At 33.2% G+C, this 72,089-nt stretch overlaps 3 protein-coding genes and 1 pseudogene across 21 annotated transcripts in view; 2 read left to right on the plus strand and 2 right to left on the minus strand.

Moving 5' to 3' along the window:
• LOC114187339 (calcium permeable stress-gated cation channel 1-like) overlaps positions 1 to 4,205 on the minus strand; it is a 7,248-nt gene extending 3,043 nt beyond the window's left edge. Inside the window, exons 1-8 of one of the 3 annotated variants that reach the window (XM_028075567.1) lie at positions 3,927 to 4,205; positions 2,978 to 3,316; positions 2,737 to 2,892; positions 2,216 to 2,351; positions 1,741 to 1,842; positions 1,010 to 1,126; positions 840 to 920; positions 1 to 289 (exon numbers count right to left, since the gene is read on the minus strand). The exon at positions 1 to 289 is cut by the window's left edge and continues 52 nt beyond it. In XM_028075567.1, coding sequence (XP_027931368.1) covers positions 1 to 289; positions 840 to 920; positions 1,010 to 1,126; positions 1,741 to 1,842; positions 2,216 to 2,351; positions 2,737 to 2,892; positions 2,978 to 3,291 — 1,195 coding nt within the window. In that variant the 5' untranslated portion in view covers positions 3,292 to 3,316; positions 3,927 to 4,205. Of the gene's footprint in view, positions 290 to 839; positions 921 to 1,009; positions 1,127 to 1,740; positions 1,843 to 2,215; positions 2,352 to 2,736; positions 2,893 to 2,977; positions 3,321 to 3,926 lie in introns of those variants that run through there. The other 2 variants (XM_028075565.1, XM_028075566.1) reach the window with 2 other exon arrangements.
• An 18,915-nt stretch (positions 4,206 to 23,120) lies between these two features.
• Positions 23,121 to 28,414, plus strand: LOC114187804 (annotated as a pseudogene).
• A 6,294-nt stretch (positions 28,415 to 34,708) lies between these two features.
• On the minus strand, positions 34,709 to 38,002 carry LOC114189024 (transcription factor EMB1444). Its single transcript, XM_028077723.1, has 10 exons — positions 37,734 to 38,002; positions 37,564 to 37,653; positions 37,384 to 37,450; positions 37,247 to 37,288; positions 37,021 to 37,080; positions 35,909 to 36,630; positions 35,713 to 35,814; positions 35,523 to 35,607; positions 35,324 to 35,452; positions 34,709 to 35,055 (listed from the first exon to the last, which is right to left on the minus strand). Exons 1-6 carry the CDS (start codon positions 37,847 to 37,849, stop codon positions 36,055 to 36,057), a joined length of 951 nt encoding a protein of 316 aa, XP_027933524.1. The 5' UTR covers positions 37,850 to 38,002; the 3' UTR covers positions 34,709 to 35,055; positions 35,324 to 35,452; positions 35,523 to 35,607; positions 35,713 to 35,814; positions 35,909 to 36,054.
• A 29,224-nt stretch (positions 38,003 to 67,226) lies between these two features.
• Positions 67,227 to 72,089, plus strand: part of LOC114188702 (heterogeneous nuclear ribonucleoprotein Q-like) — a 4,966-nt gene continuing 103 nt past the window's right edge. Inside the window, exons 1-10 of one of the 17 annotated variants that reach the window (XM_028077313.1) lie at positions 67,227 to 67,365; positions 67,588 to 67,683; positions 67,996 to 68,084; positions 68,164 to 68,622; positions 68,704 to 68,820; positions 69,001 to 69,141; positions 69,372 to 69,545; positions 70,971 to 71,175; positions 71,253 to 71,431; positions 71,945 to 72,089. The exon at positions 71,945 to 72,089 is cut by the window's right edge and continues 103 nt beyond it. In XM_028077313.1, the coding sequence (XP_027933114.1) occupies positions 68,173 to 68,622; positions 68,704 to 68,820; positions 69,001 to 69,141; positions 69,372 to 69,545; positions 70,971 to 71,175; positions 71,253 to 71,431; positions 71,945 to 72,010 (1,332 nt within the window). In that variant the 5' untranslated portion in view covers positions 67,227 to 67,365; positions 67,588 to 67,683; positions 67,996 to 68,084; positions 68,164 to 68,172 and the 3' untranslated portion in view covers positions 72,011 to 72,089. The other 16 variants (XM_028077317.1, XM_028077315.1, XM_028077316.1 and 13 more) reach the window with 16 other exon arrangements.

Here is a 72,089-nt window from a genome sequence, read left to right on the forward strand (position 1 = left end):
TTGCAAGGGTTTGAACAAATGCAATGGGGATCATAAAGAAGAAAGTGAGGAAAAAGAATGCCACAGCTATGATTAATCTCCTGACAGTGAGGGAAACGTAGGGAATTGGCAAGTTTCGCCAATACACATCTCGCGGTTCTGGAGCCCACTCAGTCAGCCAAAGTGTAGGATCTCTGGTTTGCTGAGTTTGTGCACAAACAGCAGCACCCCATCTTGTTTTAAATGAAACAAACGCAGCAGGCATGATAGAATTGGGATCATTTGTGACCTTTTCCCTCTCCTCAACAATCTGCAAAATCACCTCTGATCATCAAGAAAACTTAAAGAAAGAGACTAAGCAATGAAAATACAATAAGGCTATCTACAAATGACCTATTATGTTGATATTGGCCCTAAGCAAAAGTGAATTGAAAAGTTCCTTCAGCATTTGTTGTAGTCCAAAGTTGATTAGGACAAACTCTAGCCAGCATTTGGAAAATTCTCTATTTTGATATAAATGATGAATAAGGAAAGGCTGCCACAAGATAGCAGAATACTCTGATGCACGTGATAAAGTAAACTAGCAGAATGTTTGGGAAATTCTAGCCTAAAATGGGCTCAGCAAAATTTAAGTAGATTTGGCTAGGTAGTAAAATTGGACGGGAGGGAGGGATAGGATACGGGTTCAAATTCCCCCCTTATATTAACAACTAGCATTTGCGGATCCATAAAAAAGGGTAGATTTCATATAAAAGTAAATTTCTTTGAAGTTTGTTTATGTATTATTGGAATGGAAGATTTCATCATGCATGTGCAATGAGATAAACTTTGTGGTAGAAAAGAAGATATACGATACTTACTTCTTTAGACAACTTATCAATTTCATTGGTGTGGTGATCAATAGCATCCACTTTCTTTCCCCAAAGGCCAAGGAAACCAGTCTGGCAGCACGAAACAAGAGGGAAAGCTCAAGTGAAACCTGGATGGTTCTGATAAAATTTTGACTGAATATCAATTTCTATTTAAATACCTTTATTTGGGGTCTTTTTGAAGTTCTCTCAAGTTTATTTTGGTAGTATACAAGCCAATTTTTCAACTTCTTCTTCTTGTTAACCAACTTAGCAAGTTTGTTGGCATCATAAACAACCTGCATAAATGTTATAATAAATTGGTTGATACTATTTGTACCCATTGAAAGAAAACTAAATAGAAACTTAAGAGCAACAGTATATTGGGTATCAGAAGATAGGACAATGGAAGGGAAAATTGTGGATTATTTGGTTTTTGAAAGGATTATCAGTTTTGGTTTCTATTTTTGCCAATAATTCAAAAGTACAACCTTTTTTTACACATGGTTTCAGTTGTCAAAGATTTGTGCAATTTGAGCCAGAAATGGTAGAAACACTAAAATGTTGCTTTCACAGTTTCCTATATAATTGAAAATTGGAAACAGAGTAGAAAGTGTGGATTTTTGTAATTATTAATGAAAACAAGGAATGACTTTCTCGAATCAAACATGCCAGTTTCATTTAACATGTAGTTAATAATGTATATGTAATTTCAATTCAAATTATAAACTTGAATTCAATGAACACGGTGAAGTGCAGTAACAAGGTGAATTCTGGCCACAAGATATCCAAACCTTGTAATAAAGGGAGAAAACTTAGAAACTAGAAAGCACACAATGCATAATACGAAAATCAGGGAGATAATGATGCAAGTATCATTTGAGCAGTGTAGGTGTAAACAGTAGGAACCAACCTGGTGAGTTAGATAGTGATCTGGATGATTGACCAAAAAGAAGTGCTCAACAAGCTCACTCACAGATTCATCAGGGTCTGATGGAATATTTCTAACAAGCACCTGAGTACAGATTATTTCTATAAGTAAAAATATTATGAGTAGCTAGTGCATGACAATTCAATCACTGCTGCAATTTTCTTGAATTCATCACTAGTAATAAAGATGCACAAGAACAGCATTGCTCTGTTGTACTAAAAGAAGACGCAAAAAACTGTTAAATATACAACTGAAATCTACCATTGAAAATGACCAAGTATAATACCACCTCCAACCTCTAAAAGCTCAAATCAGATTCCATTACTTTCTTGCAGAGATGCTCAAAGCCAGACAAAATTATAGTAAAACAAACAAAAGAGTGAACCACAATCTGCAACCACATAGTTCTATAAACAATAGTTACATTTAAAATTGAAGGGTGAAAAATTCAGTTTACCGTAAACTGATCAGGACGACGCTTTTCTGCTGCAAGGAAACCAAGTCTCATTGATGCTACCTTCCCATATTCCTTTAGCAAAACATAGCAAGTCCAAAAGGTAAAGGCATAAGCCATTACTATGTGTCCCCAAAACCTGAAGAAGTTCACAGAACTTTAGTATACGTTAATATGCATCACATTAGTGACTTACTTTGCAATGTTAATGTTAACAAGGGAGACGATGCCAATTAAGTAGAACGAGTAATGTTAATATTCAAATAGATTTTGGGGAATTAAGTGATGTTGTCCGAGAACTAGAAAGAAAGACTGGTGGGAATAATTGATAATTTAGGTGTATCATAAGCAATAAAGAAGATGACAAGTAATTAAGATAAGCTTACGGTTTCACCTAATTAGATGGTAAATCTAAAACACCATACTACACTTGGCATAGAGACAGTTCAAATTTGAAGACTTTGGTAGAAAACATGAAAATGGAATAGCAGAATTGCAACAGCACTGAATGGAGAAATTGAAACCTTTCAGATCGACTATGAACATTTGAAACAGAGAGTTTATCAATGTCACTGGAAGTTATGTTTCTTATGTGGGCTCCTTCTAGGCCGGTACTAGTCCAATTGACAGGAACCAGAATAGTCCAAGCTAAGAATGCTATAGGGACAAAGATTTTAAGCCTGTCAACACAAACAGAAAACATCAGATGAGAACAACCGTACCATGCTTTCCTGAAGTCGCATTGACTCAATGCTGCATACATACCCTATCAAGTAAATCCGCAAGTAAACAACAGAGTCCAATCCAGCATGGTCAATAAGCTCAGGTTCTGGCATTCTGATTGCTTCTGGCATCCAATTCAAAAACCCAAGATATGCTCTCCAGTCTAAATTGATGAACTTGCTCACAAACGCTCTTCCCTGAACTGGATCTGTTCTTAGACCCTTCAAATACCATTTTGGAAAGTACACCCTATCGTTCCAAGGTTGAAGCCTCAAAATAGCAAATGCCACAAAGAAAAGCAATGCACTGGAAATGTTTATGGCAGCAGCAACCCCTATATCCGACAATGTTGTCATCTCTTCCTGCTGAAAGGATAAATGCCTTCCTACGGTGTGAGCAAAGAGTTAGGTTAGGTTAGGTTCATGCAAAACAAATTTGAACCAAAACTTTATCTGCCAGAAGGTCATATCTTTTCATTAGGACTTTCCATATTATTCCAGAATTTCATTGAATAAGTACATCTACATAAATTACAAGAAAATTGACCTGCTTTTGTTTCCAAAACAATTTTAAAAACTGGTTAATGATTAATTTCTTATTATTTCCAAAACATGTGTCCTACTCTCTTCCATCCTATCGGTAACGAAACAGCATCAGATTATCAGATTATGATGCCACAGAGCTCATAACAAAAACAACAATCAATAACACTTCTAGCTTTTTGGTTCCATAACATAAACTGCCCCATTCATCATTCAAACAGTGTTCACACCAAATAATACAGATCAAAGAAAAAATCAAGTAGAAACAGGAAAAGAAACGAATTAATCATCACCAAAGTCAAAGTTTCTCTCTTTGATCACCTCCTACCTATGTTTTGGTCAAAATTCAATCTTCCCTGAGCCTTACCCAGAAACACTAACAATAACAACTACTAACTAGAATGAATATCATGATAAGAAAGAAACGTGGAATTGATTGGAATGCTCACAATAAGTCGCAGAGTTGAAGATGATGCAACGTGGGGTGAAAGGGTGTCTGTGTGTGTAAGAGCTGGAATATCTTGCAAAGCAAACAAGGAACAAGATTCCGTAACCTTTTCTGGTATTAGAACACACGCCACTGTCACCTGCTTGAGTTCAGAAACAGGAACCCAGCTTCAAGACTTTACAATCACGCACAAAACAAAACATGAACCAGAAAGCAGAGAGCAGAGACAGTGGAATAGTTTGTGTCCAGACCTTTCTTCTGCATTTTAGGCAATGGCATTCAGTTGGTTTTATAAAGGTGTGTCGGCACGTGATAACACAAACATACGCACTCACATCACCTTCCATTCCATTCATTCCATTCCATTCCATACATGCCAACTATTATTGTATTTTATCTCTAGATATTTTTAATTAATTGTTTATTAAAAAAATTCTTTCATCAAATATTTATAATATTTTTTATTTTCATTTAACTACTCTCTCATTTAATTTTTCGATCAATGGAATAACTTTAATGTTATTTTAACTTTTTTGTCCGTTCAACTTGCGTTTGAAAAGAGAGAAGCGAATTATTGAATAAAGAGTAAATAAAGTCAAACCACGGATGAAAAAATATTTAAGTATTTAACAAAAATAATTTTTAGTAAAAAATTTAACTAAAATTATTTAAATTTATAAGACAGTTAAAATTTAATCAATTTTGTATTAATATGTAAAATTTACTTTCAATTTTTCCTATCTAATCCTTTCTTATTGAATTTTGAATTTGTTTTCTAACATTTTTAGTTCTAAAATACCTTTTTAAAAGTTTGAAATCACTATTTCTGTCTCTTGCTTTGATATTATAGAGGAGTATGAATAATTTGTACTTTTTTTCAGAAAAATAAAAGAAAAGGTATGTATCTCATATACTAATATTGTTTTTTTTTTAACCTCCCAATTATTGAGAAAAAAAAGTGTTATGGATATGCACACGTGAAGGAAAGGGACGAGTGCAGCCATGGTAGAATTATATGAAGATAGTAAGATAGATGATATTACAAAAATCTGATTCAAACTAAGGTAAGAATTAAATGAAAAATAATGCAAGAAGATGATGAGGTGGCGTAACGAAAACGAGTTACCTAAGCGTGTATATCCGTGTGGATAATGTGTTGGTTGCGTAGGAATGGGCCACGTATACAAAATCAAAGCAAATATTCAATATTATATTATTTGCTTTTGAATTTCATTTTCTAAAACTTTAAACAAATAAAATAAGAAAATAACATCATCTAGAAAAATATTCGTAATATATATATATATATATATATATATATATATATATATATATATATATATATATATATATATAATGTAAAGCAAATAGTAACATTCAAATACCAAACTTATTTTGACGAAGAGTATTTAGATTAGCTGGTCATAAATATGATAATAAATAATATTTTCTTTTTTCCAAGAAAATGTATGAATATTATATATATATATATATATATATATATATATATATATATATTTACAAAAATATATAAAATAAGTATATAAAGAAAATACACTTACATAAATTTTTTTTTTTAGTTTTATTCTCGACCTTTAACATGAAAATCTAGAAAATAGTAGTTTAGAATAGTAAGTGTTTAAAATAATAAAACTCGATTATTTTATTATTAAAATTATTAAGTATAAATAGAAATTTAATAAACGAGTTTTATTAATTATAAATACTCTATTTCTCTAAAAAATGTTCTAAAGTTCTCTCTGCTTTCTCTCTAAAATTATGACCTCTATATTCATCTGTTCAACGATCAGAAACCACTAGGGGATCCCTGCGTCACGCCTTCTATTTTTGTACGATCAATTTCTCAAACAAAGTAAGTCGATTTTCTGCTCTTTATTGTGATTCTGTTTAAATCTCTTTACATGCAAATGATTTTAGACCGCATGTGTTTTCAGAGTTCTCCTTATGTTTTCCACTAATAAGTGGTTTCATTGATACACTCTGATCATGTTCTTGTTATTCTTAGGGGGAGTTGGGGACTCTGTAGGGTTGTGAGGAGTATTGGAACTCTTTGTGAATTGTCTGTGTTAAAACAGATATGTCTAATATAATCCAACCAAGAGGGGGGTGAATTGGTTATTCAATCTTTTACTGATTTTAAATGAATCTTGAAAGTTTCCTTAATCTTTATGACCCCAAATAACTAGTTTACCAATTATGAATTTAATGGACTGCCCAAGCAATTAGGAATGACATAAAAGATGAAAGAAGCAAAGACCACAATAATTTTTATATTGGTTCGATTCAAAATGATCTACGTCCAGTCTTCTCCTAAGCAACCCACTTAGGAGGATTCCACTAAATCAATAGAGTTACAAGAATTACAAGAGCATCTATATAATTCAAGATCCTAAAGACTAAGGAGCTTGACCTACAAATCAAGAACTCCCCCTAGATGCAATGCCTCCACACAATTTCACCTAGACCTTCACTTCACACATTGAATCAACTGTAAACAGAAATACAATAAAAAAGAAGCAAGGAATGAATACACCTAATGGATGTGCAGATTTAACACTTGATCCTAGATCTAAGCTTGACCCTCCAAGATTGAGTCCATTATCAATGAATATCCAAATGAATGATCTCCAAGAAAGCAAGAACTCTATGAATCTTAATCCCAGAAAGAAATCTCTCAATAAGTCTCTTCGTGATTCAGTTATTCGCCACTTTCTAAAACTGATTTCAAAATTGTTTTTATATCAGAGTTCTGCTGCTGCAATTAGTGGATTAGGAATTTACCTAATAGATTATCGTGGGTGTATTTTCACTGCATCAGTGCAGTTCCCTCATATAATCCATTAGTTAAGAATCTAATTCATTAATGAGTTATGCATTTGACACATTCAAGATTTTGACAGCTGATCTAATTCAGTTCAAGCTTGGTTTACATGTAATCTTAGATATACAACACCTATGCAAAAGATAAGCTCAGGACTAAGCCTAAAACAGTTATACAAGGTGTTTGTATGACTTTAGACATCATCAAAAACATCTTCATTGAATTGAGCAGGCCCCCCTCTCAACAATTTGTGTATTATCTCAAGTAAGGGAAACTAATTTCTTTGTCATAGTACTCGGATCTGTTAGAAATATATATTGTATGTTTAATTTGTAATTGATTGATGTATCTAATATGTGGGATTGCTTGTGATGTTGAAAACTATAAAGACGTGTGTTTTCCTATTAATTGAGAATAATTGTTGGTTTAAATGTGTTTTTCATTCAATTGGTATGAATAATTTGATAAAATTGATGTTTGTTAATTGAATGATCTATGGAGTGATTTTGGAGTGGTATGGACTAGCTGAAGATGCATAAAACGAGTTAGATCAGTTTCTGTATAATTCTGCAGAGTTGCTTACTCGCTAGGCGAGTGAGTTGATCTACAAAATTTTGCAGAACTATGCAAATTTGCAAATTCGTTGGGCGAGTCCTTACTCGTTGGGCGAATTTCCAAGTTGGACTTCCAGACTTGGGAAGTCGTTAGGCGAGTAATTCTCGTTGGGCGAATTTTCAAGTCAGGAACTTCCAGACCTGGCCTAGTGGCTGGGTGAGTGCAACTCGTTGGGCTAGTAGGGTTCAGTGGCTGGGCGAGTTCTAGTGGCTGGGCGAGTAGGTTAGAATTTGAATTACTCCAAATGTGGTTAATTGAATATGATTTGAATTGTTGTGGATGTTATTTAAATTATTAGTTGAGGAATGAATATATGAACATACTAATTCGAGGAGAACTTGTGGTGGTAATTATAGTGTAAGCATTGATGTGGGAGTTCAGTTGGAAAGTTATCCTGATGCTCTAATGACTGTCAGTTTCTTAAGTAGAGAAGATGTGGCATGTGGTGAGAGGAGCAGGAGGTCCCAACCTAGGGGTTTTACCTTGACCAAAGATGTTAACAAACTTACCTTGTGTGTGGTAATGTCTATAGCTCTGCAGAGCAATGAATGCCACCCCAAGTGCACAACTTACCAAGACTCGATATCAATGCTTGTATCCGGAAAATTTGAGTCATAACTTTATATATTTGATTGCGAAAAACTAAATGATAGTATATGTTAAAAGTTTTTTTTAGTATGAATTAAATGGATTCTTTAAAAACTTCACTAGCTTACCCTTTCTTTTGTGTTTCTTTTTTCTTGTGCTCTTCTCTTGCTATGATCACTTTAATGGTGTTATCAGTTGAAGATTTGGTGGCTGGACCAAGGTAGGGTAATGATGATCCCTCTATTTAGATCTCTATTTCTCCATAGTATTAGTAATTCCTTTTGAGAAACCTCTTAGTTGTTCTAGATATCTTTGTATAAATATTATATTCAGTTCATCTTACTTTTTGGGATAACTGTAATACAGTTTTGTACATTAATATCTTATTTTATGCTCATATCAAACATGCTATATTTTGTTTAATAGTTTTTTATTGTTAAATGGGATATTACAGTTAACTTTTTACTTCTTTTTTCATATTTAAAAACTAAAAAATTGAGCCAAATTTTGATTGAAAATATTAGTTATATTAACTGTTACAAACAAGATTATATGCTTAAATTTTCTTCATGTTCATTATAATATTTTTAACTTATTCTTTCATTCTAATCTGATTGTAAAACCCTTGGTATTTTAGAAATGAAAGTGGTGGGTTTAAAAATGCCGAGACTTAATTATTTTAATATTAAAAAGGTTTTATATAAATAGTTTTGTTATAAATGAGTTTTATTATTTTAAAACATACTATGTCTCTAGAAACCACTCTTCTAGTGTTCTCTAACTTCTTTCTAGAAGTTTTCATCTCCTGATCATCTATTTGAAGATCGGAGACCGCTAGGGTGATCATCTTGGTGGGCACGTCCTTTCTATTCGATCAATTCCTTTAATCGTATACTCATCTTCTTGTGGGTCTTTTTTGTTCTAGTTTGCATGTGTCCCTCCTTTGGTTGCATGTGAGGTTTTATTCATTAATATGAGTTTGTGTTGGTCAGTGATTATAAAGGTAGTTCCAGATCATTCTTGTGTTGTTCCTAGGTATAGATAAAGCTAAAGATGTTTTGGTGTTCCTTAAGTCTGTTGAGTTGTTTGGACTAGTTGAGCCACTTTGTCAAGTAAGGAAAGCTAGTATTGTTTTGCTTTGTAGTGTTTTTTTCTTTCTAAATTAATGAATGCATGTTGATGAATTTGATCTGTGGTGAGTATGATTGTTTTTGCTTGTATGGTTTGAATTTTGCCTCTCATAGTTGAATCCACAAGTTGTGGAAATATCTACTAGTTACCTATGGAACTCACTGTTTGAATTATGCTTCTCGTAGCTGAATTTATAGGTTGTGGAAATATCTATGGTTACTTGTGAAATTCGTTGTTTGAAGTGTGTTTTTTGTAGTTAAATACACATGTTGTGGAAATATCCACTAGTTACCTGTGAAACTCGCTGGTGTTAATTCTGCATCCTGTAGCCAAATCTACAGGTTGTGGGAAAATTCACAAGTTAGTTGTGGAACTTTTGTTTGGTTTCTTCATTTTTAATAGGAACTCTCGCCTCCTCTTTGTTATGTGTGACATTTATGTTTTCTTTGTGTTTCATGAAATTTTACTAGTTGTTCTTGAACATTGATGTTTCAAAGTGCTTATTACAGGAAATTATGAAATATGAAAACGTGATTAAGGATGTATATAATTGTGATAATATTGTTGTGAAATTGTGATGATAAAGGGTTTGTTGATATATACGAGCATTGTTGTGTTTAACATAATTTCATGGGTCTCTTAGGAAGATTTTATGGTAATGTTATTTTAGTGTATGCATTGGACTATGGATTCAAGTAAGGTGATATCCTGAAACTCTAATGATCATTCACACTCAAATAGAGTATAACTAATCATGTGGTGAGAGTAGGAGGAGGTCCTAGTCTATGGTAGGATAATGGACCTAGATGATGATGGATTAACCTTGTGTGTGGTATGGTGAAACTCATTGGCAATGACTCTGCAGAACAGAAAAGACCACCACAAGTGCAAGTCTCTAGTAATTCCAATTCCAAATGCATGTATTTAGATAATTGAGTTTAGTGTCAATTTCTTGTATGCAATTATGTGAATTATTGTAGTTAATCCATGTATGGCTTATAATTGAGATGTTTTAAATGGTCTTAGGATAACTCTTTTATATACTAGCTTATCCTTGCACTCTATGGTCTTGTGTTGTTTTCTTCTTTTGTGATGATCACCACTTTGGTGGGAACAGATGAAGATGCAGGTTTAGAGACATTTCTAAAAGATGAGAAGTCTGTAGTTAGAGTTATGAGTTTGCAACATATGTATGAGTGGTTGATACGTTCGATATAGAGAGTTTTTCTATAGGTTTGGTATTGTTGTATAAACGATATATTTCTATAATTTGCACTCTTAGAGAACTATATTAATATACTTTTTATTCTGTTATTTTTTTCTAAATATTATTATGAATCTCTCATTTTATTAGTTTTATACTACCAAAATGGGATACCCACTCCTTACATTCTTAAAAATAGAAAATATTCGGTGAATGATGTTTTAATGTATATATTTTTGGAATCAAATACAACACTAATTGACACATCATTTTTTTTTTCTTTTCAAAAGGTTTTTTATCTTCTCTTTCTCAATCATTTATTTATTCTATACACCTACGTATGAATTACATTGATTTGTTTATTCTTAGGCTTAAATAGTAGTTTAGTCCTAGTTTTCGTTCGGTTTTTTCAATGTGGTCCTACTTTTGTTTTTTTTTTCAATTTGGTCCTAATATTGGTATTTTTTTTTTCAATTTGGTCCTTTTCGCTAACACTGTTAAAATAGTTAACAGATGTAAACAGTAACTACCACGTGTCATTTTGTCATTTTTTAATTTTTTTTTAATTAAAAAAAATCCACGTGTCAAGCTAATATCATGCCACGTGTCAGAATAGATTTTTATATTTAATTTGGTCCTAATATTTGTTTTTTTTTTCAATTTGGTCCTAATTGTTTTTTAATTTAGAATTTTTGTTTCTCTCTAAAGACAAAATATAATTTGTATATAAATGTTATATGGATATTTTTATTAAAATACATATATTTATTAAATATTTTTAATTTAAAATTAGAGTTGGTTTAAAATTAAATATTTTTAACCTCTTAAAATTTTAAATTAATGGTGTTATTACTTTTTTTCGTTTTAATTTTAAACTAACTCTAATTCTAAATTAAAAATATTTAATAAAAATATGCATTTTAATATATACATATTAAACTTTGTCTCAATTTGGAGAGGAGCAAAATTGTTAAATTTTAAAAAAAAAATTAGGACCAAATTGAAAACAATTAACGAATATTGAGACCAAATTGAATATAAAAAACTGACGCTGACACGTGACATGATATTAGCTTAACACGTGGATTTTTTTTAAATTAAAAAAAATTAAATTTAAAAAAAATTAAAAAATTACAAAAATGACACGTGGCATGATATGAGTTTGACACATGTACATTTTTTTAAAAATAAAAAATTTAAAAAAATTTAAAAAAATTTAAAAAAATTAAAAACAAAATTAAAAACAAAATTAAAAAATAAATAAAAAACCACAAAATGACACGTGGCGGTTACTGTTCACATCCGTTAACTATTTTAATGGTATTAGTAAAAAGGACCAAATTGAAAAAAAAAAAACCAAGAGTAGAACTACATTGAAAAAATCGAATGAAAACTAGGACCAAACTACTATTTAAGCCTTTATTCTTACTATTTGATCGTTTGATTTGAATTTATAAATATATCATAAGTACCTTTTAAATTTGAAAGAAAATTTCAAAGAATTTGTGCGATCAGATAGATTTAGTTTGCTTTATTTTAGAAGGATCATAATTTCTCTAGGATTTTAAAAAAAAGAAGATAATATTATCAGGGAGGGATTGTTTCTTCACGAAGATTTTTTTTTCTTTTAATTTTATATATTCAACTTTTGGAGTATTTATCAAATTTTTAATTTACTGTCATCTTCCAAAATATGTTCATTGTGTAAATACTTTTTTTTTGGTTGCCAATTCATTAATGGCTAATAATATAGACTTCTACAGGTAAACAAATGCTATACATATTTTCGTGGAGTTTTGAGTTTGAGATTAAATATTGCATACAATATTTTCAGTAACAATTATTTTATTTAATGTTTTTGATAAATTTATTGAATGTGTGTAATTTTTTTAATAATAAAAAATAGATTGTTATAATTATTATTTAAGTATTATAAATTAATGAATGTGAGTGTATGGTTTTCTCATCCAAGAAAACTATATATAAGATATTAACAAGATATTTACAAAATTATAATAACAGAAAAACATAGATGTGATAAGATAAAAATATTTTTAAGAAATATTAAAGTATGCAAAAGCATATTAATTTCCAAATTTTATTAACGGCCTAAATTTGCTATCTAACATTTTGTTTATTGTAAGGCCCATTTTAATTCTACTCCAATATTTAAAGGCCTACTCTATTCTGTTGGGTCTAAGACTGGCCCATAGGATGTCCAAAATCCCTAAACTAGCCTAACACTCTTATTTCTGCCAACTTTTCAGAAAACTCTCCCCCTCCTCCTTCTTAGAACTGCAGCAGCAAGCTCTGCTAGGGTTTGGCCCCCATTCTTGGTCAAGCTAGCTCAACCCATTCCTGCTTCACGTAAGTTGTTTCTCAACTCGTACTCTTTCTTCTCCAGCTTGATTTTTTGTGGTTTCAGTTAGGGTTCACCATAGTAACCTGTCTTTGTTCTAGTGTTAGTGTTTCTAGCTCACAAAACTGTTCTTAGAGCTGTGTGCCTTCCGCTTGTGCATACACCCCCCTCACAATAGCTTCTGTTAAGGTTAGGGAAGCTAGGGTTTTCGTGTTATCTTCATATCTGTCTGTTTTGGCTTTGTTTCGTGTTTAAGATGCTTGGGTGCTGTTGTGATTGCTTGGAATATTGATAAATGTCGATTGAGTCTCGAATGCTTGGCTGTTGTACGCTTGAACAATGGTGAGCATTGGTTTTCTCGCCCAAGCGAGCTAGTCTCGCCTAGGCGAGACTAGTAGAAGCTCGCCCAGGTTTTCTACTTGAATTGTCACTCAGGCGACGAGCCTTCGTTTTGAGCGAGGAGCAATATCGCTTAGGTGAAGAGGTCTCGCCTAAGCAAGAAATCGCAGAAGCCACTATTCCACTGTTCGAGCTCTCGCCTAGGCGAGAAGGGCTCGCCTGAGCGAGAGAACTTCTCTCGCTTGAGTGAGGACTTCTAGCTTGAGTAAGACTGGGGCAGGTTTCATGCTCTAGTTCTAATTGGTTCTCTGATGTGGTTGCTTGCTTGCCTGATAGAGTGTTTTACTGTAAAAGCATGAAGTATGATGCCATGTATATTGTATGCGATTAAATGAGAATGAGATTTTACTATGTTGAGTATGAAATGGAAAACATGAATTGTTGGTTGGTTGGTTGGATATTGGCATGAGACTGTTCTGCTTTGATAAATTGTGGCTGATTGGTGAGACATGATTTTGGTCTGGTTTAGGACATAATTCCAGGAATCTTTAGGTGAGATCTCATGGTTGTGCCTCATGGTTAGAATGTAATTCCATGGCCCTTTTGGTGAGATCTTATAATGGTGCCTCATGGTTAGGCAGTAATTTCATGACCCTCTTGGTGAGAGCTCATGGTGGTGCCTCATGGTTAGGACGTAATTCCACGAACCTATTAATAAGGTTTCGTGGTGGTGTCTTAGTATATAATTAAGTAAGGATTCAAGTAAGGATTGCATCCTGAAACTCTAAAGAGTCCGTTAGTCTCATGTAGAGCGTATTGACTCGAGTGGTGAGAGTAGTAGGAGGCCCTAGTCTTTGGCAGGATAATGGCCTTAGATGTTTGAAGGCTAACCTTGTGCGTGGTAGGGTGAAACCCATTGGCAATGGCGCTGCAGAGCAGTAGAGGCCACCACAAGTGCAAGCATCTAGTGATTCCGACTGATTATATGTATCCGAATAATTGAGTCTTAGAGTCTTGCATTGTTTACTATCACATGTTTGGTTGATTTATGTATCTTTGGCTTTTAGATTGTATGCTCAATTATACGATAAAACCTTTTCACTCTAGCTTGCCCTTTTTGTTTGTCCGTGTGTTTTGTGTGTGGTTTTTCTCCTTTTGCGATAATCATCAATTTATTGATGTGAGCAGATGTGGGAACTCCTTGTGGTCATCAGGGTGATAGAAACTCTGCTACATAGCTAACTCTTGGGTTGGATTCCCTTACTCCGAGTACACTTTTAAGGCATTGTGGCCTATGTACTGCTTTGCTCTTTGAGCATGTATTTTGAACAACTGTTAACTGTTTTAATCTTGTTCTTCCGTTTATGGAATCGTGGTGTGCCTTGGTTTCTTTCTTAGTAACTTTTGGATAATTGTAAGGAGTAACACTTATACTCATACTCCATGACAATGCTCTTTATATTATATCCTATGTGATGTTCATTTAATTAATCGTATTTATTAAATGGGACGTTACGTTTATTATTTTTTAATTTTAATTTGATTTTCCCTTTTGTTATGTTGTTCTAATCGGCAACAAGATTTTAAAAGTTACTGTTACTCTTCTGCTCAATTCATGTCACTTTTCTACTTTTGTCAAAGAAGTGATACCTCGCTAAGAATACAAACTTAGTAACAATTGTTACCATAAACTCATTAGCAGGTTTATGTCTCACGATATATATATATATATATATATATATATATATATATATATATATATATATATATATATATATATATATATATATATATATATTACATCTCTTGTAATTGTTACCATAAACTCATTAGCTCATTAGTAGGTTTATGTCTCATACAACTGGTTAATTATCACATTCGTTAGTTTATAACAACTAAATAATTCTAATTGTTAGTTTTGAAATGGTGAGTTTAACCAAGAAACGAGGTTTAATTGGCTTTATAAAACTTTTACAAAAGCTTAAATCTCTTTTCAATTGAATCTAACAGATTGGAAAGTTTGGATGTAAATGCAGCAGACCAGTACACTTTCAGTCGATTAAAATATAAAATAGCAGACTAAATTGTTCTTGATGCTATGAAACAGTCGATTAAAAAGGCAATTCAGTCGGCTAAAATATTGGAGAATTATGCAGAATGCAGAATTTACGAATTCAACTTAAACAACAATCTTTTATATACAAGACATGTTCCAATCAGTATTTATAACAAGTATAAAGCCTCCGATTACACAAGAACGCATTAAATCACACCAAAGATCAAATTGCTTGGTTTTCTTGAGTTTTTAAAGAGTTTCAAGGAGAGTGAGATGAGGGAAAGAAGAATGCACCACTGTTTTTATACTGGTTCACTCAAACACAGAGCTACATCCAATTTTCCAGGACAACTTGAGCCCGGTTTCCACTATATTCAAAAGTTTTACAAATCAAACACCAAGATTACACTTTTGAACACAAAGCACACAAGATTTTTGACTCACACAAAAATCTAGAACTACAACCTACAAGAATCACACTTGCAGACCTGAAATCACATTAGGCAAACCATCCAGAGGCAAAAGAACGTCCAAACCTGATGGTGGCTGTCCCTAGCACACCATACATGTGTTCTTCAAGCTACTCACAAGCCAAAATGCCTCCAAGATCAACAAAGATCAACCAAGATCTTCAAACACGAGTTACAACTGTGTATTGCAGAGAGAGAACGCTTCCCAGAGATGAATGACACGATTTCATTCAGAAAAACTCAGATTCACACCTCTGCTCGCGAAAACACAGCTTATATAGTTTTTGTTTAAGTGAAAACAATCGATTGAATTTTCCGTATAGTCAGCTGGTTTCACCTGACTTAAGTGAAATCAGTTGATTGAAAAATAATTCAACTAACTGAATGCATTCATACCAGAAACTATATACAACAAGCCTTTTAACCTGTTAAAACCTATTTTAACAGATTAAAAGAGACACACTAAGGCACACAAGACATCTAACCTATGTCATATAGCCTATCAACAATGTATAACACTAACACATTACATTTAACACACTAAAACTTAATCTTCAAGAGGATCTTCCTCAATCTTCATCAAACACTTAAGATCTTCATGCACATGGCTTTATCAATTCTTTACTTCAAGCTTGCTTGTGCCAACAATCTCCCCTTGAATTGATGAAGCCAACACCCTCGAGTTGAATTGATGAGCTAAGATCCATAGAGAAACCTGAAAAAGCTTTTGCATACAAGATTCCAATATTCCAAATATACATTCAAGCAAAAACACACAAGCATACATACATATCACATATGCATATGCTTCCCCCTATCATTAATAATATGATTTAACCTCAGATTTTTGATTAAGTTTGCAGTATTTTATGATTACAACAGATTTATTTTAGGTTTTCGAATTTTAACACAATTTTACTCATTTTTCACTCATTTTTCTCCCCTTTTGGATTCATCAAATGAAAGTAAATGCATAGATCAATTTCGAAAGATGAAAATTTTCATTAAAGCAGTAACATAGGGGTGTCCCAAGACACCTGGTACGAATGCAAACAAACCAGAACAGAAACAGAAATTACAGAACATCATGAAGCTAAAAACTTATATAATCAGCCGACTAAAATGAGAAAATAGCCAATTAAAATACTGGAACAGACAGCAGAGACACAAAATGCAACATGAAAATGTAATGCATGACCTATGAGCCATCCCCTTCACTCATTCCTAGGGTTGTCTTTGTTGTAGACATTGAAAAGGAGGTCATGAACATTATGGAGTTGGTCATCCAAGTCTTGAAACCTTGTTGTGCAGTACATGTGATGTGCATTTTGTGCCATGTTGAGGTCTTGAAGTTGATTGAGAACCATTCTATCAAATTGGGAGTATGTAGATCCAGTATTCTCAGGAGGGTTGTACAGCTCAATTGCCATTGGCTGAGGTTCATTTTCCTCTTGGTTTCCTCCACTAGTTCCCGCTTCATGGTCATTTGCTCCAACTTCAATGTTTGCACCTTGATCTCCTTCAACTATCCAAGTGTTGCCTACCTTGGTGAATCCCATCTTGTGCATATTCAGTGTTGAAACATGATTGAGAAGGCTAGTAGACTCCTCAAGCTCTCCTTCCACATCCACACCAAAATGCTCAATGAACTTGGAGATGAGCACCACATATGGAAGCTTGAAATCTGTGAGCCTTTTTGCCTTCATCATATGGTCATGGATTGTGTTTGTCCAATCCACCATCACACCATTTTGAATGCAGTACATCACCACTAGATCACCTTCATTCAAGGTAGCATGGTTGCTTCCCCTAGGCATGATGATTTTAGTCACCACCATGGCTAGCAACCTTTCCTCCACACGAAGCCTTCCCACATGGTAATTTCTAGCTTGCTCACATTGATTTCTTACACATTGGTTGAAGTATTGCACCTTGTTGAACCCATCCATTGCACTAGTTTCACCTTTACGGACTTGCATACCTCTTTGCCTTAGGCCAGCCACATCCTTCCATGTTTGCCTAGTGATTTCCATTTCCACACCTTTGACAGTTGATTTGAGAACACCATTGCTGAACTTGAGGTTGGCATAGAACACCTTCACCAAATCCAGATACACCTTACCCGAAAGCCCAAGGAAAGTCTTCATTTTTTGAGCTTTGAGATATTGCTCAAGGTTGCCAAAGTTTTCTGCCCTTAGCCATGACATACGAATCACCTTAGGAAGGATGATTTGCTTCCTATTGATCTCAATCAAGAAGGTTTGAATTCTGTCTTCATGGCCTTCAAACCATATCTCAAGCCTTCCTTGATTCATAGCATTTGGAGAGGATGGAATAGGTGGGGTGGAACTTTCATCATCTGAGGGGGCAACTCGTGATCTTCTAGACATGGTGAAAAGTAGGTTTGGCTCTTACTAGCAAATGAGAATGCCAATGCATGATGCTTATGCAAGTATTTATAGAATCAACAGGTTGATTTTCAAAATCAGTCAATTAAATCGTGCAGATTTTCTGGTTTCAATGCAGTACATGAAATCACAACAATTAAATGTAAGGGAATCTGAATCAAAGATGCAGTGATGTGTTTCCCATGCGTTTTATGATCAATCCACTCACAAATAGTTCACATCTAATGCATGCACATTGGAAATCATGTAATTAAAGCACTTTATGGTCAATGCAATCTGAAAAGTTGATTTTAGCTGATGTAATAGATGTTATATGCTGCTGCTACAGTCCAAAAACAGTTATGTGATGTATACTTTGACTGGGTCAATGAATTAAAATCAATTCAAACAACTCCACATCAGCATAAGTAATTTTAACACATAAAAATACAGAGTTAGTCGACTAAAACTGTACTAGTGAACTGATTTTTGGTGCAGTGGCAGTTTTAAGTGAAATCTATGTGTTGAATTTACCAATTTAGCTGACTAAAAATTTCAGATTTCACGAAATACACACCAGACCAATTTGAATCAAATATATGTGCTGTTTTGTGAGATTTAGCATATTGAAACAGTTCCAGAACATAAATTATGCAGATTTTGACATTTTAAATGAAATCTATGTGTTGAGCACATGCATGTCCAACTGCTATGTACTCAGCCTCAGTTGTAGAGAGTGCTACACATGCTTGCTTCTTGCTATTCCATGAGATTAGGCTTGATCCAAGTAGATGGCATGTGCCACTTGTGCTTTTCCTATCCAATTTGCACCCTGCATTGTCAGAATCTGAAAAACCACTAAGAACAATGTTAGATTCATTAGGATACCATAATCCAACATTAGTTGTCCCTTTCAGATACTTGAGAATCCGTTTTGCAGCTTGGAAGTGCGATTCCTTTGGATTGGATTGAAACCTAGCACACAAGCAAACACCAAATTGTATATCCGGTCTACTAGCAGTTAGATATAGCAAGGAACCAATTAACCCTCTATATTTGGTTGAATCAACTTGGTTTCCAGCCTCATCTGCATCCATAAGGCAGTTTGTAGCAATTGGAGTGGCAGCCTCTTTGCAATCCTCCATTTTGAACTTTTTCAGTAGATCAAAACAATATTTTGACTAGCTTAAAAATGTCCCATGCTTGAGTTGCTTCACTTGCAGCCCTAGGAAGTAGGTTAGCTCACCCATCATAGACATCTCAAATTCTCCTTGCATAGCTGCAACAAACTCTTCACACATGGAGTTATTATTTGATCCAAAGATTATATAATCTACATATACTTGAACAAGTATTACATCACTTGCATGCTTTCTAATGAAAAGTGTTTTATCAATAGCACCTCTAGCATATCCTTTAGATAAAAGAAAGTTACTTAACCTCTCATACCACTGCCATGGTGCTTGCTTCAAACCATATAAAGTCTTTTTCAATTTGAAAACATGATTAGGATAGAGGTGATCTTCAAAGCCAGGGGGTTGTGATACATACACTTCCTCATTTAAGAAACCATTCAAGAATGCACTTTTCACATCCATTTGAGAAAGTTTGAAATTACACGTGCATGCATATGCTAACAATAACCTCACAGCTTCTTGGCTAGCCACAGGTGCATATGTTTCATCAAAATCAATGCCTTCCTCTTGATTATAACCTTTAGCAACTAGCCTAGCCTTATTCCTAACTATATTACCATTTTCATCCATTTTATTCCTAAACACCCATTTTGTACCAATCACATTCATTGCATCAGTTTTAGGGACAAGAGACCACACATCATTCCTAGAGAATTGATTAAGTTCATCTTGCATAACAACAACCCAATTACTATCACACAATGCATCATTCACATTCTTAGGTTCAATTTGAGAAACAAATGCAACATGTTGAAAGAATGCAAGCTTGCGTTTAATGGATACTCCTTGTTCTATGTCACCAATTATGTTGTCCTTTGATAATCCTTTAGGTTCAATTCACTCCTTGGGTAAATTGCTATCTGCAGCTTTTTCAGTCGACTGAATTTCCTTTTCAGCTGACTGATTTCCTGCAACAGATTCCAATTTTGCAGTAAATTTCTTTTTTAGTGCTGTTTCTTCTTCATCTGCAATCTTAGGCACATGATTTTTTCAAATTATGTTTGAGCCCTTCTACCAGCAGCACATTCTTGATGTTGAAGGAGGATCCATTGCCTATGACTCCATTTCCAAGGATTCTTACTTTGTTATTGTCTCCATAGGTTACAAATTCTTCTTCTTTCAATTCCAATTTTGCAAATTTGGTCTTAACTCCTGTCATATGCCTTGAGCAACCACTATCTAGGTACCATAGATCCTTCTTTTCCTGTTTTATGACCTGCAAAACAACATAGTATTACATGGTACCCTTTGATAGTTTGGGTCCAACATGGTTATGCCTTTCTAGATCCTTTTGGGATCCATTTCATAAATCCCTTAGGTACATCATACTTTCTAACATGACAATTCTTAAGAATATGACCTTTCTTCATACAGTAGTTGCAAGAAATGAAGGGCATAGCATTTGGCTCACTCTTGGAAAAGAAACTAGAGAACTTCTTGGCTTTCTTTTCATGGATAGGTGCATAACCAAGTCCAGCCTTTCCAAAAACACAATTTTGAGAGCCAAGAACAACTTCCAAGTTTGATTTTCCTCTTGTGAACTTTGCACATGTTTTCAAAAGATATTTCACTTGATTTTTCAAAGTAGTGCGGTTTTCACAAGGTTTTATAGCCAACTATTTTTCAGAACAATCGACTGAATTACTGTAAATCATTTCCAAATGTTCGAAATCAGTTTTTAAGTCGACTGTTTCTGATTCTAGTTAGCTAACTTGGTTTTCTAGCCAGCTATTTAATCCTTTTAGCCGATTGTTCATGACAACAATTTTGTTTGCCTCACTATGCAACTCTTCAAAGTCATGCAACAATTGGTAATAGTCATTCTTATCTTTGGATGACAGGGAACTTACTTGGCTTGATGAGGATGATTCATATCCGGCCATGAGGCATAAATTTGCTTCCTCACTTTCTTCTTGAGATGAAATACTTGTTGAATCATCATTATCCTCCAAAGCTATGTAGGCACGTCTTTCCTTGCCCTTTTTCTCCTTTCTCGTATCATGAACCTTCTCCTTCTCTTTGTTAACATTAGGACATTCAATCTTGATATGTCCTTGCTTTCCACAATTATAACATGAGAATTTAGAAGAATTACTTGAATCATTTTGTTTAGAATTGTACCTTCGTTGATTACCTTTGTTGCCTTTCCTCTTAAGATACTTTCCAAACTTCTTGACTAACAACAATAATTAATTGAGCAATAATCTTTAGATATCCGATGATGGATCTATTTTGAAAAAGCAGTGGAATCAATCTATTTTCTTTATCATTGTTTTTTTATATCTTGTTATCTTTATCATCTTCTGTTATTTTTTCCAATTTTATTTGACTAACTCTTTTGTATAGTTTTTATAAGAACTAATTTGCTACAAATAAATTTCGTATTCATTAGGAGATGACTAAGGGTTGACTTTACCCATACTAATCTTTTGGCTACTTTCGTAACAATAGTGAAATTGTTACAGATAAGTAGTATTAATTTGATTGCTTCACAACAACATTATCACCAAGAAATTGAAGCCTATAGTTGGATAGGCTTCGGTTGTTTTCAAAACGAAGCTTATTCTCTGCTTCAGGTTTTACTTTGTTATTATCAATCCTTTTTTAGTTGCTTTTGGCTTCAGTTGTGAAGATAATCGAAGCCTATTCTGAAAGTATAGACTTTGATAAAAGAAACCAAAAGTCTCCCTTTTTTACCTTGCTTAGATATGTTTTGAGTTGGGAAACCGAAGTATAATGTCGAAAAGAATCAGTGCCAAAAGCCTTCGCTACACTAATGTTTAAATCTAAGTAAAGCAAGCCAAATCTACATAATTTCCAAATTTAAAAGGTACTTATCATGCACAAATAGAAATATCAAATCTACATACCAACATTTTTAAAGGATGAAAATCCGTTGGTAATATGTAATTACCAGGGGATATTATCGACATATTTTGATATTTTATGTATCGACGAAAATTTCGTCGATTAGTGAGTTGGGTTATTATAGTTCAATTATCTATCGGTAAATTTCATCGTAAGGTTGTCACAATTGTTTACCAACGAATGTGATGTGTCGGTAATTGAATGGGAGAATTAAAATGAAATTTTCAGATTTAGAGGAGGCATTTGCTCCATTCTCAGGTCGCGAGCCTTGCTCTTTCCCATTCTATTCTTCACCAAAACCCTCCCTTTCCCCAAAATTGCTAGTTTGCATTATGGTGATCTTTAAGGAAAAGAATAGTGAATGTGTTGTTGGTTGTTGAAGCTATAGTTGTCTTCTTACATGATTTGGTGTTCTCTATTACATATTATGAATCTTGCATTTGATTTTGTACTCACATAAGATCATAGTTACAATTTACAAATTTCATGCACGTTGGCATTTGCTATTTTCGACACTTGAATTGCATTTTTTATCTACTGTTAATAGGTTTTGTTTGGATAAATTTTAAAGATAATGAAAATGAGCATTAGTCTCCCTGAAGATGAAAACAAGCATTAGTCTCCCAAAAGATGAAAAAAAGCATTAGTATCCTAAATGGCGACCTACTTTTTGGTTGAGCAGTCAGACTCCCAACTAATTTGGTTAAGTAATTAGTCTTCCAAATGACGATCTACTTGTTGGTTGAGTAGCCAGACTCCCAACTAATTTGGTCAAGCAATTAGTCTCCCAAATGACGATCTACTTGTTGGTTGAGCAACCAGGCTCCCAACCAATTTGGTTGAGCAACAAGTCTCCAAATAATGATCTACTTGTTGGTTGAGCAAACAAGTAGCCTAAATTCCAATGATAGTTGGTCAAGCAAACAAGTATCCCAACTCATACAGTTGAGAAAACAAGTCTCCTAAATTCCAATGTTAGTTGGTGGAGTAAATAAGTCTCCTAACTCATTTGGTTAAGCAAACAAGTGTCCCAAATTCCGAAGTTAGTTCGTTGAGTAAACAAATCTCCTCTAAAATCATTTTCTAAAGAAGTAGTAATTCTCCTATGAAATAATTTTCTAAAGCAGCAACAAGTGTCCTATGAAATCATCTTCTCTAGGAGCAATCAGTCTCTCAAGGAATGAAGAAGACAAAAAATCCAATGAGAGAAACCAATCTCTTAAGGAAAAGGTAAAAATGTGATGGGAGCAATCAGTCTCCTAAGGATAAAATAAGACTTCCTAAAATCTGATGAGAGCAATTAGTCTTATAAGAAAGGGGTAAAATTCTGATGGGAGCAAATAGTCCCCTAAGGAATAAAGAAGACACAACATTCAATGAGAGCAAGCAATCTCTTAAGGAATGAGTAAAAATTCGATGGGAGCAACTAGTCTCGTAAGGAATAAATAAAACCTTTGAAAATCCTATGAGAGCAACCAAACTCTTAAGAAAGTCTCCTAAAATCCGATGAGAGTAATCAAACTCTTAAGGAATAAAAAGGAGAAAAAGTCCGATGAGAATAACTAGTCTCTTAAGGAATAAAAAGTCTTCTAAAATTCAATGAGAGCAATTAGTCTCTTAAGGAATAAAAAGGGACAAAAATCTGATAAGACCAATTAAACTCTTAAAGAAAAGAAAATCTCCAAAAATCCGATGAGAGCAATTTGTCTCTTAAGGAATAAAGAAAATATCCTAGGGGAATAAAGAAGATCTCATAAGATTTTTAAGGAAATTGATAGTCTCCTTAATATAATGGGAAGAGTTTAACTATTAGAATTTGATGAAGAAACATAAAATGCTTTCTAATAAGGTATTCATTTCCAGATTTTTATAGCATATCTTATACTACTTCGAGAGTCATATACATGGATTTATTGTTAGAAGATCAAGTCAAATAGCGTGTATTCATACAAAGTAGTACATATTGCAAAGTTCAAGGGAAACTAAAAGCCACACATTCATACAAAGTGGTATGCATCGCAAGGTTTAGAGAAAGCTAAATATCAAATTTTCAGACAAAGTGGTATGAATTATAAAGTTTAGACCAAGATCAATATCAACAATTCATGCAAGATGCAATGGGATCTAAAGATGAAAAGTCTATATCAGGGAACATGATTTTTTGCTTGGTCAATAATAGCATTAAATCCATTCTTGAAAGAACTTTGAGCCATGGGAAGAAATGTTTTACGCTTCATATTTTCAAACATTACAAACTACAAAATATGATGAAGATCACCATACACCCTAGTAGTTATTTTTGGAGGCCCATTGTTGTTTGGGCTTATAATAGGAGATATATCATTTTAGTTGATAATTAAAGTTGTCTAGCCTTACGCTTTATGATGCTAAGGGCTAAGGTGACTCTATGATGATAGGCCTAATATCCTTGGGACCCCAATAGATAAAATTCTAATGACTTTTTTCAGCCTTACCCACAGTAATGTTAAGGCTGGAGGAGATATGTGGTAATAGACCCAATATCCTTGGACCCCCAATTGGTAAAACTTTGATGGCTTTTCTCAATCTTATGCATAATAAAGATTGATAGGCCCAATATCATTGGAGCCCCGGATAATAAATGACCAATTTGATGAGCATTTATGGAAGGTTTCACAAAGAGAATGTGAAGGGCTCCGCAATTAAGAGCAATAACAAATGTGGAGGGCAAAATTGAAGAAGACGTTAAACAAGAATAAAGGAGGGGACAACTAAGAGGTCAAGAAAAAAAGGGATAAAGGGACGAAAGATGATAGGAAAAGGCATATCTATCATTATATGTTCGCTTGATTGGATTTTACTCTTTTAACTACAATATATATATATATATATATATATATATATATATATCTATATATATAATTTTATTGGGCTAAACCTTAAACTTATCTATTGCCAAAGGAATTTGGGTGAAGAAAAGAGATGTATATACATTTCATACAGAATCAATCTTATAATCTTCTACCTTGAAATGAAGCAGCATAAAACACAAATGAGCAGTGGCGTAAGAATGAAGGGACAGGAGGAGCCACGACTCCCCCAACCATTTTTTTTAACTTTTTTTTCTATATATTTAAAAAATAATATTTATAAATTATTACTTTATTTATATTAATTGTTTTTTATTTTATTTTACTTTCTATATATTTAAAAAATATATATTTATATATTACAACTTTATTTATATATTATTACTTTATTTATATATTATTAATTTATTTATATATTATTACTTTATTTATATATTATTACCTTATTTATATATTATTACTTTATTTATATATTATTACCTTATTTATATTAATTTCGTTTGAAAAATCTTTTTTAAAATTTAAAAATCACATTTTTTCTCTATTATAATTTCTTATACTTTTTTATTTGGTTTCTCTCTTCCGTGCCTCCGTCTCTTTCTCCCGTTTTATTTCCATCTCAATTTTCACCATGAATTCTTTATTATTTTCAAAATCAAATTGCACTACGACAAAATTGAAGAGTTAAGGAACATTTTGGACCGAACAATTTCTTCTTTTGAGTAAGTTCATCTTTTCCTTTTTATTTTTGAAGCAATATGTTTCCCTCTTGTATGTGGCTTTTCTACACTCTAGGCATATCTCTATCTGTTAGAAATCATAAAATCATGCTTTAATTGTTGATCAAACTCTTCTTTGTGTAGATAGAGCTATTTTAGGCTTTGAAGTGGTGTAAGGGAAGAACAAGATTAGGAATCTACTCTAAGGTAAGGGAAGCTAATCATTTAGAAGTTATTAGTTTTCTTAAAATATTGAGTCTTGCTTTTAAGATTTAATTTGGGGTATTCATAATTTTATCTTTTTGTAAATAGGTGAGAGGTGAAAATTTTGTATTAGAAAAATTATGATAAAGAGTAAAAGAATTGATTTTTTTTTTCAAGAGGAAGGCTTGTGATGAAGATGAAAAAAATGCATCTACGTCATCTAAAATTGAGAAACTTCATGAGAATCCAAACATTGAAGAAAACGAAAAAACAACTCTCTAATGAATTTGAAAATACTTTAGAACGTGATCCGGAAAAACGTCTTCAAATTTAACAATACCCATCAAATCAAATTGATGAGGTACGAAGGGCTTATCTAAAATGGGGTCCATATCAAATGTGTCTAGAAAATTATCCATTGTCTGGTAAAGATGATCATCCAAGAAGATTTCAGTACACATGGTTTAGGTTATTTCCTTCCTGGTTAGAGTATTCACCATTAAAAGATGTTGCATATTGCTTACCGTGCTATCTTTTTAGTAAAAAACCAAGCGGACGACCTGACTAAGATGTTTTCATTGTTACAGGTAATTGAGTTTATTTTCATTGAATTCTAATTGGCAATAAGTTTATTGTCATCAACATATTTTAACTTTTTGAATGTTATTTTATAGGTTTTAAAAATGGGAGGAAAGTTAATAATGGAAAAAATTGTGCTTTCCTTAAACACATTGGGAAGGATCCTTGTTCACCACACAATATTGCAGTGTCTGCTTGTCAAGACTTGTTAAATAAAAATTGTCACATTAGGAATGTTTTGGAAGTGCAAAGCTCAGATCAAATTATGAAGAATAGGTTACGTCTCAATACTTCAATCGACACCGTTCGTTTTTTATCACTTCAAGCTTGTGCTTTTAGAGGTCATGATGAAAGTATTGAATCGAGGAACCAAGGTAATTTTCTTGAGATGATAAAACTCATAACATCATACAATGATGAAGTTGCAAAAGTTGTGTTGGAAAATGCTCCATTCAATTCCAAATATACTTCACCTAAAATTCAAAAGGAGTTATTAAATATTCTTTCTAGTAAAGTGAAAAATCATATTCGTGAGGAAATTGGGGATTCCAAGTTTTGTATAGTTGTCGATGAAGCTCGTGATGAGTCAAAAAAAGAGCAAATGGCTCTTGTTTTGAGATTCGTTGATAAAAATGGTTTTATTCAAGAGCGATTTTTTGATATTGTGCATGTTAAAGACACTGGAGCAATAACTTTGAAGAATGAATTGTGTGTTGTACTATCTTGACATAATCTTAACGTTTCTAATATCTGTGGTCAAGGGTATGATGGTGCTAGCAATATGAGAGAAGAATGGAATGGATTACAAGAATTATTTTTGGTTGATTGTTCTTATGCATATTATGTTCATTGTTTTGCTCATCGGTTACAACTTGCCTTGGTTGCTGCATCAAGAGAAGTTATTCCAATTCACCAATCCTTTTCAAAATTGACTTTTATTGTCAATATTGTTTGCTCTTCTAGTAAACATCATGATGAGTTATAGGCTGCCAAGTTAGATGAAATTGCATATTTGTTAGAAATTGATGAGCTTGAAAAGGGTAAAGGGGCAAATCAAATTGGTACTTTAAAACGAGCTGGGGATACTCGTTGGAGCTCTCATTTCTCTTCTATTTGTAGCTTGATCAATATGTATGATGCAACTTGTTTAGTTCTAGAAAAAATTACTGTTGATGGATCTACTTATTCACAACGTGGTGATGCTGATAATGCTTACAAAAGCTTGACCTCATTTGAGTTTATACTGATCTTGTATTTGATGAGAGAAATTATGGGGATAACAGATGTTCTTTGTCAAGCATTACAACAACAATCTCAGGATATAGTTAATGCTATGCGTCTACTTTGTTCTACAAAAGGACTTATTCAAAACTTGAGAGAAAATGGTTGGGATAAGTTATTAAAAAATGTGACTTCTTTTTGTGAAAAACATGATATTGAGGTGCCTAATTTTGGGGCTTCTTATGTAGCAAGGCAATGATGCTCTTATCACCAAAAGTATCATATTACAGTGGAATATTATTTTTAAGTTGAAATATTCTTTGTTACCATTGATAAGCAATTACAAGAGTTAAATTGTAGATTTAATGACCAAGCAATGGAGTTATTAATTCTAAGCTCTGCTTTGGATCCTAAGGGTGCTTATAAAGCTTTTAGTATTGATAAAATTTGCACTCTTGTGGAAATATATTATCCCATGGATTTCAATGAGTAAGAGAAGATTAATTTGAATTTTCAACTTCAACATTTCATTATTGATGCTCGTCAAGATTCAAATTTGAAGAATTTATCAACAATGCAAGAGTTATGTACATGTTTGGAAACAACAAAAAAGTCTGATGTTTACTACTTGATAGATAGATTACTTCGTCTTATCATGACTCTTCCAGTTTCTACAACTACAACTGAAAGATCTTTTTTTACAATAAAAATAATCAAGAACAACTTGAGAAATAAGATGTAGGCTGAATTTTTAGCAAGCACTATGATAATCTATATTGAAAGGGATATTGCAACTAGCTTCAGCTCTGATTCAATTATTGAAGATTTTAAGTCATTGAAAGAGCGTAAAGGAGCACTCTGAATAAAGGTAACTTTTGTTTTTTTTAGGTTTAATTATGCCTTTGGTCCCCATTTTGGAGTCAAAATCTCAAAATGGTACCCAAATTTTTAAAAGTCTCAAAATGGTCCCCTTTTTTGTTGAAACGTCTCACGTTTGCCCTTCCCGTTAAGTCAAGGTTGACGCCGTTAGAGGAGTGCCACGAGTCAATTCCTCGATTTTTTGAATTTTTTTTGAATTTTTTATTTTTTTTATTATTTTTTTAAAAAAAATCAAAAAATTGCCACGTGTCAAGCTGTCATCGTGCCACGTGGCAGTGACAGTGACACGTGTCAGTATTACGCCATGTGTCATTTTGTTAGTCTCAATTTGGTCCCTTTATTTTAATTTGTCTCAATTTAGTCCCAATTTTTGTAAAAATTAGCAATTTTGTCCCCCTTCAAATTGAAACAAAATTTAATTTTATATAAATGTTATACAAATATTTTTATTAAATTTGATATTTGTATTCAAATTGATATTTTTATTATATATTTTTAACATAGCTAAGTTTAGTTAAAATTATGTTTCACATTCAACTTTACTTAAAATTGTTTTAAAATTTTAAATTTATATGTGTTTTATTGTAACATGAACTAGGTAATTTATGAATTTTTTTCTATTAACAACTTTTAAACCATTTTAAATAAAGTTCAATGTAAAATATTAATTAAATGAACTTAATTTGGTTAAAAATATTTACTTGAAATATCAATTTTGATGGAAATATTTGTGTACATTTATATAGAAATTAAATTTGATTTCAATTTGGAGAGGGACAAAATTGCTAATTTTTACAAAAATTGGGACTAAATTGAGACAAATTAAAATAAAGGGGCCAAATTGAGACTAAGAAAATGACATGTGGCGTAATACTGACACGTGTCACTGTCACTGCCACGTGGCACGATGACAGCTTGACACGTTGCAATTTTTTTAATTTTTAAAAAAAATTCAAAATAAAAATTTAAAATAAAAAATAAATTCAAAAAAAATTAATAAAAAAATTCAAAAAATCGAGGAACTGACACGTGGCACTCCCTCTAACGGCGTCAACGTTGACTCAACGGCAAGGGCAAACATGAGATGTTTCAACAAAAAAGGGACCATTTTGAGACTTTTAAAAATTTGGGTACCATTTTGAGATTTTGACTCCAAAATGGGGACCAAAGGCATAATTAAACCTTTTTTTTATATATATTATTGTTGATGATAAACTTTATGTTACTCTTTCATATATATTATTGTTATATTGTTTAGATTCTATTGTTATGAGTGCTTATTTTGAATAAAAAAAATAATGTAAAGAAATTAATTTTTTTAATTAAAAGAAATTATTATTTCTTAATTAAAAAAATAATTTATATAAAACAAATATAATTTGCCCCCTAAAATTTTGGTCAAGTTCCGGCATTGCAGTAGACGAGAAAAGTACGGTTAGAGCCTAAGTGAAACTATCTCCTTCAACCATCATGATAGTAATTCAAGGTTGTGAAAGGGATAGTTGAAGGGATAGAGAAAATGTATAGAAAGTAGAGTGTGAAAGTAGTAGTTGGAGAAGTGTATTTGTAGTTGAGAGTAGTTGTATTGGATGTTGTGATAGTTGTTCTTGATGTTACAAAATGGTAGGATACATGGGTATTTATAGTCCCATAGATTATTCTAGAAACTCCTAGCCAGAACTAATGCAAATACTTCTAGATTTTTCTACATAGTTGAATGTTCTTGATTTTTCTTTCTATCCTAGGCTTTTCTCCAATACTCTAGAAGTTTCTTTACATTTCAATAACTCTATCTTATATTTTTTTAGATTCTTCTAGAATTTGCATTATACTTTAATACTCCTCCTTGATGCAAATTCGGTAACTCCAAGCATAGCGCGTAGTAGTTCAAATCTTGGTCTTGGTAAGGCCTTTGTGAAGATATCTGCAATTTGATCTTCTGTCGGGCAGTACTCAAGTCGTATCTTCATATTTGTTTCCGCTTCTCTGATGAAGTGGTATTTAATTGCTATGTGTTTTGTTCTACTATGATGTATTGGGTTCTTCGTCATTGTGATAGCTGATTTATTATCACAGTTGATTGTAGTAGGTCCACTTTGTTTCTCTCCCATATCTTTGAATATCTTTCGAAGCCATATAGCTTGACTTGTTGCTTCAGCAGCAGCCACATATTCTGCTTCAGCTGTTGATTGTGCAACAGTTGCTTGCTTCTTTGATGCCCAAGAGAATATTCCCGATCCAAGCGAGAAAGCATAGCCTGAGGTGCTCTTCATGTCATCTTTTGATCCTGCCCAATCACTATCGGTGTAGCCAATGATCCTTGAGTTAGTCATGGTTTTGTACCATATTCCAAACTCCTTTGTGCCTTGTAGATATCTTAAAATTCTTTTCCCTACTCCATAATGAATCTGACTTGGCTTTTGCATGAATCTTGATAGAAGACTTGTGGCATACATAATGTCTGGTCTTGTGGCTGTGAGATATAAGAGACTTCCAATCAAACTTCTGTAGCGTGATGCATTTGTTTCTTGTGCTCCATCATCTTTTTGTAGTTTCTCATTTACCACCAATGGAGTAGCGACAGGTTTACAATCATACATCTTGAACTTCTTCAATAGGGCTTCAATATATTTCTTTTGAGAGATAAATATGCCGTCTTCTTGTTGTTTCACCTCTATACCGAGGAAATAGTTCATCAACCCAAGGTTGGTCATCTCAAATGTCTTCATCATGTCTTCTTTAAATTCTTTCATCATCTCCAAATTGTTTCCTGTATAGATAAGATCATCGACATATAAGGAGACAATGAGGTGATACTGACCTTGTGCTTTAATATATAGTGTTGTCTCACTTTTGCTCCTCCTGAATCCTTGATCGATGAAGTATTGATCAATCTTGCTATACCATGCTCGAGGAGCTTGCTTCAAGCCGTATAAGGCTTTTTTTAGTCTTAGTACTTTGCCTTCATTGCCTTTATTGATGAAGCCTTGAGGTTGTTCAACATAAATCTCTTCTTCGAGCACTCCATTTAGGAAGGCTGATTTGACATCTAGTTGATAGATGTTCCATCCTTTTTGTGCTGCTAGGGCTATTAGAGCTCTTATTGTATCTAGTCGTGCGACTGGAGCAAATGTCTCATTGTAGTCGATTCCTGGTTGTTGTGAGTATCCTTTTGCGACCAATCTGGCCTTATGCTTTTGTATAGTTCCATCAGGATTGAGCTTTGTTTTATATACCCATTTCACTCCAATGATGTCTTTTCCTTGAGGACAGTTTACGAGCTCCCAAGTGTTATTCTTCTCAATCATTTTAACCTCTTCTTCCATAGCCTTGACCCATATTTCTTGCTTTGATGCTTCCTCACAGCAGTTAAGCTCAATCATGGCCATATTGCAGGTTTCGTATATGTCTACCAAAGATCTTACTCGTCTTGGAGTGGACTCTAGTGAAGAATCTTCTAATGGAGGTGGAGAAGGCATACCTGAAGCTTCTGCCTCTTCTTGAATTTCTTCTTGATATTGTTGCACTGGAACTAAAGTGGTGCTTTTAACAACTTTTTCTTCTTCCCAATTCCAAGAAGCATTTTCATCAATTTCAACATCTCGACTAATGACGAGCTTTTTTGTTTGTAGGTTGTAAACTCGATAGCCTTTTGATTGTGTGCTATATCCCAAGAATATTCCTCGTATAGTCTTGTCTTCAAGCTTGTGCCTCCTTTGATCAGGAACATGTATGTAGCAAATAGATCCAAATACTCGTAGGTGTTTGGCTGATGGCTTTTTTCCACTCCAAGCTTCAATAGGAGTCTTGTCTTTGACTGCCTTAGTTGGACATCTATTTAAAATGTAAACTGCAGTGTAGACTGCTTCAGCCCAAAAAGTGTTAGGCATACCTTTCTCTTTTAGCATTGATCTTGCCATCTCCATGACTGTGCGATTTTTTCTTTCTGATACACCGTTTTGTTGTGGAGTATATGCGACTGTGAGTTGTCTCTCTATGCCTTCATCTTCGCAGAATTTGTCAAACTCGCGAGATGTATACTCCTTTCCACGATCACTTCTAAGTACTTTTATTTGTTTTCCACTTTGCTTCTCAACAAGGGCCTTGAATTTCTTGAATATTCCAAAGACTTCTGACTTTGCCTTTAAGAAATAAACCCATGTCATTCTAGAGAAGTCATCAATGAAGAGGATGAAGTACCTGTTGTTGTGATGTGAAGGCGTCCTCATTGGTCCACAAACATCAGTATGGATCAACTCTAGTAAGTCTTTAGCTCTCCATGCTTTGTCAGTCGAGAATGGTAATCGATGTTGTTTACCAAGGAGACATCCTTCGCATGATTCTTTATTCTCTTTTAAGCATGGAAGATCTCTCATCATGTTTTTCTTATATAGAAGCTTTAAGGCATATGTGTTGAAGTGACCAAATCTCCTATGCCAAAGCCACGAGTCATCAACTTCTGCCTTCATGGCAATATTAGTTCCAGGTTTGAAGCTTATGGGAAAGCTTCTATTTCTCTTTTCCATTTTTACTTGGCCAATTTCTGTCTTTCTACTGTCATAAATTTTGCATGTATCTTTCTCAAAGTGGAGAGAATATCCATTCTCCATCATTTGACCAATACTTAAAAGATTTTCTTTAAGATTGGGAACCAATAAAACATCCTTGATGAATTTCGTACCTTTCTTTGTCTCCACCATGACAGTTCCTTTGCCTTGAGACTCCACTGTGGTACCGTTTCCTAGTCGAACTTTGACATTGACAGATTTATCAATGTCTTTGAAGATGCTTTGATCTTTGGCCATGTGATTGCTGCATCCACTATCCAAGTACCAACTTTCTCCTTCGTTAGGAGATTCTTGATTGGCATAAAATAGGCGTTGCTCCTGATTATGTTCTTCAGCAAAGTTTGCTTGATGCTTATTTTTATTACGACAATACTTCTCTACGTGGCCAAATTTCTTGCAGTATTGACATTGAGGTTTTCTATGATGCCAACAATCTTTTTCCATGTGACTTGTCTTTTTACATATGCCACATGGGGGATATTTTCCTTGATGAATCATAGGGAAGCTTCTAGAATTTTCTTTATTTCTAGAAATTTCTCCTCTACTTTTATTTCCTTCATATTCTTTATTCTGAGACCGTAATTTTAGTTTTGATTGAAAGGCATTTTCGACTGAGTCTTCTTCATGCCTTTTCAATCTTTGTTCATAAGCTTCAAGAGAGCCCATTAGTTGTGTTACTGACAATGTGGCCAAATCTTTTGTTTGTTCAATCGCAGTTGCGATTGCATCATATTTTTGGGGAATAGAAATTAAAATTTTCTCAACGATTTTTTTGTCAAGAATAGTTTCCCCATAGGCTCTCATCTGACTAACTATTTCCTTTATTCTAGAATAATAATCTTTAATGGTCTCAGATTCTTTCATTCTTATTAATTCAAACTCTCGTCTTAGAGAATGAAGTTTAACATTGCGTACCTCATCACTTCCTTGAAACTCTTCTTGTATTGTGTTCCAAGCTTGCTTTGCGTTTGTGGCACCTATTATTCTCGGAAAGATTGTGTCATCAACTGCTTGTTGAAGAGCAAATAAAGCCCTTGAATCCTTCTGTTTGTTTTCCTTCAACTCCTTCTTCTGAGCTGCAGTAAGAGCGGAAGTGTATTCTGGAATAGTGAATCCCTCTTCTATAATGTCCCATAAATCTTGGGAGCGAAAGAATGTCTTCATTTTGACACTCCAAAATTCATAATTTTCTCTTGTGAAAATAGGTACTGGAATTGATGATGTTTGATTGGTAGTGGCCATAGGTTGAGAAAATATTTTGGAAGTAGTATAGAATGAAGTTCTAATTTTTTTGAAGTAGTTGAAAAGTTTATCTACGCCCAGTAGATGACCGAACGTAGCTCTGGTACCACTGATAGTAATTCAAGGTTGTGAAAGGGATAGTTGAAGGGATAGAGAAAATGTATAGAAAGTAGAGTGTGAAAGTAGTAGTTGGAGAAGTGTATTTGTAGTTGAGAGTAGTTGTATTGGATGTTGTGTTAGTTGTTCTTGATGTTACAAAATGGTAGGATACATGGGTATTTATAGTCCCATAGATTATTCTAGAAACTCCTAGCTAGAACTAATGCAAATACTTCTAGATTTTTCTACATAATTGAATGTTCTTGATTTTTCTTTCTATCCTAGGCTTTTCTCCAATACTCTAGAAGTTTCTTTACATTTCAATAACTCTATCTTATATTTTTTTAGATTCTTCTAGAATTTGCATTATACTTTAATACATCAAAACATCATTTTACTCACATTTCACCACCCATAACATGAGCTTAAAGATAACCGTGTCATATTTTGGCAAGTGTATCTTATATTCCTATATCTAAAATCTATTTCATGCTCATCCCTCTAATTTCTCATCACTAACTAATCATCCAAATATCTTTGTCATGTACATGAGTTATACTGGCATATCTGTTGTTCATATTTGTCCATTGAAGAAAAGGCAACATCATTAATATTACAATGCCTGTTTGGTGAATCCGTTCCAGACGTGTTTTTTCTGCGGAAGAAGTCTGATGAGGGACCAAAACACATCTATCCTTGTTACATGTCGGTTGGCCTGTTCCACAAGGAAATCAAATCAGTGATTAGCTTTAGGCTATGTTTGACAATTATAAACAAGATGAAGGTTGCCATGGAGTGTGGTGATATGCTGTAAAAGAGTGTTGGAACAACCCTTTTAAATTTCCCAATAAAAAATCTTCATTTTTATCAACAATTAATATGCTCATTTCATGTCAAATTTACATATATGAAGATGTATGTATAAAAATAAAACAGAGTAGAGATATCGTTTGTGTAAAATATTTGAAGTCTTAACAACTTACCTCAACTATAAAGCGTGCCCATATCTTATTAGTCTCCCTAATTTCCATGTTTCCCTTCAAGATACTAAATCCAAAGCCACCAATGGTGTCCACTATCTCAAGGAAGGAGCCCTGATCTTCATAAAGCATCTGCAACAAAGTAATTTCTTACTTCCATCAAATAAAAAAGTGTAGACATAATACATTATCATATTCTTACCTCTATAAGCATTTGGCCAGGTGGGTTCATATCCTCCACAATAATTGGGCACACCACCACTTCTGTCTTTTGCCTTCTCAATGAGCTAAACATACAAACATGATGATGATGGTGAAGAAATAAAGAGTATAAGAATGCTTAATGTTTTGTATTTTTTGTCAAGAGAGGGTAAAGCTCTCTGATCAATTACCTTAGGCTCACTGGGCTCTTGCAGCTTGTCTGCATACCTGGTAATGCTTTGTAAGAATATCATGTATCTGATGGTTCGGTCTAACAAAGAATCTATGCTACACTGCTTCATCAGCACAGCATTTGTTAATATATTAAGATTCTGAATAAATTTGATGCAAAACACAAGGTTGGTTGTTATGATGAGGAGGATATACCTTTCCACCATTGGGAATGATCCCTCTCAACTCTCCAATGCGGTCTTGAATCTGCTGACGATCTTTGGGTCTCGGTCGAGTTGTTTCACCTGGCCTAGCTCTTTTCCTCGTGACCTTATTGTGTTGCACCACCTTTTGAGGCCTTCCTACTCCTTTCTGTGACTTTGACAATATTTCTTTCTTTTGATCACTTTCAAATATTGTCTCATGCTACCCAAGAAACTGTCTTCAGAACAATGCATGGCTGTAATTGAAGTGTTATGCTCAGTTTGACATGTGAATGGAACATCATCAATACCAATCAGACCAAAAGATGGGGAATTAAATCCTAGTGACTCATCCCACGAAGTCACTGTTCCATAAATGCTGTGGTCTGAATGGGCTAACAAATGGCCTAGATCAGAATGCGGGATATCCGTTGGACATCCTATGTGGTGTTCAAATACGGCTTCAGCTTCTACTGCTTGGTCACAAAGATAAGAGAATCCATGCATCGGCGTCGTTCCTTCTTCCACAAGAATCATATCCATGGAAGGGAAGGAATCTTCAAGACTTGGATAGGAACACGAATTTCCCAATACCATTTCAGAGTTCTCACTATCAACACATTTGAGATTCCAATCATATAAATTTTCACAATCTAGATATAGATCCAAACCCTCATCTTCTATTCCCCTCAACAACCTTTCTGTTTGTTCCACAAATTTCACTCTGTCCAAAATCTGCAACAAAGAAACTACCGTAATCCACCACGGAAACAAAATTTCGAGACAGCATAAGATTTACGAGGAATTTAAAAGATATATTAGTATATAAATTAAATGCTGAACTAGCTGAACTAGATTACGAATAAGTGCTTGTATGGCCAACAAGGTTTAGGACAAGCATGGCGAGTTCAAAACTATAAAGCAACTCAAAGCCATATGAATAAGAAAATTAGACAACACGTGTAGAGCAGACTTAAGATTCTTTAGCTTCTGCTTCAAATGTCAGATACAAGCCTCTTAATAGTACTTCTTATCCATTAATAATAGCTTATTCTTAATCCAAGTGAGCATGGGCAGGAGATCATAATTAAGCATGACAAGTTCAGGCATTTCAATGATGCTAACCTTCTTTCTGGATCCAAATTGTACCACTCCCCAGGCTTTAACAGATATCATCACAACTGTCTGCATATAATAGATGGTTAAAGCACAATGATCAGGACTTGAAAGAAGAATACTATAGACAATTAAGTATATTTATTTAATATGTGATATTTAACCAAAGAAATTATGGGATAGAATATGAATAAATCTGAAGCATGGAGGTTCCTTTCTTGGAGTTTGATGGTACCTTTATCCCGGACAAGAACTGTGGATGCAAACCAAAATCATCCTGCACAAAGAAAGCAAATTTTCAAGTGGGCAAAACTTACAAAAAGAGGAGATGAGATGTTAAAAATGGTAACCAATTAACATTAAAAAAAGTACCTCACACATTTGACCATCTGACTCCACCCATCTGTGCTTGCCGGTCAAAGCAGCATGACCAACAATTCTGCATATGACATAACCACAAAAATCACCCCTTTGTATTTCATTCTTACATTTTATATGCTTTTAGGATAATAAAAAAATTATGCTATGAGTTAAGAACAATATTGAGTGTACCCTTCACCCAGCGAATGGAATTGTGGAACTGTGTTTACAATCTCTTCTCCCAATTGATCTTCACAATATACATCTTCCATGCGTAGCATCCTGGAGGTAAGTGATCACTCTCATGTTAAAAACTAAAAATAATATACAAATAACAGAACAAAAGGAAAGAAAAGGCTTACAGGGTATTTTGAGGATGAATGCGCCACAAAATGACGTAGGAGCAGCCATTCACAGCACAAAGCGTCTTCAGCTTGTTCCTTACACTTGTAACATCATGAGGCTCAACCATTGCCATTTTATTTGCCACTAACTAAAGTGTTACCAACAATATATCTTTGAAAATTAATCAATGGTGATAGATTTGTGAGTGAAGGAAGGAACCACTGTGCAAACACTAACGCAACAAGATTTCCAGTGTCAACCACAGCAAAGTTACTAAGGAAAGAAAGAGAACAGATCAACGTGTTGTTTTGTTGTTGGGTTTGGTTTCTTTCACTTTTCACTTCATTCATTTGTTTTGGCATATTTGTTTGTCTTTTCCTTGTTCCGATATCAATCAAATATTGGCATTCATTTACAATTATTAAAAGGAAGATTCTTTCTTCTTCGTATCAACATTAATTGAGTTAAGGTCAATAAATTCAACGGTAAACGAACAATTACTCTTATGTAATTTGAAAATCATTGTGGTTGTTTCATCAGCAGGTAATACGCATTTAGTGTGAAGCACTGAAAGTTGGTAAGGGAATATTGTATTACATTTACTCTCGTGCGTGTATAAAACTCCATTATTATGAATTAAAGAAAAGCATGGAAGTGATATAATTTAGGAACATTAAATTTACGAAAATGATTTTTTGACTATTCAATTTTGACAGTAAAATAATTTAGGAACATTAAATTTACGAAAATGATTTTTTGACTACTCAATTTTGACAACTTTCTCTTACAACTTTAAGTAGCATCTTTCAAATAGTTTTTCATTTTTCTATTCTCATTTTTAATATTTCAAAACTACTTAAAAAAGACACATCATATTGTAAAAAAAAATTATCAACATTTAGTAGTCAAAAATATTATTGTCTTTAAATTTGAGTACAACGTAATCATAAGTTGCCAAACACTGCAACTGAGTTTTATGTAAAACTGAATTGTTATATAGGTAGCCTAGGGAGAGGATATTCACAGAAGATGACTTGTTGTAGTCTTGTCATAGCTAAAAGGAGAAACTTATTTTTAGCCTTCCAAACGATATCCTTATAGGGTGGTCTCAAGGGTCTACTTACAAGCTCAAAGAGTCATTTCTCTATTCTTCTAGGATAATGGACCTTGTAAGATAAGGCACTACATGATTGGAGAATGTGGAATTTGATCTCTAAGTTAGCGTTGTAGGGGATAAAATAACTTATCTTTCTTGTCCATTCTTAAAATATTAAGGTTACATGAAAGTTCATTTCAATAATAAAAAAAATAAAGGTGAAATATGTGGATTTAGTTCTTTTAATCATATTTTGTTAGGTGTATTTGATGTTTCGTACGCATCTCAATATTGTATTTGAGTTGTTCATATTAATTGACACATCTTTGTTTTAATGTTAAATTAAATATTATTATGAAACGCGTTTGATAGAACTGTCAAAACGGGTAATTCGACTCGATCCGGCTCAACCCACCACGGGTTGATAATTTAGTGAGCCAACCCAACCCGACTCACTTTTTAATGAGCCAAAAAAATTCGAACCCGACCTGACCCACTACGGGTTGGCGGGTTAAACGGGTTAGCTCACGGATTCACTTAATTAAAAAAAATACAATTTTTTTATTTATTTTTCAGTCAAAACTAAATTATAATTCTAATTAAAATCTAAATAAACTTTAATAAAATTCAAATACAAACCAAAATGAACAAATACAAATTATTTATGTGTTGGCTAAAAATAACAACCTAACATGACCCAAATGTAAAGTTCAATTTAATAAAAAACACCCGTGCGACCCTTTTATTTGCGGGTTGGTGAGCCAACCCGGCTCACCACGGGTTCAACCCGAATGAGCCGGGTTCTAAATGAGTCGGGTAAAAAATCAACCCGTATTAAAATTTATAAAAGAATTTCAATCCAACCCGACCCGAATCTGTGGTGAGACGGGTTGACTCGTGGTTTCCAACCCATTTTGACAGTTCTAGCGTTTGAAATGTTAAATAAACTTAAAAAAAATTTGATTAAAAGAATTAATTTACATATTTCAAAAGATAAATGACTAAATTGATTCAAAATTTCAAAATAAATTAATTATAAAATTTATTAAAAATTAAGGGACAAAATGGTATTTAACCCGTAAGATTTAGATTATTTAAGAAACCGAATCATCTCTTTAGACTTCAATTTTATAAATAAGCTTAAAGGTTATTCTAAAGTTAAAAATTTCGGATTGGAAACGTGACAACTATTCTTCGCCTTCTTCCTTTTCAGTTTCATTTTCTGGTTAATCATGCAGTCTTCAACGCTGCCTCCCATTGACGCGCCTCCTTCTGTCATCGCCTTCTTCCTTCGTTTTGTCTGCGTCGTCAAATGCCATTGTTTTTTCTTTTATTCGGTTTATACTTTATTCTAAAGATAAAATTCGAAGTTTTAAAAATAATTTGAATCGTAAAAATATTCTGTAAACCCTAAAACAATTGTCCATTAACTATAATGGATTATTTGGTAAACATAATCAATTAATTTTATTTAAAGAATTTTGAAACATAAATGTTAGATTATATAAAAAATATTATAATTGATTGAATAAGATTATCTTTAATCACATAATTATTAACAATATAAAAATACTTTTGCAATACACTTCTTAGATTAGTTTAATAATTTTATTTGAAAACATTCTTTTTTCAATCAAATACATATCAAAACAAATTCTACTCTAATTTATCTCTCACCTATATTTCTGTTCCTGTATATTTCTTTCTCACTATCTCTTCCTTTTCATTGAAGAATAAATAGTTACATTTTGATTCACAAACGTAAATAAATCAATTATTCAAATGATCCACATAAAAATATAATATAATATTAGGTTGTATAGCTTATATTAAATGTACTATTTATTTGAATTTAAGTGTCTTCAAAATTACATAATTACTAGTTACATTTTTTTTTCTAATCTTAACTCGTTATTATTTTTAACCATAATTTTGTGATTGTCACTTTTATTTTTATATAAGTATTTATATTATATTATATTATATATATATATATATATATATATATATATATATATATATATATATATAAATTTCTATTTAACTTATTTTATCAACAAATGTTTTTTATGTCTATTTTCTATTTTTAAAGTATTTAAACTTGTGCGTTATGTGCAATTTTTTTTTTTGTAATAACTTTTTATTATTTTAATTGGAAAATATTAATTCTAGACATAAATTTTGATAGGAAATATTGGCTCGTAATTATACAATTATCAATTATCAGTAATTATTTTCTTACCAAATATTATATATATATATTGTGAGTAATTTTGATAAGTTTAAAATTATTTTTTTATAAATTGTTTGTATGTGTTAGTAATTATGAGAATGAAAAGCACATGGGGAATTGTACAATTTTTCTCATGATAGGACTTACATCATTATGGTTATGGTGATAAGAGAATATTGATCCCATGCATTGCCTTCAAATGACAATATAATTGCCTAATGTTAGTTGAAAGGTGAAAATTATAATAAATGAACATATGTTATGTGTATTGTTCAAATCAATATGTATGGTGCAAACATCACTAAGTTTTAATAAAAAACAAATATTGATATGTTATTGTACAGATCTATTGTAGTAGTTTGTAAATATTTTCTCATTATCAAATATTATATATAAAATATCTTGGCATCATGTTTTCATGGCAATGAAACTAATAGGTTTTATCAAGATACAGAAGCAAAATTACGGGCAAGTAATGCACTTTTTCTCTTGTAAAATCTTCAAACAAAATTAGAAAGGATTCTTTTGTTCATGTCTCATAGTTTCATCAACAAAAATCTAAGAAATGAAATGAGAATGCATTCAGTATAAAAGAACTTTCATTCTCCTTTTTTTCCATTGAACATTATCCACATGTTGTGATCTTTCGTAATTTTCACGATGGGTAAACACCACTTGTGACTTGTGTTGATGATTCAAAGAAAAAAGTGTTTAATTTTCTCACTTCTTCAATCATTGGATGTGAGATTTTCCAGTGAAGGAATATCATTTATCATCTTAATTCATCATTTGTTCTAAATAAAGAGTTACTCATTGGAATTCCTAGTAAATCTTTTATAATTCATCATTTAACTTCAATATTTTAACTCCTCATAGTGTATTCTTTTATAAATCTTTAGTTGGAGAAAAACTGCCGTAAAAAAATGAGTACAAAAAAAATGGAAAAAATAATACAGGAAAAACGCTATTTAAATAATTTTTTCTATAAATGGTTCAAAAATATAACAAAATATACTTTTCATAAACTAAAATTATAATTTAAACATAAGTTAAATAAATATTTAAAAAATGGGTTAAATATGTTTTTGATTCCTTAACCAAATTTTGTTAAGTTTATTTCATGTTTCAAACACATTTCAAGATAATTTCTTAGCTAGAATTGAAGTAGAGATGTGTTAAACACCGTAAACAACTCAAATGTTACTATGAAACATGTTTAAAACATTAAATAAACTTAACAAAATTTGGTCAAAATGATTAAATTCACACATTTATAGAGTTGAAAAACTAAATTGAATCAAAATTTCGAAGATGGACTAATTCTAATTTTTATTTAAAGTTAATGGATAAAAACATATTTGACGGTTAAAAAATTTATGTGATTCTTTTTAAATAAGTTATTTATATATTTATAGATTAGAAATTTGTTCAAATATATCTAAATGTAATTTGTGACTACCTCAAGGATGATATTTTTTTAGTTTTGGAGAACATGCTGGCTTGGTCGAGTTGAGCCAAAATCGATTAACAAAAGTGATTAAATTTGTTTTAAAAGGATAAAATTACATTTAAAATGTATTAATTTCGAGCTAAACAGTTCTATAATTATATATATATTTTTAAATGAAATACTTTTAATTTATTTTTTCACACTACATACTTCTTTTATCTTTATTTCTATATATATATATATATATATATATATATATATATATATATAGAATCTCTATGCTTATTGAGAGTATAGGACATATGTTATGTGACTTGATAATCACAAAGGGATAAGACAATCCATTCTTCCATCATAATAACAAAATTTTCTGAAGAGAGAAGATGATGTTAATGCACCAGTGCAGGAAGGCCTTTTGGCAGCGGTTATTTTTCATATTCTGCACCGGTTCCCGGACCGAGGCATATTGGGGCGAGGCCAAAGGAGGATAGCCTTTGGCCTCGGTCGTAACCCAAGGCCATAGAGACCCTCTTCTGCCTCGATTCCCATGTACCCGAGGCCATATGTCACCTTTTTGCCTCGGTTCTGGTATGAACCGAGGCCTAATCCTCCATCTCATAATTAGGGTTTCCTTGTTCTACATTTTAGGGTTGTCGTCGCCGCAAGGGGCTGCAATGTCAGGAGGGTTTCGCGTTGGAGATGTGCGCTGCGGTTTCTCATTTAAGCGCGGCGATGATGGTTACTGCGTTTTGGCTTGATTCGTGGTGGTTTAACGTTCTGATCTGCTTCATGAGTTTTGTGGTGCGCAATTTAGGTTCAAAGTGCAGGTGGCTTCGTTCTGCTCCAATGGTTGCGATTTGCTTCGCATCTTCGTGTGCTTGGTGGCAGCGTGATGGAGACGTGAAGACGCGGGTGGACGCAGGTGCTGGCAGCGTTGAGGGTGGTGGACGGCGGCAGGGGGCTCGCGTGGTGGTCTCGCGTGGTGGTGGACGGACGCGAGACGAGACGGCGGCAGGGGGCTCGCGTGGTGGTCTCGCGTGGTGGTGGCTGGACGCGAGACGAGACGGCGGTGGCAGGAGGCTCGCGTGGTGGTCTCGGGTGGTGGGCTCGCCGGAAGTCGCGGAGAGAAGAGGAGACAATGACTGGCCGGAATTTGCAAAGAGAAATGCAGGAGCAGCTGGCGCGCGCGATAGGAAGAAAGGGGTTCTGTTTTTTAGCCCTAATTAAACCATATGGCCTCGGTTCAATTTAGAACCGAGGCATATAACACCTATTTTGCCCCGGTTCCCTAAAACCCGAGGCATATAACACCTTTGGCACCGGCTTTTCCCCAATTGAAGCCTATAGGTCCCAATGTCAATGGCATTTTTGAAATTTCTGGCAACCTTTTTGGCTTCGAGCCTCCTTAACCGAGGCCTATAACAACTTTTGGCACCGGTTTTTTTTGAACCGAGGCCTATAACAGCATTTGGCACCGATTTTTGTGTGAACCGAGGCCTATAAGTTGTCTTTAATTTCAAAATTACCACCGCACCGTTATATGTTTCGGTTCCTTGCCAACCGAGGCCTATAAGGCGAGGTAAAAATGCAATTCTGCACTAGTGATGCATGAATCATCTTTGATATATTTTAAGTAAATCATTAGTTGAGGGGTATCTAGGTTAAATTAAGAGGAGAAGACAATTGAGTATTGACGATAAAAGAGTAAATATTCTCATTCCGGAATGAGAATCTTGACTCTATTTACAACATCATTACTCCCTTTTCATTACTTCCTCACTCTTCCACCTCCAAAAAATGGTACCACAACAAAGGAATGTGATGCATCACAACATCACACTTTGCCTTTCTCTTCCTCTTTCAGAATCTCATCATTGTCAGAACAATTTAACTTAAAGAAGCCAAGTTTTTGGGTCCATCTACTTCCTTATTTTCTAAGTATAATATATAACAACACCTTTTCTTCATTTTCTCTCTCCCGTTGTGTCTGTTAAGAATATTCAGAATGAGTCTTAATTATATCGTTTGAGTTGAGATATAATGATATGTGACTTTGTTATACTTTTATTGTATGAAAAAATAATGTTTATAAATTATTTTTTACATAGACGTGTGAAATATGAGAGATTATTTAGATGTACCTCCTATTCATGTTCAGAATCTATATGTAAAAAAATTCTTAATAAATCCTTTTAAGAAAAAAATTATAATTTGAAATTAACTAATATACAAAGTAAAAATAACGTTATAGAAAATATCTTTTACAAACTAGTTTATGCATTTAAATTATAAAATAATGATTTATTTATTTTTGTTGGAGTTCTTTTAAAGAAAAATACTGTAAAAATTCGTTACCAATAGTATATAAATTGTTTATATAAATAATTATCACATCATTCTCAACTTAAAATCTTAAAATTATTTTTTTATATATTATTTAATTTTCTTATTTTTATTTAATAATTGATATTTGCTTTATATTTAAATTCCTCATTCTTTAATAAAAAGTGTTTTTACCTTGTTATTTGAAGAGGAAGGTGTAGGTATAGGTATAGGTGTGACAAAAGTAAGGAAAGAGAAAATAGGAGACATAAACATGACGGAAAGTTTTGGGTTTATTAGTGATTGAATTCAATTTCGCAAGGAATGGGAATGGAGAGGAAAGGGCAATAATTTTGTTCCCGTTGGGAGGCACATGCTTTATCATTTAAGAGGCAAGTCAATGCCATCAAACCACAACTTCTCAATTACGTTCACCTTCCATATGGCTATGCTTTTGTGTTTTGTCCACCTTCTTTTTATATAAAGGTTAAAATATTTTTTTCCCATCGTCAAATTTTATTAAGGGTTACATATGTTTTTGTCCCTTAACTTTTAGTGAAAATTGGATTTATTCTTCGAAACCTTGGCCTAATTTAGTCCTCAAACTTTAGAAATGTTTGGATTCAGTCCTTTTAACCAATTTTTTAAAAGTTTAGTTACTGTTTTAAACAAGTTTCATGAGAGCATTTGAGTTGTTTACCCTGCTTGACATATTTTCGTTTCAATGTTAGCTAAGAAACTGTTTTGAAACACATTTGAAACGTCAAATAAAGTTAACAAAATTTTGTTAAAAGGACTAAATCGAAACATTTGTAAAGTTAGAGGACTAAAGGTTTTAGAGAGGGACTAATTTCAATTTTCACTGAAAGTTAAGAGACCAAAAACATATTTTACCCTTTTATTAAATTAGTCATAATTTTGTTTTTGTACTCAAATAAATCATAATTTTTGTCAATTTTGTTCAATTTGGTCATGTTTTGCTAACATCGTTTAAATTATTAACAACCATGAACACCTGCCACGTGTCACTTCGTGGGTCTTTTTTATTTATTTATTTTATTTTATTTTTTCAAAAGGTCCACATGTCAACCAGCAGTGTACCACGTGTCAGAGTTAATGTTTTATATTCAATTTAGTTCCTATATTCGTTATTTTTTTTCAGTCTAGTTCTAATCTTTATTAACATGAATCACTTTTGTCCCTCTCCAAATTGAGATCAAACTTAACTTTTATATTAAAATTCAGATTTTTTATTAAATATATTAAAATTCACATCATTATAACTTTTATATAAAAATTAAATTTGGTCCCAATTTTAAAGGGACAAAATTGTTTAATTTAAACAAAATTGAGACTAAATTGAACAAAAATAACAAATATATGAAGTAAATTGTGTCAGGTTTATAAGGAGGGGGTATCACTGGGGAGAACGACACCAGCGGAAGCTGCCCAACCACGAGTACTCCTTTTAGGACCATACTGGTACTGCACTCGTCTGAGCCGGTATTAACCATCGGCTCTGATACCACTTGTCAGGTTTATAAGGAGGGGGTATCACTGGGGATAACGACACCAATGAGATCTGAGCCAAACCACATAAGGCATTGACACCACTCTCAACCCAAAACCTTAAGGCAATGGGTTTATGGGTCTTTATTCTTATATAGTGCTCTACTTTCTCATTTCTGGTCAATGTGGGACTCAGACTTACACTTGGATTCCTAACAAATTGAATATAAAACATTAACTCTAACACGTGGCACATTGTTGTGTTAACATGTCGACATTTAAAAGAAATTAAAAAATATTAAAAAAATAAAAAAATTACAAAGTGACACGTGTCAGTCATTGTTCATTATTGTCAATGATTTAAACGGTGTTAACAAAGGACTAAATTGAACAAAATTGACGAAATTCTGGACCTATTTGAACATAAAAAAAAATTATGACTGATTTGACAAAACTTGACGAAAATTGGAACTAAAAAGATATTTTAACCTAAAAAATATATATGGGAGAAATATAGTATACAGAATAAAAATATAGAATTAGAAATAAATAGAATAATATAATGATATAATAATATATTATTATGAATAGAATTATACATAAATAATAATATTAATATTAATATGAATATAAATATTAATGTTAGTTAATGTGAATATAAATATTTGAATATAAGAGTATAAGAATTATTAGAATTAAATATTAAATCCAATTTAAATATATAACCTTTATTTGAGATTTGAATGAACGTTATAAATGAATGTGACATTACTGCTATTGAAATGATTTAGATCAAGAAACCCCTTCTCGGTTTTCAAGCAAATTAAAATCAAAACCATTTCAGTTTCTAATGAAAAATTGAAGAAATTAAATTTTTTTAAAATTTAAAATTTTTAAATATATTTATACAATCTGAAATCAGAAATGAGAATGAAAAATATAATAGGTATAAATATAACAGTAAATTAAACATATATTAGTACACTTAAAAATATAGATGGTAAAATGAAATATAATTAAGTAAATAATAAAATTATATCAATACATAAATATAAATATATAAATAGTACTGTACAGTATGTCCAATCGGTCAATCGGCCATTACTAATCCCCAGGGGACCATCGGTCTCACGGATAAACGAACAACCATGTAGCATCATTAAAGGACCATCGGTCAAACGGTCGAACATAAGGATGTAATTGTACCCATGCCATCGGTTCAGCGGTAAAACAACAACGATGGACCCTCTGGTCCATCGGTCCATCGATAAAACAACAACGTTGAACCCATTGACCTCTTGAGCCCATCGGTCCACCGGTACAACAGCAGCGAGGGACCCTCTAACCTATAGAGCCCATCGGTTCGTCGGTACAACAGCAACGATGGACCCATTGACCTCTAAGGCCCATCGGCTCATCGGTTAGACAACAACAGCGGACCCTCTGACCACGAGGGTCCATCGGTTCATCAGTAGAACAGCACCCTCTGGTCCATCGGTTCATCGGTAAAACAACAACGATGGACCTCATAAAAACACCTGACGGTCGATCGGTAACACACATTATTAGCTTGTATAAAACATATCGTCATTAACCCAGCCAAGCGACCATCGGTCGCACGGTCATATAACAAGCCAACGATTATCGGATTAAACGAGTCACTAATCGTCATTAAGGGATCATTGGGCCGTGATTAAGAAACCCTAATTACAGGCCCATGTCAAAAGCTATAAATAGGACCCAAAGGTAGGTTGGTAAGCATCTTAATTGCGCATTTATTACAACGGATAATCTGACACACCGATCGGTCCCCTCTAACTTAAGCATCGGAGTATTTTAGACAGGTACCCCGATCGTCATCCCAACCGATCGAGCTAAGGAGTGGATTTTGCCGAAGTCATTAGAGAGGAGGAAGATATCACGAAGTGAAGGAGTTCTTTTAGTGGGCTCTTGGTCCTTACCCCGAAACAAGTACGTTATGATGTTAACAATTAAAATTAGAAGATAAAATATAATAAAGTTAATATCTTTCATAGGTTGTTTGTCTATTAGTGTTGAGAATTTTTTGATTATGTCAACACATAATTGGCCAACCAAGATTTTCTTAAACATATAACAATTTCTCATAAAATTGAAATTAAACAATTACACAAATGGTGTCTAAAATAAGAAAAGAAAAACAATAAAATAAAGACTTCATCAAAAGTCTGACAAACAAAACAATATGTTAAAAAAATTGGTTTTGTTATGAATTAATGGTCATCTATTGATTTGATACAGTTACTCATATGATTTGATATGATTGATACTCATATGATTTATTACTTAATTACTCTTTTTGTAAATATTTGTATTAATTATTTGATTTGTATCTTTTATGATTTACCATGTTGTATCTATTTATAAATAAAACTATTCCTATCAATAATAAGACACATAGTTGCTCCTCATTCTCTCATTCTCTATTCTTCCTTTTATCTTTTCTCTATTATTAGTTTATTTCATAATAACATGTTATCATGTTCCAACCAACTAAGGACTAGTGAAAGCTTTTTCTCTCCAACGACAGTTCGCTCTGCGTGTCTCAATCCAGACTATTTCTAATCCTTTCTTCATTTACAATTTTACCTTATATTCTTATTCTTGTGATAAGAATTGTTTGACTTTATCAATTTTTATCTCTGTCTTATTATTTTTATTTTGATTATGTGAGTGATTATTATTATTATTATTATTATTGCTTTTATGATGATTATTACTATTATTTTATGTACTAATTTTAAACCTGTCAAATCTTACAAATTTTGAATTTGTCATCCTTGATATTACAAGGAAGAATTACATTTAAATGCAATGGGTTTTGAGATACCATTAAAGAAAGAAATAAAGTATCTAAGCAACTGATTTACTCCTGCAACAACAATATTGTGAAAATAGATTTCACAAATATTATGAATTTATTTTATGCCTTTGTATGAACAAAACAATCAAGCTTTTGATGAAAAATCATGAAATCTATTTAATCTACTCCATTCCCAAAAGTGAATGTAGCAACAAATATTATGAATTTATTTATTTATTTAATGTCTTTGTATGGCTGAACAAAGCAATGAGATTTTGATAGAAAATCATGAAACCTGTCTAATTGGTTATGGACATGGTTATAAAGGAAATTTCAAAGACACATTTTGTCACTAGAAGTGGCACAATAATGTGAAAAAGGGAAACAAAAAATGTTAAAATATTGGCTATATATTATCATTACGATGGTAAAGGCCATTTGAGTTATACTTGTTGTATACTAAAGCATCTTACAAATAATGAGAAGAACATTGAAACACACTTTGCTTATGAAGATGGTGATTCTGATTATGGCCATATGGATACTACTCTTCTTAATATTATTATTTTCTTTGATAAACAAAATGGAATCATTGATAACCTTATTGGTTATGAGAGTGTTAAAAAAAATCTCATATTGTTATTTATGTTATGATGCATCCACCCCAAGGCTTATAGCTTGGGCCAACGTCTAAGCCCAAATCATACTCAAGGCCAAATCCATGGCCCACATGCTCCTAAAGATTCAAGCCCATCAAAGGCCCAATAATAAGAGACATGCTTAGAAGAATCCAAATGGGCTTGCCTCAAGAGGATCAAATTCATCATGTATAACATCCTAGCTGAAAATTACTTATTTAAAATAAATAGAAAGAAAATAATAAAACTGCATTTAATATTCAAACGCGGGAAATTAAAATCCAATGTCAACGCGCCAAGTATAACTAAAAACCGCGACGTTCAATTATTACAGACATAAACTGTTTATCAAAACCATTTCAAAAATAGTCCATGAATAAAACTAGTAAAACTCCCATAGCTGGTCCCCACTCCGACTCTACGCATCCACACACTCACCTGCATCATCATCTGCTCCCATGTAACAAGTTACATGATCATCACCAAACACACACAGATAGGGTGAGCTTAGTTAAAATAAACAACATAACATAATTAAAACATCTCCAAATTTTAACCCGTGTTAGTATTTCCCCTTCCTTAGTTTCTCAACTTTCAAACCATACGTTATACGCCTCTTGATTCTACAAACTTTGGTGAGTACACTGATCGACCTTTGCTGCACGAGTGTCTACTCGCCCCTCCGACTACAGGCCACCACCTAATAGTCCACATGCGAGAATAAATTGCCACGACCACAATCCGCGACCCCAAGTGGAGTTCCCCAAAACAAACCAAAGTCCATAGTTGTCCCTAGACTACCAAACTCAATAAGGTGCACTAATGAGGGTAATCATCTAAAACCTCGTCGTACGAGCCACGATCTCGCACACTCCACTGGACTTCTTAATCCACCAGGCTACAACCTCGAGTGGCCACGTGTTACCCCAATACAAGTTACACTCGTAATTGGGCCCCCAGCCAAAGCGTCACATCATGACACTCATCCAAAGTTGTGAAGAACTCTTCATCGAGAGCCAACTCTGCACCCAAAATCGCTTGGCGCGCCTCTCGTGTCGCTGGGCGGAACTTGGTTCCAGACCGCTTGGCGGGCCTCTAGCGCCGCCAGGCGCCAATCGTCTACCAAGGGCCCCTGCCATGTCATTTCCGCCTGGCGGAACCAACCCTACCGCCATGGGCCATGCACGTCCAGTGTTTTTGGTATCTATCGCTTGACGACTCGCCCCGCACCGCCAAGTGCTAGATCAGTAGCACAATGCTACTAGTTTTTGGCAATTGGATCAGGTCCTAACGGACCCCAAACACACAGGACGCAAACCATGACACACATACAATTATCCAGTCATAACATTATGATTGAATCACAAGGCATAAATTCAATCATGCCACCAACCTAATTATTATCTTGTCTATCATATTCTCCTCGCAACATGCAACAAAACTATCAATATTGCACATACACTTTAAAACAACACAACCAAGGAAGTATACAATCTAGCCACCTCAAAACACCAATCTCAATCATTCAGGCATATTTATAAAACTGATTTGCACTTTCACACACTTCACTTAGCATATTTCTCAATTAATAGCATACCATCCCCTTAAACAACAATGTACATTCTACTTCACATTCATCATATTACAAATTAACCAACCCATAACATTTAATCAACGACACAAGGTGTCCTCATTGCAGCTTCCAAATAAATACAATCCCTATCATGTTCAACATACAACTTTATTCAGTTTAAAGCATATATCCCAATTATCACATACTCATGCATAAATCATTTGATATCCAATGCTTGAGTTTCCTTCACCTCACTACCCCACTAATCCCTATCATACATACCAAGTTATCCATCATAACACCCAATACACGCAATCACAATAGAAACTCAAAATGATCAGTAGAACTGAGGTGTTGCCTGGCGGCAGCCTAGGCGCCGCCAATCGGTGCTTATCAAATTGGGTTCTGCCCAGATTTATTTCGATTCAGTCCTGATTCCCAAGCTCTCCAATCACAATACCCATTTTCATGCTGACATAATTTCACATGCACACATATGACAGAGTTCATACTTTATTCATATTAACATCAATTCCATAAAATAGTGCACTGATCATATACATAATTCATGCTTAATTATTTCCAACCCCAACATGAACCCTAATCAAAATTTCATTCAAGACTTCATGGAATTTCCACAGATTAAATAATTATAGATAAGTCTTGTCATGCCAATCGTATAAGTACAATAAAAATCCACTTCAAACACCACCACACCACTGATAAACCAAACAAACAAGGGAAAACTGGCAACAACGAATATGTCGCCTGGCGGGTCGCCTTCAGCCGTCAGGCGGTTCATAGGGATACGTAGAAAATTGGGATCAATCACGTGTGTCGCCTGGCGGCAGTTTATGTGCCGCTAGGCAGTTTTTGGAAAAATCTAGAAACGCGAAAAAGTCTGAGAATGGTAAGGTCATACACTTCAAGCATGATACATAATACATATTCATACGATAAAAAAATTAAAAACACACAATAGGAACTCCTCTAACCTGGATTCCTAGCACAATTTGCAAAAACTTGAATTCTCCCTTGATCCACACCAGCCTCCTTTGTTCTACCACCTTGCAACCTCCTCTCTCACTCTCTTCAGCCTGTGACTATTCTGGAAATTCTCTCCTCACTCTATGCTTCAATGGCAGCCTCACTAACTGTTTCTCACCCTTAATGGAGTCCTTAACTATGCTTTAATTTGGTTTGACGATAGCAAAACGAAATTCATTTAAAGGGAGTTTAAATAATGGTTTCCAGCCCTCCTATCTGCCTCCTAATTTGCTAGGGTTTTCAGACTCTTCACATTCATACCAAAAATTAATTTTAGAAAAAAGAAAGCTATTTTGCTTAAGCCAAGGTTTTAACACACAACCATCAAATTACCAAGTCAATGCACAACCATTCAACCAATTTATGTTTCGTGATAATTTCTATAAATTTAGAGTTTTATACTTTCTTATCACGCTCCCATAAACCTACTAATAAGCTAATGAGTTTATGGTAACAATTAATTGTACAATAAAGTACATATGACTTGAACCTAAGTCCTCTCACACAATAAAGTACTCTCAACCATTTGAGCTAGTACTTTTTCACGTCATAACAATTAGTATTTAATGTCATAAAGGCTTTAACTACTCGCATTTATTAAATAATTATTTATTTAATTATTTAAATCCCTCGGGTCTTACATCATGGGCTTCATATGTTGTTCTCATGGGCTAAAGAAGACATCAAAATATGAGAGCACATAGGATTAGAGCATTAGAATAGATTTTATTTTGGGCCACATGTTAGGCCATGTTCTAGAATAAAAATAGTAACGTACTTTGTTGTTTAGTCTTCAAATTGGGGTAATGCAAGCCCAATTAAACCTTTTGGCCGAGAATGTGCTTGGAGGCAAGGCTTGGTGCACCTTATTTACTTGGTGCATGCAAGGAAAGTGTGATTGCCACATGGCATTAGATCCCTTCCTCCTTTGCATCACACGACCCACCTTTGTGCTTCTTCTCCAAGCTACATCTCCATTTCATTTCATGCTACATTTCTTATTTCATTTGGCCAACCATGATTCCTATAAATGGGGGCATTCTACTCTTGTATTTGGTTAGTACTCCACCTATTGCCTCTAGAGTCACTTTGCTAGACTAGTTTCTACCAAGAACTCCTCTAGCCTCCTTCCCTAGAATATATTTCTCTTAAATTTTTACTCTCCATTTCACCTTAATCTTCAAGAGCCTCCAAGCTTGAATCCACTCCTCCATTTCCCTCCATTTCCACTGCAACCATGGACCTTCTCCTCTTCATTTTCGTGCTACAAGGTCCATCATGTTTATATGAAGAAGGAATGTTGGCACTAACACCAATGATGAAGATATATGTCTTATTGATAGTGCAACAACTCATACAATTCTCAAGAGTAATAAATTTTTCTCTTTTTTGGTAATGCGAGAAGTCAATTTAGTACTATTTATGGTACTACAAATATAATTGAAGGCTCTGGAAGAGCTATTATACTTCTACCAAGAAGTTGAATAGAAACTTATTAAGTTTCAAGAATATTTGTCTAAATGGGTATCATATTGAAACAAACAATGAAAAACATATGAAATATCTTTATATCCCTACGATTGAGTTGAAAAAAATGTGTATTGGAGAAATTATGAACATTCTCTTATGGTTTGTACTACACGTATATTAGTACAATTGAAATGCACGTCATGATAAATCAGAAGTTTATGAATCAAAATGAATGCTTTGCTTGGCATGATCAATTGAATGATTTTTACTACGCATATATTAGTACAATTAAAATGCATGTCATGGTAAACCAGAAGTTTATACATTCACAAAAGTTGATAATAAGACCATCACTATAAAAATTAGAAATGAGTCAATTTCATTTTCATAACGAATACATGGTGATATTTGTGGTCCAATACACCTACCATGTGGATCATTTATATATTTTATGGTTTTAATTGATGCATAAACTAGATGGTCACATATTTATTTATTATCAATTGGCAATCAAGTATTTGCAAAGTTATTAGTATAATTAAGAGCTCACTTCCCATATTAAAATCTGTTATGATAATACTGGTGAAATTACATCTCATGCTTTTTGATAACGTTGTCGTTGACACGATCAAGTTAATACTACTTTTCTATAACAACTTCAGTATTGTTAAGAAAATAGTCAACAAAATAGAAAGGGTTAAGCTAACCTTGAGTCGTCTCCCAACGAACATGAAATTGTTATTTAACAAATTAGTTCTTATAAAAAATATACAAAAGAGTTAGTCAAATAATAAAAATATGAGAGGATTAAGATAAACAAAGAAAGAAGTAGTATTGAAAAGATAAAAAAATAAAAATAATAGTAAAGAAAAATAGGTTCATTCCACTGATTTTTCAAAATATGATTCATCATTGGTTTCTTAAAGATTATTGTTATTGAAGACTTCAAATTAATCAATGTAACTTCTCAATTAATTTTTTGGCGTCCTTACTTTTAACCAAAGTAACATCTCAATCAAAAGCAAGAATTTTGTAGATTAATCATAGTAAATTTAACCAAAGTAACTTCTCAATTAAATATTACTAATCATAATCATGTCCATTCTTTACCTCTTATATCTAGTAAAAAACTAATTAACCAAAGTAATTTCTTGATTAATTCTAATATAAGTTTTTGCCTCTAATCAAAGTAACTTCTCAATTATTAGAAAAAACTCATTCAATCATATGAAAGTTTCTAAAATTTAACCAAAGTAACTTCTTAATTAAAATTTAAAAACCCTTGGACTCATATGATTGTTATGTTATGTAGATTTAACATCTTGCTAACTTGCTACAACGTAAAAATTATTACTTTTACTAAATTAAGAACTAGAAGACATGATGAAAATAAATCTCAACAAGAATCAAAAGAACAAGCAAACTTATTCAAACCTCAAAATTCAATTGAGAAATTACAATGGAACTAACCCTTGAAGCTTAGCCCTCCATGTAATGCAAAATAAAAATAGAAGAAGAATAGAGAGAGAAAGGAAACGAAATTAGGCCCCCCTAAGGGTTCCTAAACTCTGAAGTCCCGAGGTTGTTCCCTTCTACTTCCTTTGGCCTCTTTATATAGGCCTTGATTGAACTTGAATCTTATATTTTTTATTGTTGAAATCTTTTATCTTTTGATATAATATCTCTCAAATAATTAACAAATTTGATCAGTTTCTAAAATATTTGGAAGATTTCCTTTGTTGATAATTTGAGATATATCAAAGATAATTAATCAAAAATCTTTAATTAATTATTCAGCAACTTAATTTCTGTCCAATTACCAATTATGTCCCTCTTATAATCTCCTCCAATGATCTTCTAAATAATACAATATCTTCAAGATATACTTGTTTGTTATAGAGATATAAAAAGATTCAAGAAGATCTTGACATATTTAAAAAGATTTGGTAGTTATTATCTTTTGATGTTTTATGATATAATTCAATAATATAATTATTTAAAAATATCAAATAAAATATCTAAAGATATATTTTCCCAAATTATCTTTTATCATAAATATTTATGAATTATGAAAGTCGTTCTTCTGGAAAGAGATAAAGAAAACCGCAAGGTCCAATTTTTGTTACTCGTTTCCTCTTCTTGGCTTAGCCAAACTTCTTCACTTTTTCAAGCTTTTCTTGCAATTCTTGGGTTGGCTTTAAGCAATTTATTTCCACACCTCCATTAGTTCAACTTAGCTATAGCTGCACTAACACACCTCAAAATATCCAAAGAACATTTATGCAACTAAAAAGCTATTTTTAACATCTTTTTGTATATCATGCTCAATAAACTCAATTATAAGAAATCCCAATTAAATAAATCTTTTAAGAACAAAATTCAATTAAAAATCCAGAATTAAACATTAAATGAAGGTAAAAATATGAACTCATCACTTTTCATGAGTATTGTATATCAATTGGAATTGAAGTTGAGCATCCAGTAGCACATGTTCATACACAAAATAGACTTGTGAAATCATTACTAAAACGTCTAAAATTGGTTGCAAGACCATTACTTATGAGAGATAATCTTCCAATGGCTACTTATGGATACACAATTTTGCATGTTGCATTATTGATTTATATCAAACCAATAAGTTATCACAAATATTCTATTATGCAATTAGTTTTTGGTCAATGACCTAATATTCTCATGTAAGAATTTTTTGGTGTGTTGTATATGTTTTCCCCACCAAAAGGGACTATGATGGGTCCTTAGAGACAATTGAACTACTAACAGGAAACTTATTTACAGTTCGACTTTTCAATTGTCACTTTTATGAATAAGTTTTTCCAACATTAGGGGGAGAAAGAAAACAATTAAAAAACGATATTGGTTGGAATGAATTATCATTATCTCGTCTTGATCCTCGTACAAAAGAATGTGAACTAGAAGTTCAAAGGATAATTCATTTACAAAATTAGTCAATATATTACCTTATATTTTATTGACAGAAAAAGAGTAACTAATACCAGTTGTTAATGCTCCAAAGATGATTGATATTAATTCATAACACGCTTGAAGCGTGGTAGGCCTGTTAGTTCTAAATACACGCTTGAAGTGTGGTAGGTCTATTGGTTCCAAAGATAAAAACTCTTGAATGAGAAAGGGAGCTAAAATGCAAGATGACCTAAACGAAAAGGTTGAAATCTCAAGACATTCATTTGACATAATTAATGATTCGGTTCCAAAAGAACCTCAGGTACCTGAAATTGTTCAAAATGATGAGATCTCAATAAATTATGTCATGATCATATAATATGAAACCAAAATGAAGTCAACATTGATGAAACTTTTACATATAATATAGCGATGAATGCTATGAATGACAATGAGGATCAATAATCAATGATCATTGAAGATTGTTGACAAAGAAATGATTGGCCAAAATGAAAATATGCAAAGAAGCATAATTAGATTTCCTTGTTAAACAAAAGGTTTTTTGACCTATAATTCGCATACCTAAGGTGTGAAACCCGTTGGGTACATATGGATTTTTGCGCAAAAATCAAATTAAGAATGATGAAATTGTTAAATACAAAGCACAATTGGTTGCTCAAGATTTTTCACAAAACCTGATATTGATTTGTGAAAAGACATATTCAGTGGTATTGGATGCAACAACATTGCAATATTTGATTATCCTAGTTGCACAACAAGGTTTGCATTTACATGTAATGGATGATGTTACAGCCTATTTGTACGGTTCCCTTGAGAATCCTATTTATATGAAAATTCCTGAAGGATTTTATTTGCCCAACAAGATAAATTCTAAAGAGGGTTGTTCAAGAAAATTGAACAAGCCCTTTTATTGATTAAAGCAATCAGGACGTGTGTGGCATAACCGTCTTATTGAGTGCTTATTAAAAGAAGGATATAGAAATGATCCTATTTGTGCTTGTATTTATATGAAAATATCCAAAAATGAATTTGCCATAATTATTGTTTATGTAGATGACATAAACATCGTTGGAACTCTTAATGAGCTCACAAAGGCAATTGATTGCTTAAAGAAAGAATTTTAGATAATGGATCTTGAAAAGGCAAAGTTTTTGTTTTAAATTACAAATTGAGTATTTAAACCAAGGTGTTTTTATACATAAAGAGGCTTATATAATTAAGGTGTGTAAAATGTTCTAAATGGACAAGTCACATCCACTATGCACTCTAATAGTTGTGAGGTCATTAGATGTTGGTAAATGCTCTTCTTAGACCTCAAGAAAATGATGAAGATCTTCTTTGTCCGAAAATGACATATCTTAGTGTTATAACAACACTAATGTATCTTGCTAATTATACTTGACATGATATTGCATTTTGTAAGACCCGTGAAAATTAATTAATTAATTAATAAATGCGGGTATTGGGAGCCTTTATGATATTAAATATTGATTGTATAATGTGGAAAAATACTAGCTCAAATGGTTGAGAGTACTTGATTATGTCAAAGGACTTGGGTTTGAGTCCTATATGTATGCCAATTATGTGTTATTTATATGTTATTATTTTAAATATATGTTGATCATGTTGAGGGGTAATATAATCATTGAATTATATTATTTAGCATGAAATATGAATTGGTTGAATGATTAAGCATTGATTTGGCATTGGCATGGTTGGGGGTTCAAGTGTTGGAGAACCCGAATTAAAATTTATTTTTGCTAAATTTAGTTTTGGCTTGAATGTGAAAAGTTAAAGGAAATCCTAGCTGAAGGAGCAGCTTAGGGGTGGCTGGAAAGTGGCTGGAAAAACAGTCATAAGTGACCTTGAATGGCAATTACACCTCCTCTTAATGTTAATTTCGTTTTAGAGTGATTAAGCCTAATTAACACACCATTAAGTGAGTTTTTGAGTCTGCCATTGTTCTGCAACAAGTTGAGAGAGAATTCAGAGTGGAATTGTGTGGGAGATTGACGTAAAGGAGCTGAATTGTGAGAGAAAGCCAAAGGGAGGTCATTGGTGATCATAGGAAACTCTCAAGTATCCACTTTTAAGCAAGGAAACCAGGTTAGGGGAGTTTTAATCGTTAGTTTTATGTTTGAGAATTTATTGCACGAAATATATGTTGAATTGAACGCACATGCTCTGCCTGGTTCATAAAATTTTGGGTTTCTGGAAATTTCCAAAAACCGCCTGGCGGGTCGTTCATGGCCGCCAGGCGACTCATCCAGTATAGTGTATTCTGGGTTTCCTAAGAAGAACTGCCTGGCGGTAAATTCCCGACCTCCAGGCGACCCCTACCATTTTTATCCAATTTTCTGGGTTTTGTTTGAGTTGCCTGGCGAGGATGATTAACTGCCAGGCGACGCGAGCCATGTTGGCTCGATTTTGTGATTTTGTGCGTTTTGGGATGATTTTGATCGGAGGGAAACCAAGTGGTAGTTGTTAAGGGATGATATAATGTGTACTTCATTGATTTTTAGTGTAATTGATGGTGTAATTTGATGGAACAGTGTAAATGAAGTCTTAGGGTTTTGATGTTGGAGGCTTGGTAGAATTGAGCATGATAGTTGTTAATTATACTAAAATTTCTGTTGGAATTAGTCAAAGTGATTAATGGTGTCACTAGCATCATGTTCTTGGAGAGAAATGACTAAGATAGAAAGAGGAGAGCATCAGAAGGGTGTGAGAGATTCTTCGCAAGTGCTGAAAGTCTGGGAAATTGCCCAGAAACACATGCACCGCCTGGCGGCACAGGGCCTGCCGCCAGGCGCCATCGTAGAGGCAGTAATTCTGCGTGGCTGCAAGACGAAATGCTGGTTTTTGGATATTTAGATGACCAGTGATGGAAGAGAATGGAATTGGGAAATGTTAACTGGAGAATTAGAAATGTGTTAAGCGGAGGATTGAATTGAGATAAGAAGAATTGGAACTTTAGCACATTACCAATTTGTGCCTAAACCAGTATCAATAAGTGAGATTGGATGGGAAACAAAAGAGAATAGACTGAGGCATTGAAGTACTATTAGGTGCCCAATTAATCCAGAACGTAACCAACCTTTCTAGAAGTTGACTAATGAGCTTGAGAGGGATAACTGAATAGTGGCAAACCCAATTGTTTTAGGAGTTGTTAATGGTATAAAACTGCGTAGTGGAAAGTGATAAACCTGAGGGTATGAGTTGGTATACTTGGGGAAGACTCAAAACTAATGACATGTTAGTGATTCAATTTGTCTTAAGTAAATCAACTTGAGGATATAATGAAAAATTGGGAGCCATAGAGGATAAAGAGTGGCAATAATATAACTGTTAAGAGAATCGACTTTCTGGAAGTGTGCAAGGATGCGATGGATTGTTAGCAGTTGAATAAAGTGCAGTAAAATCAAAACAGTGGTTGTACTGGTACAGCACCTGGCGGCATGATGCAAACCGCCAGGTGGGAGTTACAATTTCAGGGAGGCAATTAACGCGTGGCGCCTAGCGGACAAGAGGGTCCCGCTAGGCGATATCTGGAAGCATTGGGTGCTCTAAGGCGCTTGGCACCTGGTGGTACGCGTCACCCGCCAACCAGTCTGTAAGCAGCAGCGCCTAGCGGTACGTGTCCCCCGTCAGGAAATTTTACTGCAGCATCCTTGGGTTGCTGGTTATGTGTGCGTGATTTACAAGGCTTTTAGGATAGTTTAAAGGTTGGCTTGCTGGTGTTCCTTGAGTTGAGTTTGGAACATATCCCTTGAGTTGAGCTCGAGATATGGGTTAAGCACGTGGCATTCCTCGAGTTGAGCTCGGAATGACATCTCTCGAGTTGAGCTCGGGATGGCGGACGAACACGAGGAACCCTTGAGTTGAGCTCAGGTTGGCGAGTGTTGCCGGTGTGAGTGTGCTGGTTGTGGCTAGTACAGATGGGTCCAGATAGATTGCCCTTCTCAGTAGTTAGCTTACGAGTTTGGTAGTCGTGGGACATTGCGAACTATGTTCTTATTTGGGAACTCTACCTAGCGTTACGGTGTATGATCCGTAGCAATGGTTTCCCGCACGTGCTCTATCGGTTGTGGCCGATAGGTATGACAACAAGTCATCTTAAAGTCGTCACTAGAAGATGTAGAACACGAATAACATGGTTGTGGCCATGTGGTATGAAATCAAAGGATGGGATTACTTTGGTGTGATTGCATGATATAAATATATAAGTGTTTTATATGTGCATGTATATTTATATGCTTTATTCTGTTAAGCTCACCCTATCTGCTTATGGTTGGCGATGATCGTGTACGCGGTACACGTGAGCAGATGATGTTGTTGCACGTGGTTATGGTGAGGCTTAGCCACAGAGCGGGGAAAGCTTGGGAGTTTTGTATTTTACAATTTGAAATAAAATGTAAACACTATGGATGCTTTATATTATTTTGAGTTTTATAAATTATGGAATTTTGGATGATTCATAGATTTAATGAAGTTTTACATTTCCTATGGTTTTGGGAAATGAGTTTCTATTATGAAATGAAGCTGAGTTAATATTTCTTTATTTTATTATTTAAATTCGTAATATCCTGACGGGATGTTACATATTTGTTGTAATTTTTTTAAGCAAGATATAATTCTTTAGCTACAAAAAGACAATGGATTGGAGTAAAAAATATACTCGGTTACCTTAAGTGTAGTACAAATATGGACTTATTTTATCCAAATGATTCAAAATTGGATCTAAGGGATTATGCAGATGCATGTTATTTATTATATTCTCTTAACGTCACAATGGTTGATCACAAACAAGATATTTATTCACATGTGGTAGCAAAATGATTTCATGATGATATGTGAAAGAGACCATAACAACAACATCATTAAAATCATGCATAATTTTTAGCATTACATGAGGTAAGTCGTGAATATGTTTAGTTAAGGTCTATAATTCAACATGTGCGACAAACTTGTGGTCTATCCTTGAGAACAATGGAATCAACAACCATATATAAAGACAATATTTCATTGTTCAATTGAAAGGATGATGTAGAGATCCAAAAGATTCATTCATGCAAAAATCTAGCAGATTTATTTATAAAGTCTTCGCTAAGGAGAACTTTGAGCAATTGGTTCACAAGATTAGACTTTGTCATCTTAATTGTACTATACCTAGGCAGATTAGATAACTACACGGCCAAAACCGCCTAGGTATAGCCCCACAAATAAACAGTACATGAGTAAACCAGTTAGGCAGGATCACATAACGGCCCAAGCCACCTACTATAAAGGATAATACATAACAAGGACTTACTAACTCCAAACTTAGAATATCACAAACAAGGCCCCTAGTATCAACACACTAACAAAGAACTTGGGCTTGGCCCAAGCCCATCTAGGTTCCGAACATTGGCCCAACGCAGCTAGGAGGGCCCAACCCATAAGAATGGAAGACATAATTAATAACTCTATAAATATGTGTGGACCCCAGCAATTAAGAGGTAAGTCCCTAAGGGTCCAGACCGTCTACGTTAGGAGATGACATATACAAGTTAAGAAGGAGCCAACTCAAGAGGTCAAGGATTGAGGTAAGACATTATTTGTGTTCTCTAATATCTCTTATTTGTCTCTGCAGGAACACTAATGATGTAAGTTTACATGAAGGGGAGAAATAGAAGATGTAAAGAACAATATTATATAGAATGATGTACTCTTTTTCCTTCACTAGGTTTTTATCCCAAAGGGTTTTTTCTAGTAAGGTTTTAACGAGACACATTCTCTTATCAATGGACACCCAAGGGGGAGTGTTATTAATTAATGGTCGTCCATTGATTTGATACAGTTACTCATATGATTGATATGATTGATACTCATATGATTCATTACTCTTTTTGTAAATATTTGTATTAATTATTTGATTTGTATCCTTTATGAGTTACCATGTTGTATCTATAAATAGGACTCTTCCTATCAATAATAAGACACATAGAAAAGTTGCTCCCCATTCTCTCATTCTCTATTCTTACTTTTATCTTCTTCCCTCTATTATTAGCTTTATTTCATAACAGGATTTTTATTGAAAAATTGTTGGTTTTTTGTTGACTGCATGAAGATTTTATTGACATAATAAAATGATGTCAACAACTAATGAGTAACTAATGGATTTTGAAAAGAAATAAAAATCAGATCAATATGTAAGGACTGAAAAATTTGTATCTTAGGGTTGATAGTGGTTGTGAAATGATGGGACTCATTATTTTAATATTAAATGATCAATTATAAATAAAAAAAGTCTTATAAACGAGTTTTATTATTTAAAACATACTTGGTCTTTCTTCCTCCCTGTTAATCTAATTAAAGATATGAGATGGTAAAAGTGATCCTTGCGGCGATTTCTTCAATTTGGACTGATCAGTTTCTTCATTTGCATAAGTTAGTTTTCTATCCCTTTTCTCTCAGTCCAATTTGTTTTGTTCTTGCATGCTATCCTCTTTTAGTTGCATGTGTCGTTTAAGTCATCAATATAAGTCTCTACTTATAAGTGATCATAATCGTATAACCTTTTCAGTTCTTGTGTTATTTTTATATGTAGATAGAGCATCTTGTGGAGCTAAAGGAGTTGTGGTGTTTTTAGAACTGTTTAAGAGGTGAGGGAAGCTAATTTTTATTGCTTTTGCATATGGTTGTGTATTTAAATTGTTAACTAAAATTTTTAATGTGATAAAATTGGAGTTTGAATTTAGTTTGTGTTGTATTGGATTGTTGAATTTGTTATAAGTTGATATATTAAATTTGTGCTCGAATAAGTTGTGTTGGTTTACACGTTCAATTTTGAATTGGTGAATTTCATTGCATAATTTAAGGTGGATATGTTGACATATTCTAGTTCAGTTGTGAAATTGTATGAAATATGAAAATCTTGCTTTGATTTTGATTAGGAATACCCATGTGAGATCTTTGAATTTAACAAATTTGACACTCCTTGAACTAAGAACCTTAATTTTAAAAGTATTATGAGGTTTGTTGAGTAGGGATTAACTCAAGAAGTGTCAAATTACTAAATCAAAGATAAAAATGGGAAGTATGAGTTTTTTTATAGTGTTGAGCATTATTGTCATGCCACTTAGTTAATGTTGGGCGCAACCCTATTTTCCCGGTCTGAGTTATCTCAGACAAAATGGGATTCCCGCTTTGTTAACCAGGATCAAGCAGAAATCTTTATAGCAGGTCCTACACATATGATTTTATAGTTGGGATCTTTGATTGGAGATACGTAGTTAGAGAAATTTTTCACGTAAGATTTCCATAGGTTAGGTTGTTAACAACTTTGAGCTTTGTTGCTTGTTTGGTCCATAACATTTTCCACACTTACCCTATTGAGTTGATTCTTTTTGCATTGTATTTTTCATTCAATTATATTTAACTTCAATGTAATAACATAATTTTTTAAGTTTTATGGAAGTTGTAGTTTTATTTTTAAAATCTCAAACAGTTTGTGTATGTGTTGTTGAGTTTTTGTGCAACATAGTTGAAAAAGTGTGATGTGAAATGTAAAGTAAGTATGTTGATGAGGTATGAACTAATGAGAATGTAGGGGATTCCATGGAGGAAATCCTTTTGATGCATTGATATATTGATTCAATAAAAGAAATATAAAGTAGAATGAGTTATGTGGTCAGAATAGTAGGAGGTCCTAGTCTAGGGGCTTTACCTTGGTCTAAGACGGTGGAAGGACTAACCCTGTGTATGGTAGGGTGAAATCCATTAGCAATGGCTCTATAGAACAATAGAGGCCACCACAAGTGCATGTCTCTAGTGAATCCGATATCAATGCATACTTCCAAATAATTGAGTTTAGAAGAGTCTTCGATTATATGGTTTATATTTATATGTTTGTTTTGGAGTGCATTGTATTATGATGCAACATGTTTCATAAATATATAATGCTTCTTTTTGCAAATTAGCTTACGCTCTTGTGTTTTTTGTCATGTCTTTAGTTGTCTTTTTATTTTGTAATGATCACCTTATCGTACTAAGCAAATGAAGATGCATGTGTAAGGGCACATCTTGAAGGATGTTCTAGCTAGTTGTTTGAATCATGGAATGATATTAATTTGATCATGTTAGGTATAGATTTTGTAATAGAAACATGGTATATAAGCTTTGAATGTATATTTCTTATATTATTATAGTTCTATCCTTTGGATGGTTGTATTGATATAAGATATACCTCGGGTAAGTTGTTTTTTGAATATTTATAATGAAATATTTTATTTTAGTAGTATTATGATATTAAAATAGGATGTTACACGATCAAACATGGTAAGCAATGTCTAAAATATGAAAATCTATAAAAAAAAGTACAATAGAAAGAAATTTATTAATATTTTTCAAATTAAATTCATGTTAAATCGACTTCAAAATGTAGGCTATATATTTGTTTTACTGTTGAGAACTTTATACTTATGTCAACACATTTTGAATTAACCAAGAAAGGAGTGAACAAAAAATATTTAACACAAAACAAAATGACTTACATGAAAGGTATAACAGACATAATGAAAATGGTTCAAGAATTTTGTTTAACACTACAATTATGATTGTTTTTCTATAAGTGGCACAAAAATTTTATTGACACGATAAAATGATGCAAGACCTAATCAACCACCAATGGATGTGAACAAGAAATTAAAATCTGAACAATGAAATTATGTTTGAAGAAAGAGCCAAAATGGATACGTCATATACAAAAATCAAAGAAGAAATCATAAATCATAAGTAAGAAATGACTAAACACATAATCAAGTAAACAAAATAATGAGAATGAAAATATTGGATAGCTTCGAAGAATAAAGAATACAACAAATGGATATGTCATTATAAAAGTGAGACAATCAATAATGAAATAAAAAGTAGTCAAACAATACAATATTAGAAATGCATACAAATAAAAAACACATACATCAGAAATAAAAAATGAAAAGAATTAACACAAAATCTTATATCAAATATAAGTTGTTACACAAAAAATGACATTTAACAATAACAACAACAAAAGACAAAAGAATAAAATAAAGACTTACTGAAAAGTATAATAGACACAATCAGATCAATGAAAATGTTTATATCATTATAATGAAAATTGCATTGAAGATAGATATTAATAAAGAATGAAGATTCCATAAAATATAAAAATGGTCAAATGAGAAAATTACAATATATATGAGTATAATGAAATAACACAAAATTCAAAATGACAAAGTCATATGAATGAACAATGGATATTTATCAACTTTAGTTCAACCATAAAGGTAAATATAAAACATAAACTTTAGCATGAAGAAGTTAGAAGAATCAACAATGGATAGGAATAAACTTCAGTTTAAGCATAAAAGTAAACCATAAACATAAACTTCAAAATGAAGAAGTCAGATGAATGAACAATGGTTAACAATCAACTTCAATTTATGCATAAACAATAATAAAAAATAATGGAAAACAGTGAAAAATAACAAAACCACCATGGGAATAGGCAAAGAACAACAATGACAAATAAAACTATAAAACAAAATATTAGTCAAAAACCCTAAAGTTCAAAATGAGGAAAAAATAATGGAGTTAAGCCAATGTAAAAGAAAAATAAGAGAAAAATATTCCTAATCCATATAAAAAATAAAATAAAATAAACAAAACAGATAAAAAATTAAAGATCATAACAAACAGTAAAAATGAGTTCAACCATAAACAAAAAAAGAGGGTATTGAAAATAGATATAAAATAACGAAACCGCCATGAAAAAATCAAGAGAGCTGAGAGATGAAATCGTAGTACAAAAGACCAAATCAAAACCCTAAAGTTCAAAATTAGGAAAAAGAAAAAAGTCAGAACAATGAAAAAGCAAAATTGGAGAAAAATATACCTAATCCAAAAAAAAAGATAAAAAATAATTGATCAAAACAAAAATTAAATATGACTTAAGCAATAAAAAAAATTATTTTGAAAAGAGATAAAAAAAATAACAAAACTGCCACACAAAGATTGAAAGAGCGAGAGTGAGACATGAAACCATGGAATAAAAGACCATATGACACTACAAAAAAATTGTATTTAACGAAAGTTATTTAGCGAAGGTTAATATAACCTTAGCAATGGATTAACTTAACTGAGGTTTTTAAAATCTTCGTTAAATTCCAAAAGTTTAGTGTTAAACCTCTATAAAATAGTGTAGGTTTTCAAAACCTCCGTTAAATTACAAAGGTTTAATTTTAAACCTCTAAAAAATAGTATAGGTTTTAAAAACCTCCCTTAAATTACAAAAATTTAGTGTTAAACCTCTAAAAAGTAGTATATATTTTTAAAATCTTTGCTAAATTACAAAGATTTAGTTTTAAACCGTAATCTTCTTCGCTCGTCGACCACAACTTCTACTCTAGCCCGCGAGATCAAGATCTTCACCACAACGGCGACACCACTCACCGCCTAGTCTCCCTCATTGCTACATTCATGTGTTTTCGTGTTTTGTCTCTCTGGTAAGTGGTGCTTCTCACTTCATTGTCTCATTCTAGGTTTTTTTTCCCTCCATTTGCAATGCCTACTCTGTTCGCGATTGTCAATTCTTGTATGATCACAGGTAGTATATTTCATTCTCTCACCTATGTAATTTAGGGTTAAGTTTTTGTTGTTAATTTCTTTGAATTTTGGAATAATACGAGAAAGGAAAGGTGAAATTTGCCTTCGTTGATGAAACAAAGGTGTACTATTCAGTTCACATGAGCTTCAACATTCGCAACAACAACGAAGAAGAATGTGAGGCAACGAATAGTGGGAAACAACTCCAAGGGATGTAGGTAATTCTGATTTAGATTTCTAATTTGTTTCATTTTCTTAAGGAGCTACCTGTAATGATTCAAGTTGTAGGTAATTGTTTGTTCATCACCTTGCATTTGAGTGGAAATTTTTCATATTTACATTTCATATTGTTCTTGTAAATCTGGATTTTCATTGACCCTCGTTTGGCTTTGTGTAACATAAGAGCTTGTGCTCGCCAACATGCCTATTGTTCTCGTTTCCTTTCGCCGCCTTCGTTAGTCTCTTTTATTGTGATAATTATGTAGTCATTGACCCTTTAATAAAAGTCTATCGCGTTGCGGCCATATAAGTCTTGTGACTCTTGTCTCATTGCACGGCTTCCACTGAGATTCATTCGCTGCAACACCTTGTTTGGCCTTTCTTTTTTTTCCTCCTTTCGGTATGTGTATACTTCTTCCCAGGATTTCTTCTGGCCTTTGTGCCTTCTTCACAGTTGCCTCACAAGCTTTTTTCATTAGTTTCATAAGATGCCTCGGGGAAAAGCAAATTCTTCATCAACTGCTAAGCCATCTGACTCTGAGAAGCTAGTTGAATCTGATGAGAAGGTTGATTTTGAGGAGGAAAATGATCCAGAAGAAGCTATGGAAGAAGAAATTGAGTATGAAGAAGTAGAAGAAGAAGTGGAAGTGGAAAAGATAGAAGAGGAGGGGGGTCCAGAGGAGGTAGAGGTAGAAGAAGAGGAAGAGGAAGAGGAGGAAGAAGAGGAAGAAGAGATTGAAGAAGTGGATGAAGAGGATGCAATGCAAAACCATAGCAGTGATGAAGCAAAGGTGGAAGATGAGGACGAGAAAAAAAAACATGCCAAACTCCTTGCTCTTCCTCCTCATGGGTTTGAAGTATACATTGGTGGCATTCCTCATGATGTCTCAAATGAGGATTTGAAATCTTTTTGCGAGAGAATTGGGGAAGTTGCAGAGGTAAGTCTGTGCCATTGTTGCTGTATTGTGCTCATGTTTATAGATAATGTCATTCCCTAACTTGAATTTTGAGGAAAATAGGTTCGAGTAATGAAGGGAAAGCATTCCAGCGAGAACAAGGGATTCAATTTTGTAACATTTAGAAGTGTGGACTTGGCTTCTAAAGCCATCAAAGAGCTGAATAATACAGAATTTAAGGTAAGATGTTAATCTCAGACATTAAGCATTCATAACTGATATTCCTTGTAAGTTCATTACTTTGTTATTACTACTCTAGTATTATAAACATTGCAGATGCTTTATGCAGAAATTCTTAGCCACAATGCTTTATGCAGATTCTTTGTTGTTCCTAACTGTGTTAATGATCAATTCTTTAAGGGTAAAAAAATAAAACGTTCTACATCTCAAGCCAAACACCGTCTTTTTATTGGCAATGTTCCTAGAAGTTGGGGTGTGGAAGATCTGAGGAAGATTGTTTCTGAGGTTGGACCTAGAGTTATTGGTGTGGAACTAGTCAAGGTATATACTTTTCTGTTGTGCTATGCTTTCCATTTCCACATTAAATTATAAGTGTTGTCTAGGGATTTTTGTTCTAGTCATTCCTAAATCATCATGAAAGTCATGCTTTGCAAGCTTTATTATACTGCTTTGGCATTATGCCCAGCTGCATGTACACAAGAGTTAGCATTGTGGTTTTTTTTTTTATTTAATTGCTCTTATATTTCTGTTTGTTCAATCCTTTATTTCAGGATATGAAGAACACCAATAACAATCGTGGCTTTGTTTTTATTGACTATTATAATAGTGCGTGTGCTGAGTATTCTAAGCTAAAGATGATGAGCCCAACATTTAAGCTAAGTGAGAATGCTCCAACAGTGAGCTGGGCTGATCCTAAAAATGCTGATTCCTCTGCTGCATCTCAGGTTTTGACTCACATGTCTTCCTTCTCTTAAGCTTGGTTGATAATTTATAGTTATGGTTAAAGTTATGAGAAACTTTTTAGCTGACTTATCTGGTACACAACCTAGATTTTTTGGTTTATCGGTACAATAGGATAAACCCTTGAAGGAAATATGTTATATTATGAATTTCAGATTTCTATTTATTTTTAGTGAAAAGTAGTTTGTATTGTTGGAGAGAAGGAAGTTAAGGTTTGCTTATTGGGAAAGAAATAGAGGATAAAATGGTGTTTCTAAAGGTGACAGCGATTGAGGACAACAACCACCTTTTAATAGGAACTGATAATAACTGGTATGAGCAGTCATGTACTGTTAGATGCTAGTATAATAATATCAGTCATGTTGGCAGTTATGGGTAGAATATGTGCTAGAAAATAACTCGCATTGCGTCAGTAGTTCTTTATTAGAATTAGATACTACTGTGATGATAGTTATTCGTAGAGAATAACTGATGGCAGTTATTTAGAAGTTGTAGAGTGTATAATTAGGCAAAGGGGATTGCTATTTGCAATTTGTTTGCCGAGAATAATACTTTGTGTAGGATGTCTGTCGGACAACAAGTGCATTGCTTTGCTACATTGTTTTTGATTTCATGTTCTGCGTGCTGGTTTACCTATTGGTGCTCTATCACTTTTAGATTCTAAAGTTTTAAAGATGAAGGAGGGTTGTTGGCAAGATTGTCAAACTCGAGAGTTTACTTAAACGTGAGAACCGAGTAAACACGAGTCGTAAAATCATAAGAGTTTACTTTGACATGAAAAAAAAATATATAAATAATAAAATCCTAATTCAAATCAGTCCACAAAATTATGTAACTTAAAGCATAAAGAAGTTCATACAAATATTATAAAACAAATTCAAATGTTTAGTGTCTATGCATAATCATCTAATCCTCTAATATCTAATGACATCATCACCCATTAATATCTATCCCATGTTTCCATCTAATATCTGACCTGTTCTCCAGAGCATTTTTACTTTTATTTTTAATAGATGAAGATGCACTTGGATTGCTCTCAATTAAATTAGAACCATTCCCAGACATTCTGTTTTAATTTCAATTCACTTAAAAATTCCAAAATAAAAAGTAATCTAAGTGCAGGCAGAGGAAAAAAAGGTTATAAAATAGCTTATAAAAAAACTTTCACAATGGTAATAAAAAATAATCCTAAGTGCTGATAAAAAAATTTCACAGTGGTGACAGAGTTAATTAATAGTAATTAAGTATTAATAGCATTACTACATTAATTGTTATAACTTACAAGTGACTAATATTCTGTCATACGCTATATGCTACTGAATTTAGACTACTATGCCTTTGAATATGGACTATATTTCAACCGTTTATATCCTATGTGCATTACTCTGTAAACAAAGAATTTCATAAAGTTGGCAGTATATGTGAAGAACCTGCCGAAGAATGTAACTCAAAAGCAGTTGAAGAAGCTTTTTGAACGTCATGGGAAGATAACTAAGGTGGTTCTTCCACCAGCAAAATCTGGACAAGAAAAGAACAGAATTGGCTTTGTACATTTTGCAGAGAGGTCCAATGTTATGAAAGCACTGAAAAACACTGAAAGATATGAATTAGAAGGTAGCACATTGTCCAACCTTTTGTGATTGTTTTTGTGAATGTTTGTCAATATTCATTAGCTTTATTCTATGTTTCAGGTCAAGTTTTAGAGTGCTCTTTGGCAAAGCCACAGTCTGATCAAAAGTTTGGAGGGTCAAACACACAGAAGTCAGGTTCAGGATTACTTCCAAGTTATCCACAACATGTCGGTTATGGTTTGGTTGGCAGTGCCTATGGTGCACTAGGTGCGGGATATCATGCTCCAGGTCTTGCACAGGTGACATTTTTTTCATTTTTTTTTCCATTAGATATCTTTAGCTTGTTTCCAGATCTAACATCACTATATTATGGTCTTTATTTTTGTGTTAACAGAAATCACTATATTGATGCTAAATAATGAAATTATAGAGCTACTAACTTCTATAGAGTCTAAATCCTTATTGCATTGCATTTAAAGATGTGCAATAATATATTTTAAATTACATTAGAAATCATGCATATGCTACACGAAGTACTATTATGGTGTTATAGTTATCTGATATAATTTTCGTGAAATTTATTGGAAAATTTTTGTCGATAAATTATAATTAAATTTTTTTCATTCTCATCCACTCAACTTGAATCCTGGATTATGATTAATCTTTCTTTTCATTACATTGTAAGATGGATCCAAGGTACACTGTAATTCCTGAGTTGACTATGTTCAATCCTACACCGATAATGTTTAAGACTGCATAACTTTTTTTTTCAGAGTTTACATTTGTAATTATGATTCACATTTATATTGTAGGTTTCTGATCAAGGAAGTGTGCCAATTAATACAACAAGTTTTGTACATAAGGAAAATCATATGTGATAGTTGAAGAATATAATATAATGTGGAAGTTAATTGAATCATTTTATGTTTTGAGAACCATTGCAGTACTTCATGATAG

This window comes from Vigna unguiculata, chromosome 6 (genome assembly GCF_004118075.2).
Source record: "Vigna unguiculata cultivar IT97K-499-35 chromosome 6, ASM411807v1, whole genome shotgun sequence".
In the NCBI taxonomy this organism is placed as follows: Eukaryota; Viridiplantae; Streptophyta; class Magnoliopsida; order Fabales; family Fabaceae; genus Vigna; species Vigna unguiculata.

Excerpts from the sequence above, each read along its gene's own strand:
- LOC114189024 (XM_028077723.1), bottom strand. The coding sequence starts at position 37,849 with ATGGCAATGGTTGAGCCTCATGATGTTACAAGTGTAAGGAACAAGCTG. Across the intron at positions 37,289-37,383 it reads CAGATGGTCAAATGTGTGAG|GATGATTTTGGTTTGCATCC; the intron begins GTACTTTTTTTA and ends TTCTTTGTGCAG. Across the intron at positions 37,081-37,246 it reads AGTTCTTGTCCGGGATAAAG|ACAGTTGTGATGATATCTGT; the intron begins GTACCATCAAAC and ends TATTATATGCAG.